At 46.2% G+C, this 63,397-nt stretch overlaps 1 protein-coding gene, 1 long non-coding RNA gene and 1 pseudogene across 9 annotated transcripts; 2 read left to right on the forward strand and 1 right to left on the reverse strand.

The window, feature by feature from the left end:
- Positions 1–299: 299 nt before the first annotated feature.
- LOC115897051 lies at positions 300–48,274 on the forward strand. 8 transcript variants are annotated; one of them, XR_004057000.1, is made up of 6 exons: positions 300–603; positions 35,073–35,313; positions 35,536–35,717; positions 45,223–45,424; positions 45,519–45,731; positions 48,037–48,274. It is a non-coding gene; the product is annotated as an uncharacterized LOC115897051 (long non-coding RNA). The 8 variants fall into 8 exon arrangements; XR_004057001.1 differs by having other exon boundaries at positions 45,519–45,652; XR_004057002.1 differs by lacking the exon at positions 45,223–45,424.
- LOC115897050 (40S ribosomal protein S27-like) lies at positions 22,031–22,379 on the forward strand. Its single transcript, XM_030929655.1, has one exon. It carries the CDS (start codon positions 22,059–22,061, stop codon positions 22,311–22,313), a length of 255 nt encoding a protein of 84 aa, XP_030785515.1. The 5' UTR covers positions 22,031–22,058; the 3' UTR covers positions 22,314–22,379.
- A 10,554-nt stretch (positions 48,275–58,828) lies between the features above and the next one.
- Positions 58,829–59,612, reverse strand: LOC104661241 (annotated as a pseudogene).
- Between the last annotated feature and the right edge of the window lie 3,785 nt (positions 59,613–63,397).

A 63,397-nucleotide genomic window follows, 5' to 3' on the forward strand; every position in this document is an offset into this window, starting at 1 on the left:
GGGTTTGAGGAGCACTGATCTAGAGATTTCTCAGGTGCTTTCCAATGCAAATTTCCTGTCATCCTAAAACCCCATGGGTTGGAGTGCCCCACTGGCCGGAAGGTGAAAACACATTTTGGGAGCGCTATCTCTGGGACAGTGACAAGAGTGCTTCCCCCAGAGCACCAGGGCTTCCCCGAGCTTCCCTACCCAAGGGCTGCTATTTCAGGAGCTCTCCTGCTGAGTCACCAGAGGAAAGCAGCCAGGGAGGAAGCAGCCGTATCCTGTGTGCTCGGTTGGACCAGCGAGGGCAGGTGACTCTGGGGGCCCTCTCCCTCGATGGTGACTCCATGCAAAGGTGGAGAGCCATTCAGGAAACCCTGTGATTGTACCTGTTAGGCAGGAGGGAACTTATATTTTTCCTATTCCTATATCCCTGGTTTCTGGAAGTTTCCCGATAGTGAGAAATTAGAGAGGATTAATTTATCTTTTCTCCACTCCATCTGAGTGAGCCCTGGAGTGAATACAGAGCCTTAACCATGGAAAGCTGAGACGGGGAGAGGACTCTGCAGCAGGAGTCAGTAGATGAGGATTCTCATCCTGCCACCCACGGTGTGATTTTAGGTAAGTCCTGGGACCCTCTGGGTTCAGTTCCCACACCGGTAACATGCTTCAACCATCTCTAGGCCCTGCCCCTACACACAGTGGATGTTGGAATGCAGCAAACCTTTTACTTATTCATCTGTTGTAATTTAACGTTTTATATAGAAATATATCACGATTCAAAACCCAGATGTTCTAAAAGCTATAACTTGAGAATTGCTCTTACCCGTTTCTTTCTCACTGCTGTTCTCTTACAGGTAATGCCTTTTATCAGTCTCTCCCATTTCCCCTCATTGAAGCACAAGCAAATACAAACGGTGTTCTTGTTTCCCACCCTTTTGTACACAAAAGTGGCTTCCTATGTGCAGCATTCTGTATCTTTTCTTGCTAGCTTGAAGCTGTATACTGAAGATGGCTCCATGCTGGTACCATTGGAATTCGTTACTCCTTTTTCTTTTTTTTTTTTTTTGAGACGGAGTCTCGCTCTGTCGCCCAGGTTGGAGTGCAGTGGCCAGATCTCGGCTCACTACAAGCTCCGCCTCCTGGGCTTACGCCATTCTCCTGCCTCAGCCTCCCGAGTAGCTGGGACTACAGGCGCCCGCCACCTCGCCTGGCTAGTTTTTTTTGTGTTTTTTTAGTAGAGATGGGGTTTTACCATGTTAGCCAGGATGGTCTTGATCTCCTGACCTTGTGATCCACCGGTTTCGGCCTCCCAAAGTGCTGGGATTACAGGCTTGAGCCACCGCGCCCGGCCCGTTACTCCTTTTTCTGTCACATTGAGTTTATTTAGCTAGTTTAACATGCTTGTTTATCTAGTGCCCTATTGATGGCTACTTGAGTCCAGTGGAGCTAAATTCTATGTGCTATATTTACTTACCGATGGCTGGAGGAGGGCAATGCCCACTATAAGAGAGGCACTATCTCTCACTCTCTCCCTTTTTTTTTTTTTTTTTTTTTGTGAGACAGGGTCTCGCTCTATCGCCAGGCTGGACTGCAGTGGTGCAATCTCAGCTCACTGCACCCTCCAACTCCCAGGTTCAGTGATTCTCCTGTCTCAGCCTCCCAAGGAGTTTGGATTGCAGGCGTGCGCCACCACACTCGACTAATTTTTTTTTTATATTTTTGGTAGAGACAGGGTTTCACCATGTTGGCCAGGTTGGTCTCGAACTCCTGACCTCAAGTGATCCTCCTGCCTCAGCCTCCCAAAGTACTTGGATTACAGGCGTTAGGCACTGCACCAGGCTGAGGCACTATCTCTTCAATTCTCACAACAGCCCTGCAAGGTAGATATTTGTTATGAACTGCATGTATCCCCCTAAAACTCACACATTGAAGCCCTAACCCCCCGTGCGATGGTGTTTGGAGATGGGGTCTTTGAGAGACAATCAGGGTTAGCTGAGGCATGCAGGTAGAGTTCCCATGATGGGATTTAGTGCTCTTATAAGAATGGATACTGGAGAGTTTGCTCTCTCTCTTCCTGCTTCCCAGTCCCCCAATATTTGGGGGCACAGCAAGAATATGACCACATACAAGCCACAAAGAGGGCACTCGCCAAAACCCAACCATGCTGGCAGCCCTGATCTCAGATTTCTGACCACCAGAACCCTGAGAATCTGCCGGCACCTTGACCTTGCACTTCCCAGCCTCCAGCACAGTGAGCAATCACTTTCTGTTGTTTATAAGCCACCCAGTCCATGGTAATTTGCTATAGCAGCCCAATGTGCTAAAACACTGGCTGAGTGCCCACAGTTGCAGGAAGTAGGGTGAGGCAGCATGGTGGGGTAGAAGGGAGGGCCAGAGTGTAGCACCCCACCAAGTGTTCTGCAGCTCCTGCATCACAGGCAGGACGTGCTGAAGTTCCTGCCTGACCGATGGAGGAACCCAGAAAGCAGCCGCTTGGAGGGCTGGCACACATAGTGATGGCAGGGTGACCCTGCATCCCAAGGTATCACAGGGCTGCATCATGGACAGCCTGGGCTAGGAGCCACGTGGAGGGTATGGTAGCATGAAGAATGCCAGTGTCTTAGTCTGTTTTGTGCTCTAAAACAGAATACCTGAGACTGGGTAATTTACAAAAAACAGAACATTACTTCTTCATTCTTCTGGAGACTAGAAAGTCCCAAATCAAGGCGGTGACATCTGGTGAGCGCCTTCTTGCGTGTCCTCACATGGGAGAAGGTGAAAGGGTAAGAGAGAGTGAAACCACTCCCATAAGCCCTTTTTAGAGCCACATGAATCCATCCATGAGGGTGAAGCCATTATGACACAAACACTCCCAAAAGGCCGTAGCTTCCCACATTGTTGCATTGGGGATTAAATTTCCAACACAGGAACTTAAAGGGACATGTTCAGACCATAGCAACTGGTGACAAGTCTGGCATTGCCCCGGAGCATGGCAAAAGAGGGCAGTGGAAGAGTTGAGCTGGAGCAGGATGCAGGAGAACAACCGGGGACCGTGAGTGGGCAGTGTTCACACCACGGAGGGCAGGCCACAGAGAAAGCTATGACTTGGGGTGGAGGCAGAGGTGCCAGGGGCAGCAAGTGATACAGGAAAGCCCAGCAGTGGCAAAGGAGACCCCACCCAGATCCCGGGAAGACTGAGGGGGAATGGGACAAGCCACTGGGGAACAAGGTGTCCATCCTGGGAGCCCTGACAGGAGCCAACTTCCTGGGAGGTCAGTTAACAGGGCTGAGAACGTAGGTGTAAGAAACAAGGCAAGATTCAGCTACTCAACTCAGGGCCTGTTGTTGTTGCTGTTGTTTGTTTTTTGTTTGAGACAGAGTCTCACTCTGTCTCCCAGGCTGTAGTGCAGCAGTGCAATCTCCACCCACTGCTACCTCTACCTCCCTGGTTCAAACGATTCTCCTGCCTCAGCCTCCCGGGTAGCTGGGATTACAGGCATGTGCCACCACACTTGGCTATTTTTTGTATTTTAGTGGACATGGGGTTTTGCCATGTTGGCCAGGCTTGTCTTGAACTGCTGACCTCAGGTGATCCGCCTGCCTTGGCCTCCCAAAGTGCTGGGATTACAGGTGTGAGCCACCATGCCCAAGGACCTGCGTTTTGAATGAAGTCCCCCAGACTGAGATCAAGACTATAAACACAGAGCCTGCAAGTGGGGTCAAGGATAGCTGTGGCTGCAGGGGGCCGAGGAACATGGTGGGTGGGCAGTGAGGCCAAGAAGGCCTGCTTTTTCCTCCCCTGTCCCATGGCTATGGGTAGTTGGGGACTCCTGGCCACAGGGAGTCAAGCTGTAGCCTTGACTAAGTGGCCTGGTGGAGGGCTCCAGTATCGGTTTTGGGAAGGGGCACGTAGCAAGCACTGAAGCGGGCTGGACAGTCCAGGTGATGACCACACAGGTCGAGTCCATCCTCTAAATCTCAGGTTCCACATCCTCAGATTGAACTGACTGCACATAAAAAATATTTGGGAAAAAAATAAAAATAATACAATAAAATTAATACAAACAAAAAATATGGTATAACAATTATTTGCATAGCATTTATGTTAAGTATTAGAAGTACTCCAGAGATGATTTAAAGTATACAGGAGAGCACTTTGGGAGGCCAAGGTAGGAGGATCACTTGAGGCCAGGAGTTCAAGACAAGCCTGGGCAACATAGCAAGATCCCGTCTCCACAAAAAGTATAAAAATTAGGCCAGCCTGGTGCTGTGGGCCTGTAGTCCCAGCTACTCAGAAGGCAGAGGTGGAAGGATTGCCTGAGCTCAGGAGATTGGGGCTGCAGTGAGCTATGATCACACCACTGTACTCCAGCCTGGGGGATAGAGTGAAATCCTTCTCTAAAAAATAAAAACAATAAATAAGTAAATAAATTAATTAAATAAATAAAGTATACGGGAGGATGTGCATAGGATATATGTAAAGACTATGTGGTTTCATAAGCATCTTGAACATCCATAGTTTGGTATCTGCACGGAGTCCTGGAAGCAGGTCCCCCGTATGTTCCCTGCAGCCGTCCTATACAGCGTGGGTCGCCTCCATCATCTCCCCTGCGATGCTACAGAGCATCCCCTCAGCTCCTCAGGGTCGGAGAAGTTCTTCTCTATACCTCAGGGTCTCCCTGTGGCTGGCTGAGGAACCAGCCACTTCTTTGCAGACTGACAAGGGGCTTGTCCTGCAGGCAAAGAAGCCTATTACTTCTCTCTGCAGCTGCCCAGAGAGGCACACCCAGCTGGACACATGCTTCTCTGCGTAGTCACCAGTGGCCATACCCTAGCTTGGCACAGCTGGAGCCTCCAGGAGCCCAAACAGGGAAAACTCATCTGCAGACCGCACCAGCTTCACAGGCACCAACTCGGGAGCTAAGGACTTGGCAAAAACAAGCACTGTAGTGAGTAACTGCAGCAAGCATGTGTGCACACTCACATACTCACATGCACACGTGCACACCCAGGCACACTCATGAAGCCATTCTGGTCAGCCCCAGATAGCATCGTGCTGAACAGATGCTGCCCCCTGCCCTGTCTGCTGAGCTGTTCCTCCTGCCAGAGCCCACTAGGGTGGCCTCCTCAATGCGTTGCCAATCCTACAGCAGGTTCACTTGCTTTTTCATGACTCTACTAAATTGTTTGTCGTTTGGAGTTGTATTTTGACTTTGAAGCCGTAATATGCAAGCAATACATTCTCTAAACACTATGAAAATGTGTTTGTATGTGGCTTGGTTCTAGTGTCTCTGCTCGTAGACAAACTCTTCTGACTCACAGACTCTAAACTAAAGGGCTCAAAGAGTGATGTCCAACCCTTCTTCACCATAAAGAAGACTGGGTCCCAGCTGTGTGGAAGGATGGCCTCTTCTAGCCACTCCTTTGAAAATAATGAATCACACTTCCTAACACAGGAGACCTTACTATAATCTGACCCAGCGACTGGGTTCTGACCCTTCACTCATTTCTGTACAACTCCCTCAACCTTTTGGGAATTCCTGGCTCAGGCTGCCCACTCCCACTTGCTACTGGACATGTTTGTAATCAACTTTCATCCACCTTCTCCCTCCCCACCCACCTGGGATCCTGCCGTCGGCTTCCCTCTTGAAGCTTTCATTTATTCTACTCATGACTCCGAAGGAGATGCTGCAGCTTCCGGACTTTCTTATTATCGCAAACAAATTGACTTATTCTTACTTCATCATGTTGGCAAACTTTAGGGATAATTTTGTGGTAATTTATTTCATTAAGATCTGCTCTTGCAAAGATGTATCTGTGTGAGCGATGGCTCATGCCTGTAATCCCAGCACTTTGGGAGGCCGAGGTGGGTGGATCACCTGAGGTCAGGAGTTCGAGACCAGCCTGGCCAACATGGTGAAACCCCATCTCTACTAAAAAAAATACAAAAATTAGCCAGGCGTGATGGCATGCACCTGTAGTCCCAGCTACTCAGGAGGCTGAGGCAGGAGAATTGCTTGAACCCAGTGAGCCAAGATCACGCCACTGCACTCCAGCCCGGGTGTCAAAGCGAGACTGCGTCTAAAAAAAAAAAAAAAAGTTCAAGTACTTTCTAATGGAAATGTGTCCAGGCTGTGGGGTGGGGGAGATACAGGGGAGGAGGTGTGAGAGGAGGTGGCGGCTGTGTGGTAGGAGCTGGAGGGCAGAAGGAAGGCTCTTCTTGCCAAGGTACTTCAAAACCCAAAACACCACTATTAAAATATGGATATGAAGGCCTAGGCTTGACTTTGGTTCAAAGATTTTTAGGAAGTAATTGTTTGAAATTCAAAAGCATTTTCTGTAGAAATGGTATCACAAATGGAAGATTAACTTTTCAAATGAACCCACAAAAATGTATTTAATCTACCTTTTTACTAATTATCTTTTCACTATCTTTTTACTATTTAATTGCTAGCTGTGTCAAGTAGCGCTTTAATTGACATCTGCCTCAGTTTCCTCATCTGAAAAGTGGGGACACCGATATAGCCTGTCTCAGGGTTATTGGGAGGATGACATGAATTTATCTGTGTAAAATTCTTTTCTTTTCTTTTTTTTTTTTTTTTGTTTTGAGACAGAGTCTTGCTCTGTTGCCCAGGCTGGAGTGCAGTGGTGAGATCTCAGCTCACTGCAATTTCTATCTCCTAGGTTTAAGCAATTCTCCTGCCTCAGCCTCCTGAGTAGCTGGGATTATAGGCATCTGCCACCATGCCCAGCTATTTTTTGCATTTTTAATAGAGACGGGGTTTCAGCATGTTGGCCAGGCTGGTCTCGAACTCCTGACCTCAGGTGATCTGCCCGCCTCGGCCTCCCAAAGTGCTGGGATTACAGGCGTGAGCCACTGCGCCCGGCCGTGTGTAAAGTTCTTAGAACAGTGGTAAGCCCATAATTAGGGTTACATGTATTGTTATTATTACTTGTAGCAAAACTCTAATATGCTTCAGCCCCTGTTTTTAGAGCCCTGCTGAGTCTAAGGGGGACTCAGAAGCCCCAGTGGGGTGGGACTCCCTTGGGAGGGTGAGATTCCAAGGAAGCCGCTGAGGCAGAGACTGCAGCCCAGAGGACACGAGATTGAACCGACCGCTCCTGCCTGGGCCATTGGTCAGCGGCATCCCTAGAGCGGAGTCTTCCTGAACTCCAAGGGAGGTTAGTGTTTGGGTCAGACACTTTAGACATGACAGAATGGAGGGGGCGGGTGTCCTGAGACCTGGCATCGGCTGGCGTGAGCACCGGGGGTCCAAGGAGCAAGTGGGGGCTGCTGGACAGGCTGTGAGAGGCAGGGCTGTCCCCTGCGTGCCTTACTAGGGATTGTCCCAACCCTGCTTTGAAACACCCAGCGTGTAAAGGCCTCGCCTGCCACAGTGGGAAAGTTCTTTATCTCTGCCGTATTGGACTTTGCTGCCCACAGATCTACCCAAGGCCGACTAAGAATTACTGAGAACACAGTCAAAGGCTTCTGAGTTCCCCAGGTCTCTCTTAGAGCCCTTGTCTTGCCTTTCCACTGCCTTTTGAGTTAAAGAACATAAAGGTGCTGGGCAGGAAGAAAGGAGACCACCTTGTGGTGTGGAGGAGAAGGATTCCAGACCAGGCTGGAGCTGGAAGACAGACGGCATGGCCCGGAGCACCACCTTGGCTGTGGTGGTGGCTGTGGAGCCTCCTGAGCGCCTGTCTGCTCCCCGGTCCTGGCTTCACAAACAGCCCTTCTTACTGCTACAGGTCGTCTTCCTTCAGGCACTGTCTGGCCCCTCCGCTTAGACTCCCCATTTTTAGCCCATGTTCTCTTCACGATTCTCTTAGGAGGTTTACAGAGGTGGACACTGTATAATTATGTGTATGTTTATGTGTGATCTGAGTAATACTTTGTCCTCTTCATACACATGCGTGCTTCTGCTCTGTCATCTGCACACGTAGCAATTCACACTCGCAAACACCACCTCCAGGACATCCTGGAAAGGGGGCTGCAGTCATTTCCGCTTTGAGTAGTAAAGGGCGAAGCCTCTGAGGCAAGGATTTTCCTCAAAATTCCTCCCCCAATACCCAAAGCGTATTTATTGAGCTCCTACTGTGTGTCAGTCCCCACTCTAAGAGCTGGTGATACTGCTGTGAACAAACAGATGCGGCCCCCAATTTCACGGAACATGGCATTTTTTCTAATAAAGTGGCATTTCCTAATTATACAACATGATGTTGGACATTTTCTACACATCTGCTCCCAGCACTGTTAGTGTTTTTGTTTGCTGCAGGGGTTCACAGAAATCAGTGATTAAGATTCAATATTTAGGCCGGGCGAGGTGGCTCAGGCCTGTAATCCCAGTATTTTGGGAGGCCAAGGCGGGTGGATCACTTGAGGTCAGGAGTTCAAGACCAGTGTGGCCAACATGGTAAGACCCTGTCTCTACCAAAAAATATAAAAATTTAGCTGGGCGTGGTGGTGCGCTCCTATAATCTCAGCTACTTGGGAGGTTGAGGCAGGAGAATTGCTTGAACCTGGGAGGCGGGGGCTGCAGTGAGCTGAGATCACACCATAGCACTACAGCCTGGGCGACAGAGTGAGACTCTATCTCAAAAAAAAAAAAAAAAGATTTTAACACAGATTCAATATTTAAAATAGAGGCTTCTCATTTCCCGTTACATCTAGCTTTCATCCATGCCCCCAAGTAAAACTGCCTTGCATTTGAGCAACCATTTATCATCACTGTAATGATTCAGATGTCTAACTTGGGGTAAGGCCAGAATGAAATTAAATGGGAGATCTGTTATAGATTGAACTGTGTCCCCCTACAAGATATGTTGAAGTGCTAACCAATGCGGGATGTTTGAGTTAACATCAGTTTCTCAATTGCAGTGCCACCAGCACTTTAGACTATGTGCTTCCATGTTGTGAGTGCTGTCCTGGGCATAACAGGATGGTGAGCGTGTCCTTGGCCTCTACCCACTAGAGCTAGTAGCACCACGACCACCCCCAATCAATCCTGGCAACCAAAAATGTCTTCAGATATTGCTAAATACCCCCAAGGGGAAAACTGCCCCCAGCTGAGAATGAATGATTTTTACAATCCATCAAGAGGCTGGCCGGGTGCAGTGGCTCACGCCTGTAATCCCAGCACTTTGGGAGGCCGAGCCAGGTGGATCACAAGGTCAAGAGATCAAGACCATCCTGGCTAACATGGTGAAACCTCGTCTCTACTGAAAATACAAAAATTAGCTGGGTGTGGTGGTGTGTACCTGTAATCCCAGTTACTTGGGAGGCTGAGGCAGGAGAATCGCTTGAACCTGGGAGGCAGACGTTGAAGTGAGCTGAGATCGCGCCACTGCACTCCAGCCTGGTGACAGAGCGAGACTCTGTCTAAAAAAAAAAAAAAAAGAAAGAAAGAAAGAAAAAGAAAAAAGAAAAAAAAAGAGGCTGACATTTAATGTGTGTTTTATGATAAAGTTTCTTGGCTATGAACAGTAATCGTGAGAAGCTGGCTTAGCTGAGACAAAGTAAAGTTATTATTGTGGGCTGGATGGTGTCCCCCTAAAAAGGTAGGTTGAAGTCCTAGCCCCTGTGAATACAGCCTTCTTTGGAAATGAAGCTTTTGACCATGTTATCAAGTTGAGGTCACACTAGAGTCATGCAGGCCCTTAATCCAATGTGACGGATGGATGTCCTTACACAAAGGGAAGAGACAGAGGTAGACACGTCCAGAGGGAAGGCAGCCTGTGAAGAGGGAGGCAGAGACTGCAGCAAGGAAGCTGCAAGCCGAGTGCCCGGGACTGGCAGTGGTCCCGGGCGCTGGGAGACACCCGTGGTGCAGACCCTTCCCCAGAGCCTGCAGAGGACATTCAGCCCTGCCAGCACCCTGAGTTTAGACTTCTCACAGCCAGAAATACCAGATGAGAAATTTCTGTTGTTTTAAGGCACCCAAGTTGGTGGGAATGTGTTACAGCAGCCACGGGAAATGAATCCAAGTATCTGGGAAGAAGCAGCCCTGCCCTGAAACAGCTCACCTTGGGGGCTGATGCACAGGAGTCTAAAACTCCCAGGGGCTGGGCGTGGTGGTTCAGCCCCATAATCCCAGCACTTTAGGAGGCCGAGGCAGGTGAATCACGAGGTCAGGAATTCAAGATCAGCCTGGCCAACGTGGCGAAACCCTGTCTCTACTAAAAATACAAAAATTAGCCAGGCATGGTGGCCCGCACCTGTAATCACCAGGAGGCTGAGGCAGGAGAATTGCTTGAACCGAGGAGGCAGAGGTTGCAGTGAGCTGAGATATTTCCATTGCACTCCTGAGTGACAAGAGCAAGACTCCGTCTCAAAAAACAAAAAACAAAACAAAACAAAACAAAAACAACTCCCAGGTTACTCATCCCAGGTGGTGATGGCACAAGCCTGGCAATTTGCAGGCAAGATGAGCAGTTCCTGCACGGGTGGGTTCTGTGCCCTGTGCTGAGTCATAATGAGGGTATGCTGGTGAATACAGAGGGTTCTGCACCCCTTTCCTGTCACGTGAGGACAAGTGCTATGGTCCTTATGTAAATTAGTAATTCATACACAGTAAACACTCCTATATAAAATACACATAGACACACCTATCCAAGATGAAAGTGCAGCAATCTAATACTGACATATTAGCAAAGGGGCTACAGAGGACCACCAAAACATGGCTGTAGGAGACCAGACTAGGCTGCCCTAAAATATGTCTTTGTGGCATAAGAATTATTTTGAGAAACTGCTGACACAGGAGAAGCTCTGAAAACAGAGAAGTTACCCTTTTGTAGGGGGAATGTATACCTGTCATGGAAATCCCTATTTGTAAGGGTGCTCCCCTCTCAGTACCAGGAGGAGAAATGGCTGTAAATCATCAAGAGACTCTCATCAATGGAGAAGGCACGGGTTTAAATTTGTATGGCAAACCTTACCCTGTTTCCTGTGCTTTTCCCGGTCCATCCTCACAACTTCCTCTTACACCCTGCCTTCTTTGTTTCAGGTGAAGATGGTATTTCAGCCTGAACTCTAAGCCACCTCTTCGAGAGTTACTCACATCTCTGGGCACCTCCCTGTGCTTATGAGACAAACATGTTAGTAAGCTTCTGCTTGTTTTTCTCTTGCTAATCTGTCTTTTGTTACAGGAGTCCATCCCAGCTAAGACTCAGGAGGGCAGAGAAAATTATTTTTTTCCTCTCCTACAGAGCAAATGTATGGGATTTCTCTGCCTACTTGAGAACTGTTTTTCAAAGGCGTCATCGTCTTGTGAGGCTGTGTACCTATTTTGTTGATTTTTCAGAGCAACCCTGAAGATCCCTCCTTCTGAAATTGCCTTTAGAAGCAGTTTGGGAAACTTTCAAGAAACTTGGACATATTCCTCACACAACATTCCACAGCTCGCCCAGCTCTTGCATTCCTGAGATGTGACTTCACATGAGTTGCAACGACTTAAAAATAGAATCTCCCAAGAGAGATGATACGACACTCACGTGTGCCAAGACATGTGTGTCTTAGTCACTAAAAGGGCCAGGCACAGTGGCTCACGCCTATAATCCTAGCATTTTGGGAGATGAGGCGGGCAGATCACTTGAGGCCAGGAGTTCGAGACCAGTGTGGGCAGCATGGCAAAACCCCCATTACTACTAAAAATACAAAAATCAGCCAAGCACAGTGGTGCACACCTGTAATCCCAGCTACAAGGGAGGCTGAGGTAAGAGAATCGCTTGAGCCTGGGAAGCGGAGGTTGAAGTGAGCCAAGATCACGTCACTGCACTCCAGCCTGGGTGACACAGCAAGACTCTGTCTCAAAAAAAAAGTGTTCTAAAAGTGTCACACCTTTTCACCAAATACATCAACTAGGGAACATTATGGGTCTATGCACGATACCCTAATCTTATGGATACTGATGCAGCAGAGGATTATTTGTATCAAGAAAAAATGGAAATGATGAATTCCCTTAAAATGGGGACTGGTTAAGTAACTTTTGGTATATTCACATGGTGGGGTACTCCTAAGACACTAAAACTTAAGTTTTAGGAAAAGATTATAAAACATGGACAGCATAATCCCAATTAGATTATAGCAAATACTGAAAGGATAGACCTCAACATTGCGGGGTGGGGGGATTCTAATGTTCCTCTTTTGGGCTTTTTGTATTTTTATTTCATTTTCTTTTTTCAATGGATACATATTCTTTTGTAAATAAAAAATAAGTTTATTGAGATATATAAAAATTTACCCTATGTTAAAGGTGCAGTTCTATAGATTTGCCAAATGTATTGTGATGTCACCACCATTGCAACCAACATATAGAATGTTCTGTTGACTTAAAGAAAGAAATTGAGGCAAAATTAATACAGAATTTATCTGGGCCAAGGTTGAGGACTGCAGCCCAAGACACATTAAGAAGGGCTCCAGAGAACACAGGAGAGGCTTGAGTTTTGTTATTGCTTTGTTTTTTAAAAAAAGACAGGCTGGGCGTGGTGGCTCATGCTTGTAATCCCAGCACTCTGGGAGGCCAAGGAGGGCGGATCACGAGGTCAGGATATTGAGACTATCCTGGTTAACACAGTGAAATCGCATTTCTACTAAAAATACAAAATATTAGCTGGGCGTGGTGGCGGGCGCCTGTAGTCCCAGCTACTCAGGAGGCTGAGGCAGGAGAATCGCTTGAACCCAGGAGGTGGAGATTGCAGTCAGCCGAGATCGCGCCACTGCACTCCAGCCCGGGCGACAGAGTGAGACTCCGTCTCAAAAGAAAAAAGGACGAGTCAGGAGAGGGGTCAATTACCAAAGCTGTTTGTTAGGAATTCTCATTGGTTTACAGAAATAACACTGATTAGTGATTGCCTATGCATTGTTGCACTATAGAGCATGTCCAGCATACGGTGCTGCTGTCAAATTCAATGTCTTTCTGGACCCAACAATGTAAAGGGGCTCACGTTCCTCAGAGGAATGGTTTCTTTTCTTTCCCAGTTTCTATCACCCCCCAGAAGTCCCCTGTGCCCCTTTATAGTTATTCCACTACGACACCTTTATAGTTATTCCACTACGACACCTTTATAGTTATTCCACTACGACACCTTTATAGTTATTCCACTACGACACCTTTATTATAGTTATTCCACTACGACACCTTGCCAGGCCCTGGCAACCACTGTTCTGTATTTTCTGTTACTATCACTTTGCCTTTTCTAGAACGGCGTATAAATGGAGTTGCACAGAACATAATCTTTTGAGTGGACTTTTGATCTCTTAGCCTGTTTTTAAGATCCATCCATTGACTTCCAGACTTCATATGATATGGTCAAACAGCAGTAATGCTTAACTGGGTGAACCCTGTCAGTTGGGGTTTCCATTCCTTGCAGTCGGTAGTAGTCTGAGCTGATACAACATAGACATTGCCTTTGAAATTCTACTCATTCCTCAAGATCCTCCTTAACATCACTTCCTCCAAGGAGCCTCTTAGAATAGTTCTGACCCAAGCAATTATGACTCCTTCTCTTTGGATCGTTGTGGCATGTTAGGGCATTCATATTCTCCTTTGTAATATAGTTCATTGTGTACTGGCTTAATCTGTCCCAATATTTCCAACCAATTAGATGTCAATTAGGCTGCTTAAGGCCAACAGCTGCCGTATTCCTGCAAGTGCCTCACTGCATAGTACACAATTAGCACTGGACGGATTCCCATGTCCATCACTTTCCCAGCGTGTTGCCCTCTCTGCCCTGGTCATTCTGGCCTCCTCACTGTCCTGCACATGGGCTGGGCTCACTCTCACCCCTCTGACCTCCAGGATACTACAGGCCAGTGTTTGCAGGTCTCACCAACAGCATCGTTTATAACGGGAAGGAATGCTAGGTGTCTGAGCCTGTGGAGGTTCCATGCCTGGCACACGGCAGGGCTGGCAGGCTCCAAACATACTTCTAGGAGAGGCAGCCAAGAACGCTTGCGTGAATTCTAATCTCTGCCCACGGCCTCTCCAGGCTTTGATTTTGGTCTCTCAAAAACTGACCTCTTTGAGAAAACTAACAATTCAATTCTGCAGCATGTAGCTAAACATATCAAAGGGGTACTAAGTTGTTATTCACAGGAAAGAATCTTGTTATTTGGCTGCAGGACCTCTCAGAACTTTCCGAACGGTCCTGTGGTTTGTGGGTCTCTAGCAGTTGATACAGTGTCCAGCAGTTCCCATATGTATTTAACTGCAGACTCTGCCCCATTTAAAAAAACTCTTATCTTGAAATTAATCACAGACACAGGGGAAGATGCAGAAATAGCGCAGAGAGGTCCTAGGTGTGCTCCCCGCTTCTGCATTTTGTTGTAGCCACGTGTAGGAGGCTCAGACTTTCAGAAGCTGCCTTCAAAACTTATGCGCTACTTTTTTTTTTTTTTTTTTTTTTTGAGACGGAGTCTCGCTCTGTCACCCAGGCTGGAGTACAGGGGTGCGATCTCGGCTCCCTGCAACCTCTGTCTCCCAGGTTCAAGCGATTCTCCTGCCTCAGCCTCCCGAGTAGCTGGGACTACAGGCACGTGCCACCACACCTGGTTAATTTTTTGTATTTTTAGTAGAGATGGGTTTCGCCGTGTTAGCCAGGATGGTCTCGATCTCCTGACCTCATGATTCGCCCGCCTCGGCCTCCCAAAGTGTTGGGATTACAGGCGTGAGCCACTGCCCCCGGCCCTATGCAATACTTTTCACTAAGATCTCCTGCTTTAACAAAGACAAAGAGAGTCCATTTCTTCCAAAGATCTGAGAGGTCTTCACGTTTAAGGATGGAGTACATTCGTTTGTGAGCAGCACACACAAAATGTGGCTTTCACGTGTAGCTTCTATATTTCAAGGGCCAGACCCAGAATATACATTTTAAAACTTGTCAGCAGCAGCCACAGGCAAATTAAAGCCCAACAAAAATACCATATTTCAGAGTAGAGTGCATGTTAAACAGCTTATTCCTCCCAGATATCTCATCATTGACACTGGCAATCAGAAACAGGTAAGCAAGCCCTAATTACAGAGATACCAAGAAGTGAGAGGTCAGAAAGGAGAGAGAAAAACCAGCTGAACATGGCCTTCTGCTCTCTAATGCTGCCCGAAGATTGCCACTTCTCGAAGAGTAATTTGTACCCAAGGAGGGCTAAAATGATGGCACTCCTGACCCCTGACTTGGGGAGTTTCTCACCTGCATTGGAAGTTTATCACAGATATTCTGGCTTTTAAATTGTGTTTCTTTTTCTTCTTCCTCTCCAGCCGTGGCCTTCTTCTCTCCCCCAAGTAGATCCCAATTGCATCAGCCATGGCCTTGTTCCCCAAATCCGCCATACCCTGCCTGGCCTTTGCCTGTGCAGTACCTGCTGCTGGGCACCCCCTTCCGCCTCTGTCTGCAGAAACCCTCTCAGTGCGCCCAGCTGGAAACAGCCACTCCCTCTCCTGGGCTTTCTTGGCCACATTTTTATTCGTAAGGATTTTTCTACAAGGGCCAGAAACTTCAAACTAATTTATGCAAATATGGGCAATTTATGGGTCTCAAAACCAAACTGTGGGAAGTCAGCGATGCCAGGAGGCAGGGATCAAACTTCATTCACCAAGGAGCCCAGGGGCAGGACGGAGGCATCAGAGTGGGACCGGGGCGGGGAAGTGTTCTGTGTTTGGCAGCGGCTTCCATTCCAATCACTTAGTGGGGGCAGGGCCAGGGAGGCAGGAGGAGACGAGTGGTGCTATTGGCAGGAGAATTGGGAAGACGTGATGGGAAGACAGAGCACTAGCTGTCAGGATGGTTCCACTTCTACTAAAAAGGGCTTACATTTGACTTCTTGGGACACCCATGGAAGCCCCGTCCTCTCACACTGGTTTGTGAGCTCGTTAAAGGGCAGTGGCTGGTCTTGTTGGTAATTCTGCCACCCCAGGGCAGGGCATAGGCACAGCGGTGCCTACACCCAGAGGGCCTCAGTCATGCTTATTGGGTCCAATAGTCATTAATTAGGTTGTTTGGCACTGATGAGCTTCCTGTGGCATAATTCATGAAGTGTGTGACATTTAGGACCTCTGGGTGGGTTAACAGTTAACAAATCCTCAAGGTCACCTTTCTCCTAGCAGACTGACTCACCTGCCTTTAGCCTAACCCATCATTATTTCTCTAATTAAGATAAAGAAATAAAGCAAAGATTTACTGTCAAGAAACCTAGCTACTGCTTTGTTAAATTTTTATCTATGAAAGATTAGTTATCCGATAGTGCCTTATTTTGGATTAGTACAGTCATGATGATGGTGAAAAACACCAGTACAGGTTTTAACTTACCGAGTTCAATATTGCTCTATTTTCTTTAAGTGGCTGGCCTCCCCTGGATTGCTATGGCAGCATTGGATAAAGCAGTTGACAATATTCCAATAAACTGTTACTTTTAAAAAGAGAGGTGTTCATTTTAGACTTACTGTCCCAAGACCTCTGGGAAAAAAATTCACATTAAATATAGGGATTTTTTGAGAAGCATATAAATAGTTTGCTTTATTAGGAAGGAGGAAATGCTGGGCGTGCTGTGTACGCAGGGCTCACGGGGTGGGAAGGAAGTGGCTTGGAAGCAGAGGGCTCTCCCTCCAAGTCCCATTGACAACTTGGGTATGATCCTTGGTCCTACGCTGTGCTCCCCGCCTGACAGATTCTACCTTCTAAAGTTCATCCCACTCTGTCTTCTCATCTCTGGTCCCCATAGCACCATAGTGTGGGCTACATTCTCTCTCCTCAGACCAGAGGCTGGAAAACTCTTTCTCTCAAGGGCCAGTGAGTATTTTAGGCTTCGTGGACAAGTGGTCTCTGTCCCAGCTGCTGCTCAACTGGGTGCCTGAGTTGAAGTGGCCATGGCGGATGCGTAAGTGGTGGGTGTGGCCACAGCGGATGCGTAAGTAGCAGGTGTGGCCACGCTCCAGTAAACCCCAGGCTGCAGCTGGGTTGTACCCTCAGACTGTGGTTTGCCAACCCCTGGAAGCCTCCCTTAGCCACTTCATCCCCAGTCATTGGCCTGGGTTTTTCTCTTCTTTATATCCCTAGACCCTTATGGAGTGTCTTGCACCTAAGAGACATTCAATAAAATGTTGTTGAAAGAATGAATGAGTTCTCTAATCTAAGCATGTGTACCTATGAGGTCATTCTATTACTGAGCTGCCAAATTAATTTCCAATTTCATTAACTTAAGAGATTTGGAACTCTTTGGAGATTTACTAAGAACCAGAAATCTGTTACCCTCCTAACCACACAATGTACATATTTACTTATTGTTCTAAGCACACTTGTTTTAGAAACATAGAATCCAGCATCTCTTACTGTTAAGTATTTTAAAACACCTTCCTGTTGGTGAGGGTAAGCGTGGTAAGTGTGATCATATCTTAAACAAGAGGAGTTTTGTTTTCATGTAAACAAGAGCATCTCGGACGTAAGAGAATGATGAAAAGGTCTGTCATTGGCAGGAAGAATACGATATCATTAAACTTTGTGTTCGGTCAGACATATTTTGCATGCTTTTATGGTTAATCATTCTTAGAAGAAATTCCTCACCTTATAACTCCAAATCACAGCAAAAAGGCTTTGTTTTAGCTGTTTTGCTTTTATTTAGAAGGGATGCCACTTCCCTCTGCCTAAACATCACCTCATGCAGAGGGGTGTGTCCCCCTCGGGACGGGCACATATCTTGAGTGTCCTACCCTGAGAGGGCACAGAGTAAGATTTGGGTGAAGTATCCACCACCCTCATTAGCAGACTCTTCCAAGGTACTGTGCTTTTAACAACTATTAGAGAATGACAGAGCCAAAATCCTATCCAAACAGACAAGCAGAGTTTGGGGTTAGACCCCTTAGATATCTATGCATATCTCAGGGGCCAGCAAGGTGCCATAGCTGGCTTTCCCTGGCTTGTGGGAGCCCATTGTGCACATCTGCTCCCAGTGATTTCACACTGGTAGCTTGAAATGAGTGATGATGGGCATATTTAGACAATGGAAATAGGCCAATGATACAAATCAGGGCTTTCTAACACTGTGGGTGTGAGACTAATCAATGTGACCTGGTTCCTGCTTTCAAAGAGTCTGTCTGGGAAATAAAGCATGGACATAGGAGAAGATCACAAATAATGTCAACCTCTCAAAGGGACCTTATGTAAACTTCTTAACCCCTCTACATCTCAGTTTTCTCATCTGTAAAATGGGGGTAATAATACTTACCTGGCAGAGGAGGTAGGAGGATTAAATGAAATAATGTATATAAAGCATATAGCTTGTGGGAAGGTTGATAGTATGTACTTATTAAAGGTGACTATTATTATTATTATTGACTAACTAAAGAAGAAAGGGTTTAAGGATGAGAAGAGGAACAGGAAATAAAGATCTGAGGCAAGTGGGCCTATGGTAGGAGTTTTAGTCTACAGACTACAGAATAGCTACAGGGTCAGTGTCAGCCATCTGGTCTACCCTCAAGGCCTAAACAGCATAAGAATCTTCCAGGAGGAGGTTTGGTTCTGCTCCTGGCTCTCACATCACTTCGGCATGTGATGTGAATCTTCCCTCGCAGCCTAATATATCAAAGAAATCAAAAAAGAACCAGGAGAGAAACAGCTGTTATCAAAACCCACTCTGCTGGCCCCAGCCCAAGGTCTCAGGAAGAAGACAACAATACATGGAGCCTACAACGAAACTGGTGTCTATGGAAGCAGGAAAGAATCACATGCCTGCTAGAACACGTTCTGAATGGGCTGACTCCACTCTGCTTTCAAAAGGAAGCTCTTACCATGGTAACTGCGTCACTGTGGACACTGAGCAACCGCAAAAAAGACAGAGGCTAAACTCCTGTTTCCTTCCAGGAAGTAGAAAAAATTGTCTCGTGTGTTTCTGGAGGATTCTTTTAACAATTTTGTTGAGTTTATATCTTCCTCACCAAGGAAATCCAAATTAATAAAAGTGAAAATGTTCCAATTGTTTACACACCAGGACTTAGAGATGTATCTGTTTATGCACTCAAATGAGACGGCAAGCGAGCAGTTTGCTGATGAAGGACTTCTTTCAGATGGTGTCATCCATAGTTGCCACTGGATATGAGTTATCAGTTAAGCTTCTTAGTTGTAGCAACAGAAACCAATTTTGCTATTTTAAACAAGCTGGGGATTGATTAAAAGGACATTGAGAAGCTCAAAAATTCTCTTGGTAGGATGGAGAGCCAGGCTTGGAAGTAATGCACCCAGGAAATCCTCCCCTACCCACTCCAAATAATGCCACCAGTGATGCTGCAGGGCACTGCCAACACTAGCGGCACTCCTGACATTGTACATCACCAGACTCCAGCTGCAGCTGCAGGCAGAGCTGCTGTCAAGACTGCCTGCGGAAACTGGACATAGCTCCTGGCTCCTTCACTAGCACGGATTGTGTACCACCTCTATTTCTATATGCTATGAGCTTCTTAAGCAAGGCTTGGCATGGGTGCATATGATTGGTGGAGCTTACATAATACGTCCATTCTGAATCACACAGGAAGCTGAGAAAGTGAGCAACTGGCATCAATAGCTTTGCTACCAGGAGTGTGCTCTGCTATTTAAGGTAGGGGATTCCATAAACATAAGAACACGGATTCAAATCAAGTAGGAATGCTTCTGGTTGCAAGTAATAAAATATCCAACTAGGCTGGGCGCAGTGGCTCACACCTGTAATCCCAGCACTTTGGGAGGCCAAGCTAGGTGGATCACTTGAGGTCAGGAGTTCAAGATGAGCTTGGCCAATATGGTGAAACCCCTGTCTATACTAAAACACAAAAATTAGCCAGGCATGGTGGTGCACGCCTGTAATCCCACCTACTCAGGAGGCTGAGGCAGAAGAATCCCTTGAACCTGGGAGGTGGAGGTTGCAGTGAGTCAAGATCGTGCCACTGCATGCCACAAAGTGAGACTCCATCTCAAAAAATAAAATAAATAAATAAATATCCAACTAAAATTGACCTAAATAAGAATGGCTTATTTTCTCATATAAAGAGAAGTCCAGGAGTAGGTGGTTCCAAATTTGGTAAATTTAGTGACAAAGAATGTTCTTAAAGATCCAGATCCCAGCTGGGCACGGTGGCTCACACCTGTAATCCCAGCACTTTGGGAGGTCAAGGCGGGTGGATCACCTAAGGTCAGGATTTGAGAACAGCCTGGCAAACATGCTGAAACCCCAGCTCTACTAAAAATACAAAAATTAGCCGTGCATGATTGTGCATGCCTGTACTCCCAGCTACTCAGAAGGCTGGGGCAGGAGAATCGCTTGAACCTGGGAGGTGGAGGTTGCAGTGAGCCAAGATCATGCCACTGCACTGCAGCCTGGGCAACAGAGTGAGATTCCATCAAAAAAAAAAAAAAAAAAAATTCCAGGTGCCTTCTATCTTTTTGCTCCACCATCCACAGAGCACAGACTTTTGCCTTTAGGCTTAGGTCCTTATGGTTAGGAGATGATGGCCACAGCTCCAGACATTACAGCCTCACATATGCAAGTCCCAAGAGTCATGTTTCTCTTTGCACATCTCTTTTTATCAGCAAAAATACGATCACCAGAGTGACATAGAAAGAGTTCCCTTGTGTCTCACTGGCCAGGAATCGGCCATGTAACCTTCCTAATTGCAGAGGAGACTGGTAAATGGAATACCTGACATTTCAGCCTCCATAGTGCAAGGTAGACTCTGCCAAGAAAGACCAAGAATAGGTGAGTCACTGTTAGATAGGAAACCAGTAGGGCCTGCTGTTGCCACCATTTTTAGAAATGCTGGAAGACTGCTAGGCGGATATTTTGAAGTGAGATTACCACTAGACTTCATCCTGCAGGAAAATGCTGATCTTTCAGCAGCGTGTGCCAGGTGTGCTTTGTTGGGAAGGATTCTGAAGCTCTGTCTGGGCTCAGCAGGAAAGAGTAACATCATTGGTTAGTGATGACTGCCATGGGCATGAGAAAAGGAATTGTCTCCATGCGGGCCACAATTCGCAAACCCATTGTGGAGAGAGACCAGCCTGTTTTGTGAACTTCTTCATTTCCTTGCAGAGCATTTTTGTCTGCTTTTGGAGGGCTGAGCGCACCAGGGAGTTCCAGCAGGGACAGCTGTGGGCCTGTAGCTTCTGTGATGCTTTACCCAAACACCACCATCCTGCATTGTTCTTTTCCTGATGTCCAGATTGTCCCTTTGGCACACTTTTCCAGCCAAAATGATTGACACAAATCCTTGGCCTGTGAATAAATGCTGGTGAGTACCAGCACTGGCCGGGGGCGAGGATCAACTGTGTTATGGGAAGGCCCAATATTTTCTTCAAACGCTTACTTTACCTGTAACAGCTGCTCTTGGTGAACTTGCTCTTATCTCGTAGTTTTTGCTCCTGAGATCTAGGGATATTTGGTTGAGATCTATGTATTTCAGGGTAAGATATAGCTGTGTCATTTGGCTCTTCTTCAAGCATGTAACCACAAAAAAAATATTAATAGTAAACACTCATTACAACCACAACCACAGCCACTACTAACGATAAGTAACACAATGAATAATCTTTACAACAGCCCTCTGTTAGTCAACCTGGGTAATAACAGTAGCTAACTTTATTGAGTAATCACAGGCTTCCAGTCACTGCGCTAGGTGCTTACGTACATTCATTTAATCCTTGCCACAATACCCCGAGGGAGGTAATGTTGTTTTTTTCCATTTGTCAGATGAGGACATTGAAGACTAAAGAATTTAAGAAGCTTCCCCAAGGTCACATGTAAATGGCAGACACTAGATTCAAATACAGGTCTGTCTTTACTCTCAGGCTGAAGCTTCTCGCCTCCGATCCCAGTGCTCCTTATTGTTATGATTTTCATTTTAGTGTAGTATTATTTCCTTTTTGGTAAACTGAGGAAACTGAGGTATAACGATTGGGAGTGGTCCCTCGATGGCCACCCAGCTGGTAAAGGACAGAGCCACCTGGGAGCCTCCGGAGGCTTCTTAATCCACAACCTCATGGGGTGAAGACAGATGATTGCTGCTGCAAAAAAGTAGGGCTGTGCCTTTCCGGCGGTGACGACCTACCCACACAAGAACATGCCTCTCGCAAAGGATCTCCTTCATCCCTCCCCAGAAGAGGAGAAGGGGAAACACAAGCAGAAATGCCTGGTGCAGAGCCCCAGTTCCTACTTCATGGATGTGAAATGCCCAGGATGCTATAAAATCACCACGGTCTTTAGCCATGCACAAGCGGTAGTTTTGTGTGTTGGCTGCTCCACTGTCCTCTGCCAGCCTACAGGAGGAAAAGCAAGGCTTACAGAAGGATGTTCCTTTAGGAGGAAGCAGCACTAAAAGCACTCTGAATCAAGATGAGTGGGAAACCATCTCAATAAACACATTTTGGATTAAAAAAAAAAAGTAGGGCTGCAGCTGTAGAGAAGTTATGAGATTGGGGCACACTAGCTCAATTTCCTAATCCATCAGACGCCTTTACTGCCGTGTTCAAGCTTCCAAACAGAATGTTATGTAGCACAGCTTAAAAGGGCAATACACTAGAAGGCAGATATACCTGGATTGGTTTCTTGGGCAATTAATTGACCTCTCTGAGCCTCAGTCTCCTCTTCAGGAAATACAACCAACTTTACAGAATCATTAGGAGCATTAAATGAGATAGCTGCTGGAACTATGCACTTCATGCCTGACACTTCAGTGCACCCACCATCCTTTGCCCTTGCCACAGGTCTGTCTTTTTTTATCTTGTATCCAGAAGGTTTGTACTTATCACACCCTAATCAGGAAATGTTTCAGGACAGTGAGTCCTGGTCATGGGTTTTTCCCACAGGAATTGACCAGAAGCCTGGACACTTTCACTGTTTTTTAGGAATGCATCTTTCAATCATTCAAGGCTTTAGGCCTTGTAAAACAAAACCATATTGCATTAGAGTCACATGTCTTGAATGGTAAGCGTGAGCTGACAATTGCACCTGTTTGAAAGTAGAGATGACTTCTTACATATCAGAGGATCTCAGACCCAAGACTTTGCTTGGTAGATGGAGATAAAAAGTCTAAGTGACTACCAGTGGTTAATAGGTAGCCAATCTTTATTCATTTATTCTCTTGAAAGTGCATTTTGAGATTTTCAGACAAGAGCTACAATTTAGTCATGCTGTATACCAGACTGCTGGTCACTTAAGAAAATGTCCCTTGTGGTTGCCTACAGATAGCAATGTGTGGGCCCTCCGTCGAGTGCTAAAGTCACCACTTCTGGACAATAAGTTCCATGAGGGCAGGAATGTTATAGCCTACACAGTAGGTGAGCTAGTAAATGGTGATGCTGGATGTTGCTGGCGGTTGAATGAATGGGTGGGTGGATGGATGCATGGATGGATGGTCTCAACTTTTTCAAAAACGAGATTCTGTAGAACAAAGACACCATAAGAACAAAAGTAGATTGCCACTTCCCTCTGGGTTTCTGGCAAAAATTTTCCACCACAAGTTACATAAGCACATACGTAAAAAGAAAAACTAGATGAAGGAAGTGAGCCTATTGGATGACATTAGTCCTGGCCACAGCCATCCACCACAGACAGAAGACTCTCCCCAGGCTCCAGAGTGGGCCACAGCCACAATGGCAGCCATGCCACTTCAGCTTTCAGTGATGAGCTCACACTTACACCCACAGTCTCCTTTCCTAGGTTAAGAAGGAAGTGGCAGCAGAAGTCAACAATTTTATGTTTTTCTTTTTTCTCTGTTCAAATGAAAGAAGCATGAAACAAAAATTCCCCCTAAATCCTATAACAGCCTTGGACAACTAGTAACAGCTTCATTTGAAAATCCTACCGACTTCACATAAAGCCACCACAAATGTTTTTAGTAACAATTTGGAGAGCAAAAGAGAGCAGTGACTTGCAAAGGACCTGTTGTGTGCCACGCACGGGGGAGCTGGTTTTACAGGTAGTGTCCCTTATCCTCAAAATAGTCCTGTATTGTCATTCATGTTAAATGACAGAAGTAAATGGGTCACATGACTCACCCAAATTTGTAAAAGTGACAGATTCACATCTAGCTCTAAAATAAAATATCAGGTTTAAGTAAGAAATATTCAGGTGAGGTAATAAGAAAGTTGAAATAGAGTGCTGGATGGATTAGCACATTTACATCTTGCATAAACCATGAATAATACAATGATCACGTACGTTTTTGTTTTGATTTACTGACCCACGTTCTGTAGGTCATGTGCTTTAGGTTGTTTTTGTTTTTTTACTACTAGAAATAGATTTGAGCCAACACATCTACAATCGTATCTGGTTCTCTTATAATCACCTCAGATGTTTGCCATAACATTACCATTCAGTGTTTCCCAAACTGGTGCCTTCTGGAACACTTCTCACTGAGGTATTATAGAAGGGGAATTGAAAAAGTCTTGCATGCACAAATTTAAATTAAACAGAGGTAAGCAAAAGTACAGATTTATTTAATGCCAGACTTTCCAGTTTCCAGAATCTTTAACTGTTAATGTGTATAAGAAATTGTTGACTGGGCATGGTGACTCATGCCTGTAATCCTAGCACTTTGGGAGGCTAAGGCGGGCAGATCACCTGAGGCCAGGAGTTCGAGATTAGCCTGGCCAACATGGTGAAATGCCGTCTCTACTAAAAATACAAAAAATTAGCCAAGTGTGGTGGTGGGCGCCTGTAATCCCAGCTACTCGGGAGGCTGAGGCAGGAGAATCGCTTGAACCCAGGAGGTGGAGGTTGCAGTGAGCTGAGATCGCATCATTGCACTCCAGTCTGGGCAACAAGAGCGAAACTCAATGAAAGGAAGGAAGGAAGGAAGGAAAGAAGGAAGGAAGGAAGGAAGGAAGGAAGGAAGGAAGGAAGGAAGGAAGGAAGGAAGGAAGGAAGGAAGATTAATTGTCAAGGGTCATGCTGTATACAGCATTGCTCATACTTATTTGAACTCAGAATCTTTTTTTTTTTTTGTACCATGCTTATGAACAACTCCAAAAAGAGTAGGCAAAACCTTGACTACACAGATTTGTGTTTTGCAAGCTCAGCCCTAGAAGCTGCCATCAGATGAACTGTGAGTCTGTTCTTGGTGTCCTGGCATTAACTTGGGCCAATTCAGCGTCTGAGAGTCCCAGACTGGCTAGGTTCATCTTACCTTCCAAGCTACTCTATTAATGCTTAATAATAATAACTTTTCACAGAAAGTACTTCAAAGTCTCAATTTCTTTCACCCACACACCAGGCCATCATTAGCCATTGACATGTTGATTTTCCACTGAGAGCAGGGGCCATGTCTTGCTCACCTTCCTATCACCTTGGTTAACTCATTCGTGACTGTCAAAATGGTCCTCAGATTCCTGCCCATCTCTCCATGTACACAAGGCAAACACTTCTATCTCCAATTGACCATTAACAAAACTGAGGCGCAAAGTGAAAGTTAGGAAGTGGCACAACCAGAACTAGAACTCACAACTTGGGATGCCGAGTCATGAGGTCATTCTGCTAAAGGCGTGCTGGTCTACGGCTCTAAATTGTTACTGAATAGTATTCTAAAAGGAAAGAAGATTGAGATTAAAATTTTAAAAATGACCACATTGGATTCTTGCTGCTCTCACCTCACAGGACTATCTGAACAGCCCAGAGGTTAAGTTGCTGCTGGGCTGAAGATGTTAACAAGCAAAAAGAATGAAACTAACTCTTTCACAACTAGACAAATGAGAGCAGTAAACAGGAACCCATCCTGCCACTGCCCAGGGAAACACATGCATACTGAAATCGCGCCTCTGTGGACCATCAAATGAAACTCGCCCCTGCGGCCACACTGTTTAGAACTGTGCCAGGTTGTTACCCAGCTGACCCAAATCCTACCATCCAGTACTCAGTCCTTTGCCCATTAACTAGCTCTTAGGGGAGTAATATCAGGGATAGAAAATACGTTATAAATTTAATTTAGGGAAATGTTATCCTATGTGCCTTGGTAGCATGCAGGCACAGCTGGGGGCTATTGAGCATTGAGGGGCTGTGAGCCCTGCAGTGGTTGCCATTTCCCAAGGTTCTTTATCAAAGTTCCCGAGCTGGCCTGCATAGAGGAAGTGTGAAAGGCTTTCTAGTAGTTCAGTTACTGCTCCTCAACCCAGAAATGAAGGAATGGGATCAACACTGAGCCACAGCCTTAGTCAGAATATGATCCATAGAGCTAAGATGTTGAAACTCAGGAAAAAACACTGCTTAGACCAAGTATTATTTTGATAAAGTACTTTCATGTTAGAAAACCTAGAATTAAGAGCATTTCCAAGGGAATGTGTTTACTCCACACTGTGAGTTGCCAGCAGCAGGAAAGAACCACATAATTTCCAGGAGGATAAGAGAAAAGTTCACCCGGGCGGAGTCATTTCAACATTCCCATTTACTCAGGGAGATCATCCGGAGAAAGTTCAGATGAAGACACCATAGTCTGTGCTCACAAATGATCAACAAAGCCAGATTTGGAGTGTTTAGTAACAGAACTTAGTCTGGAGTGTGTGTAATGTAAGTCAGCAAGTCTGAAACTTAGGCTGTCTGGACCACCACCTCATCGCAGAGGTGGTGACGCTGGGCCTGCCCTGCTCACACAGCTGAAGAGTATCACTGGGAAGGGAGTGGGCTCTGAAATAATCCAATCCAGTGCTTCCCAGCCTTTAATGAGAAATGGTAAACCAGTGCAAGGAAGAGCATGGATTCTGGAGTTAGATGGCCGTCCAGTGATGGAATCCTGGCTCTGCCATTATTAGCTGAGTTGAGCAAGCTCCCTGAAAACTCTGTGACGTGGAAATTACAACACACGGTAAGCACACAGAACAGCACAGAGTGCATTCCACAAATGGTGGCTCTTGGCCAGCCCAGACTCAGTGAGAGGCAGCGCTGCCCTGGGCCCAGGCTTTACAGGGTCCCAACCTAGCCCCTACCCACTGGAGTGAGGACGTGCCCACCTGGAGCTCATGTGTCTTTCTGTAGACCACATTCCAGGTAACTGGGACCCCAAATTTCCTGCCCAAGATGCTCTGTTCTCACTTTCAGGTCCTGCATGAAGGGATTCCTTAGGCTCTGTCTTCCTGTTGAGCACCATACTGCAGGTGACACCACCCTTGGGCCTGAGGGGTGAAGACGGGCAGCTGTTGTGAGTCATGCATAGAGCTTGGGCATGTGGCCTAAGCAGGCCGAGCCTGTGTGTGAGAGCCACTCAGGAGCTGGGGTGAGAAGAGGAGGGGGCAGGCCAGAGGCCAGGAGCTGGCATGTCCTGCACTGCTACATACATGTGCTATTAAGCTCAAAGTGCCCAGAAATTTTACATTTGAACCTTGTCTTCAGGTCATTATGAAGGTATATTTGCAAAGGCAGGAGGATATGGACATATTTATTAGTTTGGCAAGCAACTTTTACATATTTAAACCTATGGTGTGTGGGCCTCCATGTGCACTCTTGCCTGGTACCCCACAAATGTTAGGGGCAGAACTGACTACTACAATTGTATATATTTTTCATTGCATCAACCACTCTATGGAAGATCCCATATTCTACCATGTTGAACACTAACGTCGGCTCTTTTCCAAAAGTCATATTTACATGGCTTCATTTTTATGAGGAATGAATGAGAAATTTTTATGGCTTCTAAAAAATTTCATTTTTAGAGGCAGGGTCTTGCTCTGTCGCCCAGGTTGGCGTGCAGTGGTACAATCATAACTCACTGCATCTTGGAACTCCTGGGTTCAAGCCATCCTCCTGCCTCAGCCTCCTGAATAGCGGGGATGACAGGTGTGCACCAGGCCCTGCTTCTTGTATTTATTCTTTAAGGGAAGTTCAAAACAAACCTAAAGAAACAACAGCCTGAGGGCCACTGGACATCACAGTGTAGTTCATCGGGGCATAGAGGCTTGTTTTAGAGTCAGTGCTCCCCTCGGAAAGGTCATGTTGGCCCCTCAGAAGCAGAAGTTGATTGATTCCTGCTTCAATGATCAGCCACTAATGAGGCTCAGCTATTCCCTCATCTCAGCTTCTCTCTGTGCCTTTCTTTAGATTATTATCAAACACATATTTTTATTTAGCTTCTCATGTATTTCTTCTTTTTTGCCCAGCTTAACAGCTAAGGTGTGCGTTCCTTGAGAGTCGAGGCTATGTCTAATATCTCTGTTTCTGGCATAGAACTGAACACATAAGCATAGCTTAGGAATATATGTTAACTGGATCATCGAGGTGTCCGACAGGACCAAGTAAGTTTGGTTTCTAACATAGCCTGGTTTTAGATGTTCTGAATTCTTCTAAAAATAATACATTTGAAAACAACCCTTTGTTTCAAACAGTGGTTTATCTTGGACTCTAAAACTGGTGGATTTCAAAGTATTGGTTTCTTGACCAGGTTTTTAAGGTGGTCCATTTCTTTATAGACACAGTCTTCAAGCAGCTTCCTCAAGGGCTTGACTCACTAACCTTGTTGAATCTCCATGATGAGTAGAACTCGGTGTATTCAGTTTTTCACTGACACATAATAATTATACATATTGATGAGGTACATGTGACATTTTGGTTTGTGCATATGATGTGTAATAATTAATTTAGAGTATTTAGGATAACCGTCACTTCAAACACTTATCATTCTCTGTGTGTCCTTGACACAAGTAATTTCTCTTTTAGAAATTAATCCTAAGGAAACCAAGCAGAGTCCACCTGTAAGCCCAGGATGACAGGAGGGACGACATCTGCTTTGACAAGCTGTCATAAAAGTATGTTTTTAAATAAATTCCAGCTTCATGGGAAAATTCTCACAATATAATATTAAATTAAAAAGCAGGATATAATATTATCTACAGAATATACAGCATAAACCCAAGTGTGTAAGGAACACACACAACTACATTAAGACATTAACAGAGTTGTCATTTGCAGTTGTGGAATCCTGAGCAATTTTATTTTCTAATGCATCTTTGTCACATGTGTGAATATATTTCAAAAAGCTTTTTTAAAAATAAGAAATTCCAGATGGGTATAGTGGCTCATGCCTGTAATCTCAGCACTTTGGGAGGCGGAGGCAAGGTGGATCACTTGAGATCAGAAGCTCAAGACCAGCCTGGCCAATGTGGTAAAACCCCGTCTCTACTAAAAGTACAAAAATGAGCTGGGTGTGGTAGCATTCGTCTTTCATCCCAACCACTAAGGAGGCTGAGGCAGGAGAATCACTTGAACCTGGGAGGCAGAGGCTGCAGGGAGCCGAGATCGCACCGCTGTACTCTGGTCTGGGCGACAGAGAGACTCTGTCGGAAACAGCAACAACAACAAATAAAAATAGGAAATTCCTTGAACAAAATTAAAAGTGAAAAGTGACACCAAAGAACAATTTTGCAATACACACGAGTCATAAGGTTGCGATCACTGATTTATAAAGAACACACGTATATGGAAGAGCAAAGTAGTAACACTTACATAGAAAAATGGTAAAATATCTTGGGCAGAGATCAGCTCTCCACCAAAACCTGCCTCCCCTTCTCTGCAGTCCTGGCCTTGCACTGGGTCACCCTGCCCAGGACACTGTGTTTTCCGTGTCTCTTGGAGTTTGGTGTGGCTTTGAGGTTCAGCTCTCTGCAGTGGATTGTGACAGAAGTGGGGTGCACAAATTTTATGTCTGGCCCAAAACCCTAGTAAGCAGGCTATAAAACAGTGAAATTCCATTTCCAAAACTTAGTATACAGTGCATAGTGCTGTCAGCACTTTACTGATACGGGCTCATTTCATCCTAGCAACAACTCCATGAAGCAGGAAAGAATCTCCCCACTTGAGAGATGAGAAAGCTGAGGCTAGAGACAAAGTTCACTCTGTGGCATGTGGTATATTTATGTATAGAAACGACCTGAAATGTGATACACACTAAATCACTACGGTGGTTATTTCTGGATGTTCTGACTACAAGTACTGTGTGTACATATGTTTTCTCAACAAATATACGACTTATAATTATACATGTGAAATTTTTAAATAGTAAAAAAAATTAAATGACAGCAAAATAATTAGAGTTTTATGGACAATCAATTGCACAATTTAAGACTGTCGGCCAGGGCTAGGCACGGTGGTTCACGCCTGTAATCTCAGCACTTTGGGAGGTCAAGGTGGGTGGATCACCTGAGGTCATGAGTTCCAGACCAGCCTGGCCAACATGGTGAAACCCTCTCTCTACTAAAAATGCAAAAATTCGCGGGGCGTGGTGGCAGGCGCTTATAATCCCAGCAACTTGGGAGGCTGAAGCAGGAGGACTGCTTGAACCCAGGAGGCGGATGTTGCAGTGAGCTGAGATTGCACCACTGCACTCCAGTAACTTTAAGAGGAGTAGATTATATGTAAACCATCCCTATCTCCCTACTTTATTTTGGTAATTCTAAACACACACACACAAAAATCCAAATACATTAGTCCCTTCTCACACTATTGTGAAGAAATCCCCGAGACCAGATAATACATAAAGAAAAGAGGTTTAGTTGACTCACAGTTCTGCATTGCTGGAGAGGCCTCAGGAAACTTACAATCATGGCAGGAGGCAAAGGAGAAGTCTGTGCCTCCTTCACAGGGTGACAGGACAGAGTGAGTGCAAGCAGGGGAAATGCCGGACGCTTACAAGACCATCAGATCTCGTGAGAACTCACTAACTATCACAAGAACAACGTGGGGGAAACAACCCCATGATTCAGTTACCTCCACCTGGTCTCACCCTTTCCACTTGAGGATTATGGGGATTATAATTTGAGGTGAGATTTGGGTGGGGACACAGAGCCAAACTGTATCCCCAAGTTCGAAAGCTTTAAAGGAGGACAGAAGAGCTGACAATCACTGGGAGGTCACAATCCACCCTGACCCTTCTGTCCAGTCTAAGTGATAAGGAACTCTGCCCCATTTTAAAGCCATCCTGCCTCCCAAAGGCTCCTACAGTGTCTTAGACACACAACAGAAGGTGCTCGGAACTGGATATTCCTTGGCATGACGAAGTCAACAGCACTGCTGCTGGTTGGAGGGTGACTATGGTGAATGAACGGTGCTCCCTGTCACGGGGAAAAGACTGGGCACTGCTCTGTATGATGGAACGTGACCCTCTGACTCACGTCCAGTTGTGATGGGGAGGCCTACCTACCTGGGCTGCCCATGCAGGTCGCTGAGCTCATGACAGACGCGCCAATCCTAGCAAGTTCTAAACCAGCAAACTTTTTCTGTAAAGTGCCAGAGAGTGAATATTTTAGACTTTCAGGCCATACAGTCTCTGTCGCATCCCTGCCTTGTAGTGTGAGTGGGGTATGGATGGCTTTGTCTCATTAAAACTCCCTCCTCTTTTTTTTCTTTTTTTTTTTTGAGACAAGGGTCTCGCTCTGTCACCCAGGCTGGAGTGCAGTGGTGTGATCTCGGCTCACTACAACCTCTGCCTTCCAGGTTCAAGCAATTCTCCTGCCTCAGACCCCCGAGTAGCTGGGATTACAGGCGCGTGCCACCACGCCTGGCCAAATTTTTGTATTTTTAGTAGAAACAGAGTTTCACCGTGTTCATCCAGGATGGTCTTGATCTCCTAACCTTGTGATCCACCTGCCTTGGCCTCCCAAAGTGCTGGGATTACAGGCGTGAGCCACTGCGTCCGGCCAATAAAACTCTTTTTACAGCTGGGCACGGTGGCTCACGCCTGTAATCCCAGCACTTTGGGAGGCTGAGGCAGACAGATCACCTGAGGTCAGGAGTTCGAGACCAGACTGACCACATGTTGGTCAGTCTGGTCTCGAACCCCATCTCTGCTAAAAATATTTAAAAATTAGCCAGGCGTGGTGGCACATGCCTGTAATCACAGCTACTCAAGAGGCTAAGGCACGAGAATCACTCGAATCTGGGAGGCAGAGGTTGCAGTGAGCCGAGATCCGGCCACTGCACTCCAGCCTGGGCGACAGAGCGAGACTCCATCTCAAAAAAAAAAAACCAAACAAACAAAAAAAAAACACACAAACAAAATTGAAAACTCTTTTTACAAAAACTGGCCTGACAATTCATCCACCTAACCAAAAACAACAAAACTGGCCAACCCACCATGGTTTGCCACACTGTGATGAACTCGTGCCCTTGCACTCCAGGTGCGGCACCTGGATCAACGGCACCAGCCTCTCCTGAGAGCGAGTTAGAAACGTGGAAATCATGCCCTCCCCAGACCTGCTGAGTCAAGATGTGCATTTGAAGAAGATCCGCAGTGATTAGTGTGCACATTACAGCGTGAGAAGTCCCTGGCATAGAGCAGGTGCTCAAGCCCGGCCACTCCTTGATGTCACCTGGGAAGGTTTAAAAACGTACTGATGACCAGAGATTCTGACTGATTTGGTATTAGGTAGAGTCCAGGCACTGGGAGTCTGGAAAGCTTCCAGGATTCTCATACATGGTCAGAAGTGAGACTCGATAGAGATAGTCACCTGAACATACCCAATGGTGACTCAGTGATGAAAAACACTGCCTCTCAGAAAGACTCAGCAGCCCTGGCTCGGCTGTCGAGATGCCCATTTGTTTATACCTTGCCAGGATGCAGGCCTGCACCCAGCCCCGGGGAGGGGCCCCCTGCCCACTCATGATCTCTTGAGAGGGTTCTTGTGTGGCTTTCACAACCAGTCCACAGAGGACAGAGAGTCCTGGGAGCCACTGCCCAGCCATGTGCAGAGCAAGAAGCCAGGCGCTGTGATTTAGCTCCTGAAGAACATGGAAGTACTTAGATGTCATTGATCCAGAAAGAACGGATGACTGTGAAGTCAGGACGGATCATGTGATCAGAAAGCCTAACCCTGAATTTCACCACAGAACATATTTATAAAAAGAACAAACACAAAGCTGCTGCACGCCAGATGGAGTTCTTTAGAAATTTCCTGGGAGGAGGGCGGGGGTGGGCAGGCATCACAGCACATGCTGCCGTGGATCTGTTGGGGGGACCACCAAGGGCGAGGCATCCGTGAGAGCTAAAGAGGCATTAGGAAACAGAATGCCACTTGTGCAGACTCTGGCTGTGGCACCGGGAACTGAGGACGGCAACGCACCATGGTAGTGGTATGCAAACCTGCTCCCGGGAAGCCTGAGGGTGAACTCCTGGGCAGCCTAGAGGGGTTGGAATCAGGAATCCCTGCTCCGTCTCTCCAACCCCAAATCTGCACCCCACTCCCGAAAAACTACCATGCAAGGGTGCAAAGGAAACACATGGTTCCCCCATTCACCTTGTGATCATAGCAGCCCCCTTTGTTGCCCCAGCTCCTTCCACACTGGCAGACAGTCCGACCTCTCAGGCCTTCTTCAGCCCAGACACACCTTTGGGCCCTGAAATCAGATGACTAAGCCTCTGACTAAGCTTGCTCAACCATCAGGTCCCATCCACAGATTCGACTTGTGTTTATTTTGGGGAGTCAGCTTCGTTCTTTCACAGATTTTGGGTGCAGATTTTGGGGTCAATATTCACAGTGTGAATATTTAAAATTTCTGGCCACAGCATCATAATTAGTCCAAAGCGAGGGCTCAGATGTTCATATCTTGGGAGACTTATCTGGCCTATTATTCCCCAAGTCTGGGGAAGGGGTGGCTTGGAGACTTTGGACAGGAAGTTAGTGTCCGTCCTCTGAGATTGTTTGACATGGGAGACCTCATCAGAACAAAAAGAGAGGCGATCTTACATTGTATTGTCCAGGGAGGGATGGCAGGCAAGCCCTGGGCAGCTCCGGGCAAACCAGACATGTGGTCACTCAAGCACACCCTACCGCCACGCCACGTTGCCATGTCCTTTGGCAGAATGTTGAGATTCGTTGTGCCTTGTTTGGTCGGGACAAAGTGCACTCAGCATCCACAGCAAGCTTCACAGCACATACATTTCTCTAACAGGCCACCACAGCCTTACTGTATCACGTCCGTTGTGCCATACAGAAATTACTCCATTTTTCTTCTACGTCTTCCTTCTATATAGTTTTGTTTATACAAAACTAATGGTAGTGCCAGGTCATTGTCCTTTGGAGGGATGAGGAAGCTCTTCTCACACACAGCTCAGAAAATGATGTACACAGCAAAGACCCACGTTGGAGGCCTCTCAGTATACATTTGTGCTGACGCAGGCTGCACTTAGAAGCCATTTAGATGTGTAAAAATGCTCTTTTCCAGTGTTTACAAGATACCATGAACCAGATTGCCTCATGCGGTGAAAAGGGCGGAGTAAATGTCCCCAAATGAATGATTTTTAAATAATTGTGTAGGGAGATTTGACTGTAGGGAGACTGAATAGCCCAGCTCTTGGGACAAGCTGGAGATATGAACCGTTTGCAGGCAGGCGAATGTTTACTAGGTTTAAAGAGCAGGAGGTGCAGCTAAACAGCTAGAGAAACACTTGTGTGATATGCCACTGTAGAAATGCTTCCCTAAAGGAGTGATATCTGGGATCACTGATCAAACTGGGAAATTAAAAAGTAAGTTTCATCCATTTATTTGCTATATGGCCTTGATGACAACGCCTCACTTCCCTCATCTGTAGGGTTTGAGTAACAGTAGTAGACCCACCCCTGAGGGGTACAATCAGATCATGCACACAGGACTCTCTTGGCATGGGGCAGGGCACAGGGCACATTGGAAGGGCTTGGTAAATACCAGCTGTTAATAGTGTACCATTTAATGACTTCCTCGCGATCAGTCCCTCCAAATGTGTGAGAGTGACACCTGCTTCATCCCTTCCCTGGAGGTGCTGTCTGTCTTCAATCACTGAGCCCCTGTGTGTCCGGGAGGTTGGAGAAGCCACAGAAATCCTATCCAAGGGGCCTTTTCATTGCTGTGGCTCTGGTTGTGCTGCTCTGGGGCCTGAGGCCTCTCCTAAGTCACAGACCTGCATCCAGCTCCCTGTGTCGGCCTTCGCCCCAGTGTCCCCAGAGACCTCAACATCTGCATATGCCACACTGGCATCATCATTTTTTCTCCCCAGTCTCTGCTCATCCCTGTGGTCTCTGTCAGAGAACGGCACCCTGGCTTCCCACCATCCTGGCAGGAAAGCTGCATACAAATTGCTTCTACTCATTCTCCTTTTCTCTCTCCCTTGCTTTTCTCTCACCAGCAGCTCTCCGGGTTGCCAGGCGTTCCGCTTCCTCCCACCTGCCTCTTTTAGACTCCCCGCCCAGAGCCCTTTAACACTGACTGCCAGTGCAGGTGCTGGTGTAAGAAGCTGGGACTCTGCACACCCTGTGGTCCACGGCTCCTGCAGCGTGGGGCCGATGTCACCTTCACAGGACTTCCACCCAAGCTTGCAGCCTTGAGACGCTGCCTCCTTCCCCGGCCTGCTCCCCACTCTCTCACAGGTAGGTCTCCCCAAGATTAATTCCTTGATAAAGCTCTTGCTTGTGAATATATATCTCAGTGTCTACTTCTGGTGCACCCGACCTCAGGCACCTCATGCTCCGAGTAGACAAGTCTACACACCATCAGGTCAGTGCGCTCTGTTCTGTCTCCACTCCATGAGATCCGCCCCTCTGAAATGTTCTTCCTTGCTTTTCTCGCTGCTGGGCCCACCGATGCTCAAGGCCCCTTCCAAAGGTGCACCGAAGGAACCCTTTCCCGGTTGGCTCACCCTCCCTCTGGCTTCAGCTGAGTGCAACGGGGCTGTGTGCTGTCCACAACCTGAGGCCCTGGGCGTAGGGTGCACACTCAGCACTGGCCCTGCCGTGAAGGCACGCGTATCCCTCCGCCCTACCTGTGTACAAAGGTAAGAGCATGCTCAACTTACTTTGCATCTTCTCTTTGTCAAACTCCTGGATCATTCCAGTTGCTCAGCAAACCTCTTTTTTCAGCCCTGGTAAGAGTCAGGGCTGAAATTTCCCACGTCCCACCCAGTAAGGCCAGGGAGACAGTGAAAACATTGTGGTGCATTCACGCCGGTTGGTACTGGCCACCTGGCCCCTCCCCGGCACCCCCCGGATCTCTCCATGAGCCCACATTTAAAGGGTGACCTTGTCACAGCAGAGAGCTTGGGTACCTGCCCCAACATCTCAGCAAATGGCCAGTCCAATCCTTCTGTGCACGTGCCTGGCATGTTGTTAAATATTTTGTGGTATAAGTTCTATTTGTGTTGATAGTTTCAGGTAAGAACAAACAGAAGCAGACAGCACCATTACCACGGAGATCCCCAGGGCCAGCGCACAGCGACCTGTGCTGCTTGGCTCTTTCCTGGCCAAATCAGCCCTGGTACCTGGCAGATGAGATTCAGATGCTCAGCACCCCCACAGCAACAGTGAGGCAGCTCTGGCAATAAGCAAAAATGGTGGGCGGCAGCCTCCTGGGCACAGGAGCATGCCGGGTCCGTGACAGTAGGGAAAGAAAGCTTTCTACCTAACGCCTCCTCTCCTCCGGGACAGTCCAAACCAGTGTGGTCTGGACCCAGAGCATTGGAAGGAGTCTGCCACCAGCCAAAGGGCAGGCTGTTGCCCCTGCTGAGCAGCCCTGGAGAGGCTGGCACGTCACATGCAGCATTTTTCCAGGTCATGCCAAAGTTGAGATCTTTTTCCAAGCAGGGCACAAAGGATTCCTGCTTAGTGCTTTAAGAAGGAAATCATTGCTGTTTGCCTTCAAATGCAGACACCCTGAGTAATTTCAGGCTGGTTTGGACATGCAGGATTTGAAGCAGAGCACAGCAAAGCAGTTTATAGAATTAATCAGGATATGAATGAGTGCAATTTGTTAGATACCGCAATATTGCCTTTCATGCTAATTTGTAAATGGCAGAGGCCATCAGGGGCTGGTGGGGACCAGTGTTCAGTGTCCTGTTGCTAGGAAGAGAGGGATAACATCATAGTCTGCAGTCCTGGGCATTTTAGGGCCTTATATTGATCGTGCAAATCTCAGCAGGTTTGGCAGGACAGGGCTGCTGGTGTCCCCAGCTGTGGAAAGTTCAAGAAATCAAGTAGGCTGGGTGCGGGGGTTCACACCTGTAATCTCAGCACTTTGGGAGGCTGAGGCGGGTGGATCACCTGAGGTCAGGAGTTCGAGACCAGCCTGAACAATATGGTGAAAACCCGTATCTACTAAAAATACAAAAATAGCCCGGCATGGTGGCACAAACCTGTAATCCCAGCTACTCAGGAGGCTGAGGCAGGAGAATCAGCTCAAACCCAGGAGGTGGAGGATGCAGTGAGCCAAGATTGCGCCATTGCATTCTGGCCTGGGCAGTAAGAGTGAAACTCCATCAAAAAAATAAAATAAATAAATAAATAAATAATCCTTGGCTGAATAAAGAAAAAAACTCTATACACACACCCACTCTCTCACACACACACAACACACACACCCTTTATAAGAGGCACATGCTCTGAAATTGTGTAAAAATAGTATGAATGAATTGATGTGACTGTGACTTCAAAGGTAGATGAGTTCAGTTATGAGTTGGAATTTTCTTCCTGTCGGCTGAAGTGGGTTCACTTGAACAAATACCACGTTTGCAGTCAAGAAAGACCTACATTTCCATCACAGGTAGGCAGCCTTGGGTGAGATGAACAAACGCTTGGCACATGCCGAGTCTATCAGCATTTAGTCATACATGTAGTTACACAGCCTTGCTGATTTCATCTCAGTTTGTTTTCCTGGAAAGGACCTTGAGCTGCTGCATGAAAATTACATGTTAGTGGTGGGAAAAAGAAAACAACACAAAAGTGGCTTTTCTTGACTAGCTGTCAGCAGTGGGAGGGGTGCGGTGGAGTTGGAAACCATTTCTCCTGTGGCTGGCAATTGCCACTTATAGATCTACTTATCTGGAGGGAAAAGAGCTGACACAAAAGGCTCTGTCTGAAATTCTGTGCGTAGAACAAAGCGGTACACGGCGAGATGTAGAATTCCATTAGAGGACGGCCCCGGCACTCGCTGTCCTTCACAACGACCACCCCGCAGGCCCATGAATAGAAGCGCTAGCCACCCACAGCCTCAGTGCCCGGCAGCGTGTCTCCAGGAAGGAAAGGCCCGGGCACAATGCATTTCTCTCAGGTTTGGCTCAGCTTCCCCGGGGTTTGCACCACCACAGAGAAACCTATCTCCTCCGGGGACCCACAGTTGGGGAGGCCACTCCATGCTGTCGCCCCTTCCTGTCCCTCTGGAACATTTCTTCCTGCCACTCATTTCTCCTAGATGATATTTTAACTAGTATTTTCTTGACATTTTAAATAAACAATTAAATAAAATCTTGAGTTTCAAGTTCTCTTGAGCAAAAATATTCAGTGCCTCAAACTCAGCAGAGGCAAAAAAACAAAGTCACCGACGTCTCCCGCATCCCCTCCTGCACTCCCTACTTGGGTCAGAAGGGTCCTCACAGTGGCGAGTCAATCTCACAGCCCTACCTGTGGGCTTCTCCCAGGTCCCTGCATCTTCCTGTTCCCTGTCCTGGCCCCTCTCCTCTGTTTCCCCTGCCATGCCCCGAGTGCATAGCCTCTGCCCGCTCTCCTGCCCCAGCCAGAGACTGTCCCCAGCGGTGCCTCCTCCACACCACCGCCAGGTGTCCACCAGGACAGGTCTGCACCTGCCACCCCCACCCACCCCAACAGAGGGTGGGTGTGCACACACACATCCAACACACACATAACTTACACACCCAACACACACACAATTCACACAGAATACACCCAAGACACACCCCAACACACAACACACAATACAACACAGCCAACATACACAACACACACCCAACACACACCCACAACACACACCCAACACATACTCACAACACACACACGCAACACACACAACTCACACACAATACACCCAACAAACACACTGTATACCCAACAACACATACCCCAACACACAAACCATGTTCACAACACAGCCAACACACACAACACACACACAACCCAATCACCACATCACACAACACACACATAACACACATCCACAACACACACAGCCAACACACACACAACTCACACACAACGCATACACAATACACACACAACACACACAACACATCCAACACACCCAACACACATGCAACACACATTGCACAACTCACAACACCTACCTCATACACACACAACACACACATAACACATCCAACACACACAACACATACCCAACACACAAACGCAACAAACACAACACAGCCAACACACACAACACATACATCCAACACACACACAACACACAACACAGCCAATACACACAACACATACTCAGCACACACAACCAACACACATTCACAATACACACCTAACATACACCCAACACACATACCCAACACACACAATACACATCCAACACACACACCACACATACACATACCCAACACATATACACACAACACATATGCAACATACATCCAATACACAACAAAAGCACCACCCACACACATACCTTACACCCCAACATGCACACCCCAATACACACACAACACACACCAACAGGACCACATCACACACAAAACACACACATACCCAACACACACAATACACCCAACACACACCTGCAACATACATTCCCCCAATACACACACAACACACACATAACACATCCAACACCCATGACACATACCCAATACACATACGCAACAAACAGAACACAGCCAACACACACAACACACACATCCAACACACACAACACACATCACACAACACAGCCAATACACACATCACACAACACAAACCCAACACACACACACAACCAACACACATTCACAACACACACCTAACAAACACCCAACACACACAACACACACACCCAACACACATACCCAACACACAGAATACACACCCAACACACACACCACACACATACCCAACACATATACACACAACACATATGCAACATACATCCAATACGCAACAAACGCACCACCCACACACATACTTACACCCCAACATGCATACGCCAGTACACACACACCACACACCAACAGGACCACATCACACACAAAACACACACATACCCAACACACACCTGCAACATACACACCCCCAATACACACACAACACACATTTCCCAATATACACAAGACATAATACATTCAACAAGCACAGCACATGTACCCAACACACACATAACACATACATTCCCAACACACACAATACCCACAATACACCCAACAAACACACACCAAACCCAATAACACACAACACACACACAATACACATCATATATACAAGACACATACAACAATACACCCAACATATTCAACACACACATACATACACACACACACACACACACTCTCCTGTTGGCCCCTTATGATGTTCAAAATAACACCTCTAAGCCATCCCAGCCTGAAGCACAAAGCTCTCCACAGCCCAGCTCTCTCCAAAGATGACACATTTAGGGACTATTTGAAATAAACTATCACTTGCAGTCAAAAGACGTTTTCAGTGGAATATTTTGTGGTCGTGTTTGTCTGTTCTGTAGGCAACAACAAAACATACACACACATACACAAACATACACATATATACACACATACATACACACATACACACACATACGTATACACACATATGCATATACACATATACACACATACATACAAACATACACATACATATATGCATATACACACATGCAGAGATACATGCATGCGCATATACACACACACACACACATACACATATGCACACACATATGAAGTATAATATATCTGTGTAGGGAGAGAAGGGGAAATTGTTCCAAGGTGGGCTCTCTGCCCTTGTAACTTTGGAGTGGAGGAAGGGGTGAGGTTCCCATAGGATCTAGACACTGATGCAGTAGACCTATTAGCTCACAGTCGCCATCTTGGTTACAACTCATCACAGCAGCTGTAATCCCTGATTTATCTATCTGTGACTGAATGAAGATTCTTCCAGGGCAGGAGTCATGTCTTCATCTGCGTGTACTGGCGGGTTAGCACAGGGTGTGAGCTGGGCTTGAAACCCCTATAATCTATACGAAACCAGGATCTGAGAGCTCTCCTGTACTGGGGAATGGAACGGGCAGTGGTGTGGGGTTGTGGTCCTTAGTAATTTGGGTGTGAGCCTCCATAAACCCGAATTTGCAAATAGCTCCTAAAAGGAACTTGCGGTAAGCTTCCAAAACCCTTCAGGCAGAATGCGTTTTGGCTGTGGGGGTGCTCCTTAAGCCAATCCACAGCAGTGTGGACTTCTTGGAGACACTGAAGCAGGGGCAGGCCTAGGGGAGATGGCTGGAATCTTGTGATGGAATTTACAGTCTTAGAAAGGCCTGATTGTCCCCAGAATATCTTCCCCTACTAAACTTGTCATCACATCTGAAATCCTCCCTCTGGTTGTGGCTGTGGTTCTCAGCCCTAGTTGCACTTTAGAGGCACCTGCAAAGCTCAAGCCGGACACTCAAAGCTTCCACCAAAGATTCGAGTTCCATGGTCTGGGGTAGGACCTGGGCATCAGTTCTTTAAAAACTCTCCAGATGATTCCAAGGGGTGGTCAGGACTGAGACCCCCTCACTGACACGCCAGGAGCCACAGAGCAGAGGGTCCTCTTCTTTGTGTTTCTCCACCTGCATTCATGAGATTGTTTTCAGAGAGTTCCTATTACTGAGCTGCCAATGATACCTGCTTCCATTTCCATTTTAAAATAATAAATGTATGCAATAATTATTTCAAGACTGTCCCCTTAGAGCTTGCTGCCTCTAAGTACTCACGAGTGAGGCCATGTGGCCCTTGGCAGAGGAAGGCTCAGATTTTGCCTCTGAGTTTGCTGAGTACAGCCAGGTGGAGTAATTCTGACAGTCACAGAATTTTACATTCTTTTTGTCTTTTTTTTTTAAGACCCAGGGTCTTGTCTGGTCTTGAACTCCTGGCCTCAAGTGATCATCCTCCAGACATTATTCTTAGTCTTAGTTTTATATGGATTAATTTACACCCAAAATGGACGTTGGCTAAATAAATAACGCACTTGAAACGCTGACATTTATGAAGAAAATAATGATTATGTTATTTTCCGATTATCTTAAGTATTCCTCAAATATTTTACCCATTACATTCATTGAATTGAAACTCTTAAAGGACATCAGTCTCTGGTGTCTCAAAATCTTGTATAAAAGAGAAAATACAGTGATTCTTTTATCCAATTGTTTTTCTGTTTATTAAAAATAAAACTCGACAAAAGAGACATCTTCTCTCTTACCACTTTCAGACAAAATATGAACATTTTAGAGAACTGAGTTCATGATCCATTCTTGATGCCCTAAGGATGATTCACTTCAAGCTGCATTTTACCATTTGTTGTTTGCTCATCAAACACAGTATAACAGGTCATTTTAAGAATGGTTTGTCAATGAATTGTGCTTTCTCATGTGAAAGTAGGGCACGGTGGCTCAGGCCTGTAATCCCAGCACTTTGGGAGGCTAAGGTAGAAACATCTCTTGAGCCTAGGAGGTGGAGGCCAGCCTGGGCAACATAGTTAGACAACAAACATTTAAAAACAAAAATCAGCCATATGGGGTTGTAGCTACTCAAGAGGCTGAGGCAGGAGGATCTCTTGAGCCCAGGAGTTTGAGGCTGCAGTGAGCTATGCTCGCAGCACTACACTCCAGCCTGGGTGACAGAGCCAGACCCTGTCTCTAAAAAACAAAAAAAGAAAAAAAAAAAGAGGCCAGGCACGGTGGCTCATACCTGTAATCCCAGCACTTTGGGAGGCCGAGGCGGGTGGATCACCTGAGGTCAGGAGTTCAAGACCAGCCTGGCCAACATGGTGAAACTCTGTCTCTGCTAAAAATACAAAATTAGCCAGGCGTGGTGGCGCATGCCTGTAATCCCAGCTACTTGAGAGGCTGAGGCAGGAGAATTTCTTGAACCCAAGTGGCAGAGGTTGCAGTGAGCTGAAATCGTGCCACTGCACTTCAGCCTGGTCAACAGAGCGAGACTCTGTCTCAAAAAAGAAAGAAAGAAAAAATAATGTGAAATTTGTCAGAATCAAGATGGAGTCACTTGTGTCAAACCCTGACAAAATGGAGCTGGGTAAAACCATGAAGGAAGGGTTTTCATACACAATTGTCTGGTAACAAAAATTATCACAAAAACTCTGCCCAAACCAGGCCACTGCAACCTTACACAAAAAATAATTCTGCAAGGAAATCTGCTCAGCAACTGCCTTGGACTGATGCCACCCTTGTTATTGATCCATGTAGTCAAGGATAATTGTTTCAACACACCTTGTGTAACCCTCCTCATTTTACCTTTAAAAACACTTGTCTTCCCGTGCCGCCCTGAATATGCCCATAGCTTATCATGGCACACATATTCAGCACTGTGATGCCCATGCCTAAATACACTCATTGTCTTCGGAGAATCCTCCTCTGTTTGTTATTCAGACTCACACTCATATAAAAATTCAAGTAGGTTAAATAGCACAAACCACCCATTAAATGAGAAAAGTGAGAATGCATCAAACAAATTACGATCATCATTAATATTACATTCGAAACACTCTGTAAGACATCCTTTAACACACTGATCTAAAATAAGCTACTAACATTAAGATAAGGTGTGCTCAATGGCATGTAAAAATAATGCTTTTTTATTTTAAAGGAGACTTTTCATATTATACATTGCGTGAAAGAGGTTCATAGACCAGACACTTACGGGAAACAGCATCTTTTCTTTAACTCGATTATTGGAATCACACAGTAACTTGTTAAACAGAGACTTTGAGTTTCCGCCCACACCCACAAAACAGAGTATCCAAGAGAAATGCCAGGCCCCTCTATTTTTGTTTGTTTGCTTGTTTGTTTCTTTGTTGTTTTTTTTTTTTGAGACAGAGTCTTGCTTCTTCACCTAGGCTGGAGTGCAGTGGCGTGATCTCGGCTCACTGCAACCTCCACCTCCCGGGTTCAAGCAATTCTCCTTTCTCAGCCTCCCCAGTAGCTGGGATTACAGGCATGTGCCACCATGCTCAGCTAATTTTTGTATTTTTAGTAGAGACGGGGTTTCACCCTGTTGGCTAGGCTGGTCTTGAACTCCTGACCTCAAGTAATCCACCTGCCTTGGCCTCCCAAAGTGCTGGGATTACAGGCATGAGCCACTGCCCCTGGCCAGGCCCCTCTATTTTTAATAAGCACCCCAGATGATTCTGATGATGAACCTGGTGTGGGAAACACCCGTCTTGTTAGAAAGCAGGTCCCAGGGGCAGAAAGAAGCCAGAATAGCATGTTTGCTGGCAGGGGAAGGAAATGACTAGGTAGAAGGAGGCCAGATCTGAATGTAGTCCTGCCATGGAAGATCCTAGAAAGCTGGGGTAAAGGCAGGAAGAACCACAAGGGATGAATGAAGGATCAGGCGAGGCTTAAAGATGCAATGCAGTAGACCCAATTCCTTCTCTCAGATGTGTCTCCTATTATGTAACCTTGGAAAGTTACTGACCTCAGTTTCCTTGTCTGTATAATCGGGATTAAAAAAAAAAAAAAATCAATGTCCTCAGAGTGCCGTAAGGATTAAATAAAATCATCTAGGCAAAGCATTTAAACCCAGAGCAGCTAAACATAAACTGAGAACCCAAAGAGAGGCTGAGAATGGTTCTGAAGCGTGATTTTGACTGTCTTTGACCTGTCTTAGTGAAATTATTATATTTTGTGAAACTGCCTACCTGTATGTTTTCCTGCTCTTTTAGGGATGGACAATTTCTTTATAAGTCCCACCAGTCTGGGATCCCATGTCATTTCACTTGGCTGGTCCTTCAATCATTAAACACTCTCTCTAAGCCTGGAAATTGTTATTTTTTTTTTGAGGTGATCAAGTTGGAGCATTTAGTGAATAAGGCTAGACAATGCTGTGTTTTTAACATAGCTTCTGCAGGATTTTCTGTGTGAAGATGATATTCTAGAGAAAGGGAGTTTTATGTTGCCAGCCTTTATTAAGTGAGCAGAGAAGTGAGGTTGGGGGTTGGGAGCTGCACATGCTGAGATCTTTGATTTAATTCTCACTGAAAGCAATCTTTTATTTAACATCTTTCCACGATGAAAATGTAATTGTTAGCTAGGCTTACAAACTGGAGGTACAATTCTAAAGACCAGAGAATAACTCACTGGAAGCATACAAACTGGTAATGAGATTAGAGGCTCAACTCTCAGACATCACAGGGAATAAAATACATATTCAAATGCCCTCCTGTATCTTTCAGGAAGCCAGGGATGGACTCCCAGTGCAAATAAATGTTATGCAAATACAGTGTGCATCTATTAGAGAAGTGATGAAAAATAGAAAGAAAGTAATCTTGAGACCTCCCTTTTCCTTAAAGAAAAGATGCAGCTATTTCCGAATCGCTCCCCTCCAAGGACGCCTCTGCTCCCTCTCCGCCTGGCTGACTTTGCAGAGGTTGAAGGGGAAGACCTGGGAAGACACATGCAAATGAACCCCGCCTGGCTGCTGGGCAACCAGGGTGCTCAAGATGCAAACTGAGCTGCAGCAATAAAGTCAAAAGGAGGAGAAAGAATGAAATGGTGATTTTCATCTTTATCCGTTGTGGTTAGGCATGGTTCCTCTCAATCTATTGTTAGACTTGATTGTGTTTGCGTATCTCTACTTGCCTTTCAGACACAATGCTCTTCACTGCTTAAAATGATTAGCATATTCCAGCAGCAACTCCTACAGCAGAAGTATGCCACATAGTGATAATTCTCTGTATCAGAAGAATGAGATCGGGAGTTCGGGACGTTCCTGTTCATAAAGTTACGTATCTGTGGGTTCTGTTCTCGATGATTTTTCTCCCTAGTCTATAGTCTGACTAAAATCCAGCACGAGAAATGTGTAAGTGAATTTTAGAAGAAGAACATGCGTCATCTGCTATGATAAATCCAATGTGCCACTTAAAATTTACTAGAAAGGTCTAAAACCAGTGCCTTTCAAACTGCGAACTCACCTGGGTTTGGTGGTGCAAGTTTGTAGTTCCAGTTACTCAGGAGGCTGAGGAGGGAGGATTGTTTGAGGCCACAGTGCAGTATCAATGTGTCTGGAAATAGCCATTGCACTCCAGTCTGGGCAACACAGGGAGATCCCATCTCTACAAAATGCTTTTTAATATTATGAACTCAATCTGTAAGTGAGCTCAATGCCATGAAGAAAGTACCCTTTAAATGGGTGAGGCCGGGCGCGGTAGCTCACGGTTGTAATCCCAGCACTGTGGGAGGCCGAGACGGACGGATCACTGGAGGTCGGGAGTTTGAGACCAGCCTGGCCAACATGGTGAAACCCTGTCTCTACTAAAAATACAAAAAGTAGCCAGGCGTGGTGGCACCTGCCTGTAATCCCAGCTACTTTGGATGCTGAGGCATGAGAATTGCTTGAACCTGGAAGGTGGATGTTGCAGTGAACTGAGATGGTGCCACTGCACTCCAGCCTGAGCGACAGAGCAAAACTGTCTCAAAAAAAAAAAAAAAAAAAAAAAGAGAAAATGGGGAAAGTAACAAATGGTGTGATGTCTGGGTGTGACCCCAAACCTTATTCTCCAGGTAGCATTCTCTAGAAGGGATAGAAACCATGGGTACACACTGAGTGTCAGGAGACACTGTGCAGAGCTCATATTGATCCCAGGCAGGGATGTAGTGGTGGTTGCTTACCATATGCTGTTAGGTTGGTGCAAAAGTAATTGTGGTTTTTGCTACTAAAATAATGGCAAAAACAACAATTTCTTTTGCACCAACCTATACAAATTTCTTGTACTTTGAAAACAAAACTGTGGTGGAATTAAAAATTGGTGTGTGAACTTCTCAGCGATGACCAGATGATCAGTTTCTAGAATATCATCTTTCCTTTCCCGCAGTCCCCAAGAACCTGATGATTCATGATCTCTTAGGCTAACAAACCTAAATTTCAAAAAGATAATAGAAACCCTGACCACTTAGTTACTTCCCAAGGCATAGAGTACTTATTTATTTATTTATTTTTTTCTTAATAGAAGGAATCTCGCTCTGTTGCCCAGGCTGGAGTGCAGTGGTGCAATCTCAGCTCACTGCAACCTCCACCTCCCAGGTTCAAGCAATTCTCCTGCCTCAGCCTCCCGAGTAACTGGGATTACAGGTGCCTGTCACCACACCCGACTAATTTTTGTATTTTTAGTAGAGACAGGGTTTCACCATGTTGGCCAGGCTGATCTGGAGCTCCTGACCTCAGGCGATCCGCCCACCTCGGCTTCCCAAAGTGCTGGGATTATAGGCGTGAGCCACAGCGCCTGGCCTTTGTTTATCTTTATGTAAGAAACAGTCAGAGTACAGAAGAATTCTCTGTTCATATTGATGGTGTTCTTACTCTGTTTGCTACCTGGTAATAAAAATATGTTGAAGGAATGAGTGGTGAACGGATGGAAAAATGTGGATAAAGAGGAACGTTTGCAGGGAGATAATATATTTTTGTTACAGTTACAGAATATGTTTTTATTACGGTTGGATCAATATATTTAAAAAATAAAAAAATACATGTAAAAAAACTGCTTAATTGGGTAAATAGTCATAGGTTTTGCATCTGGATTTATAATTAGCAAACCGAAAAAAAAAGACAACTTCCGGATCACCAATAAAATTACCGATGTATTTAGAAGTTTCATTTCCTTAGGCAGTGTGCTCACTCATAACATGTTTTCATAGAAACTTTTTTTTTTTTGAGACGGAGTCTCGCTCTGTTGCCCAGGCTGGAGTGTAGTGGTGCGATCTCGGCTCACCACAACCTCTGCCTCCCTGGTTCAAGCAATTGTCCTGCCTCAGCCTCCTGAGTAGCTAGGATTACAGGCGTGCACCACCACATCTGGTTAACTTTTGTATTTTTAGTGGGGTGGGCGAGGGGGTGTCTCACCATGTTAGCTAGGCTGGTCTCGAACTCCTGACCTCATGATCCACCCACCTCGTTCTCCCAAAGTGCTGGGATTACAGGCATGAGCCACCGCACCCAAGCAGAAACTTTTTTAAAGTGTTGTTTTCCTGCCATTTTGTTCCACTGAACGGCTAGGAGAATACCCACCAAGTACTGGTTAAGAAGAGAGAATACCAAAGTCCCCCACACCTTTGCTTCCCTCCTTCCCATGCTCCCCAACTAAGAGAACTGTGTGTTCGTCCTTCCTCAGACAGAAGAGCTCCTGGAAATGCCTTTTGTTTGAAAACACTGACTGCCTCACAGCTCAGAGCTGAGAACAGTGGACAAGTCTGGCTATTAAGGAATAAACCTTGTGAAGCAGTGTCCGCTTCTTGTACAGTGGAGAGTCTGATTTGGGATAATTTGGGATATGGGCAAATATGTTCACCCACCTTATTAAAATGTGTTTAACTTGATATTTATATGAAACAGTTATTAAACATTTGAGAATGGTCTGAATAATGCGTGCCGGCCTGTCTGTTTTCCTGTTAGTCTCTGCTTTGAAGGAGAGGTATTCCCAGATTCGGTGTCATTTTCCCCTGCGCAGTCATCCTTCCTCATTTCTTACATCTCATGAAGGAAAATGAACCATCACAGCCACAGGCAGGTGAAATCCATCGACTATGCCCAGTTTCTCCCCAATATCCTTAGCTATTAATGTCATTCGTTTTTTGGAAGCCACTTCAAATCCTTTTTGGAATAAAATAGTTATTATACATCATTCAGCAGTATGCGTGCAGTTGCATTCTGAGAGGAATTACATTTCTTCTAATGTTGGACTCAACATCACTGGAATTAATTCATTAGAAAACACTCTTTTCAATTCCATTTTCTCCCACTTTGAAAAATACAGACTATGTGTCAAACCTGTTTCCCTGAAAGGGGCCAAAAGCAGCAAAATTAATCACCAAGAGCTGTTTTCATTGAATACAAAGTTACATAAAGGCCCCTGAAGACCAGACAGTGCTTAAACTCCATGCGGGTGTGGTTATGGATGTGAACTACGTGGAGAGCATGTGAGCGCTGGCTACATGCCCCAAGCATGCCCACACAGCCGCCTGGGTAGACGAGCTATCTCAGAGGGATTGTCTTTAAGCAAAACCATCTGTCACTGTGTCCGAAGGGCGTGGCATGGGCTCTGCCAAGCAGTGGCTTTGGGGTTGAGCCTGTCTCTGAAATGCAGCGCACTGGCAAACTGAGAAAACAGTCTTGCTTACCGTCAGACTGGGATTTGCTGACGCTGAACTTGGAGTGGAGTTTTAGAAGGAGTATAATCAGCATCAAGTCTGCTGAACTTTCAACTAGGTTATTAACAAAAAGCAAAATCTGCAGCGTAGTCTGCAATTGCATAGCTTCTAAAGTATAGCTGTGGCTTAGCCCAAAGTTGGTCATCAGAACTAGCACCGGTTTCTAGAATATGCACAGGAGGACGGGGGTAGGAGTAGCAACAAAGAGCTTCAAGCATAAACTTACACACACACACACACACACACACACACACACACTCCTTGCTCAGAGGTCTATATAAACATTACAAGTAACTTTAATTATTTTAAAAATAAGAAAAAGCAAATGTTCCAGTTATTCTTAGTTCTTCATCAATCATTGACCCAAATTGGATGTTTTTGGAAAGCAGTTTATATCTCCTTATAAATGTATTTACTTATTTTTTGAATCTTGGCCTTGTGACTTCTGCTCTGGGCTAACTGAGGTCAGGTCGTTTTGAGTGTTTGAGTTAGAGAACCCCTGGGAAAAGAACTTCAATTATTTTTCTGTCTGGATGAGTGTCAGGACAATTCATCATAACAACGGGTACGAATGCACGTAATTCTGTAAAAGTCCCTCCTTGAACCAAGACATTGGCATTTGTTCCGTGGCCTTGAGCTTTTTTCTGGTTTCAGTTCACCAAACCCTTTTTGCTTGGGCAGAATTTAAGCCCCGTGGCTGAGGTATATACAGTCACAAGACAACGAGTAGCAGCAATTCCATAATTAGCTGAAATACTTGGGAGGTGCAGACAACTAAGTTAAGTAATTTGGGCTGCACTTGGAAGCAAATATTCTGGCCAACTAGAGAGAAGGAGAGAAGGGCAAAATAGAGGCTTTCATTGAAATGCCCTTACCTGCACTAAGCAAACCTGGGTGAAAATATAAATACACAAAAAAGCCAAAAGGGAATCAGGACGTGATTATTTGTTTTATAAAGGAGGGTGACGTGGGACTCTAATGTTCTCTTGGCTGGAAGTAAGGTATCTTCAAACATCATCTCGATGTAAATTTTCCCCCACTTCCTCAGACTAATCTTCAAGAAGAATTAAAATTGTGTCAGTGATACAAAGAGAAACAAGCCAGGGTTTCCCATCCCCCAATAATGCTCTTGAGATTCTACCAGAAAGGCCACAGGAGGGAGGAAACAAGAAATTTGCCCTGGAAAGAGAGGAAATGAAGAGCCTGAAGTCCCCGGGAGGGTGTGGAAGGGAACATGGTGGCAGGGGTGGCCTTGGACATGGGTGGGGAGGGACTTGGGAATGGAGAAGGCCGACTGGCAGCCAGCATACACCAACCACCACCTCGTGGAAGCCAAACCATGTCTGTGGATCGTGTACTGCAGGCAGTGAGAAGCTGCTTGTCCTGTCCTCGTTGGGCCAGGACCTCCAAGAGCACCCACCTGCCCACAGCCTAGAGATGGTATGCCTATCTCTGCCCAAACACCTGGATGAGCCGCCTCACAACGGCTTCAAGTTACTTGCCTTGAATGGCTCAAACCATACAATTCCCGCCAAAACAGCATTGATCCTTGCTATTCAGAAATGCTGTTGGGGACAGATCCAAGCCCCTTTATGTGGGTGAGGCTAAGTGGTGAAATATATCACCTGCTACAAATTCATGTCCATTCAAATAAATGTATAGAAACTTAGTCAAACCATATCTTTTCAGGAGTCTGTCTGCTCCATCAGGTAAGGGACAATGGAATTCAGCCTTAGTTTTCTGAACCAAGAGCTCTTGCTCGCCTAGTCCTAAGTGGCTGAATATGTGATCAGATTGAGGCTGCAACAAAATGAACAAGATGCTGGACACATAGATATGAGCGGATACCAAATGAGGTAGACATCAACCCAAAACTCCCTCCACAGCTCCTTGAATGAGACTGAAGGACCTCAATCCTTTTCACTCACTCCATGGAATAAAATCACAACTGGGTACCAGTCTAGAAAGTCTCTCTGTTATGTGATACTACTCATGCAAATACAGTCAGGACAACATCCCTGCCCTGCAGGGCATTAATGATTTTACAACTAACATTCACTATAGTTAAATGATCACTAAAGTCCTTTTCAGCTAGAATGTTAAGTGATTCTATTAAAGTTGAGTTGAATATCTATCTATCTTGGGGCATTTGGGTGTCAAATGCAATATTCTGGACTTAATTTGCTGAGTGGCTGCTGCGTGTTTTGGTGAGGGACGTACAAGAAGTCAGGGCATCTCAGGAATAAGGAGGCTTTAGAAACAGTTGCTGCCACACTCATCATCACCCTGTGGATACTTCCATGAGGTTATATTACAAGTTCATGGCTCTATGAACTTGTATTACATACAAGACACAGTGTTGATTAATTTTGATTCTTTTTCTTGACCTTTGACTCAGTGAATAATAACTAGTTTGGGGCTAATTTTAATGTGCTTGATAAAAAAAAAAATCATAGCCACTAATGCTTAAATAGTATCTGAGCCTTAATATCATTGTGAGAATGTTTGTAGAAATAAATGGTTTCTCGGCTGGGTGTGGTGGCTCACGCCTGTAATCCCAGCACTTTGGAAGGCTGAGGCAGGCAGATCACGAGGTCAGGAGATGGAGACCATCCTGGCTAACATGGTGAAACCCCATCTCTACTAAAAATACAAAAAATTAGCCAGGCATGGTGGCGGGCGCCTGTAGTCCCAGCTACTCTGGAGGCTGAGGCAGGAGAATGGCATGAACCCAGGAGGCGTAGTTTGCAGTGAGCGGAGATTGCACCACTGCACTCTAGCCTGGGTGACAGAGCGAGACTCTGTCTCAAAAAAATAAAATAAAATAAAATAAAATAAAATAAAAAAGAAATAAAAGGTTTCTCAAGGCAGACAATAGGTTCTTGAAACCATGTTTAGATTATCTGTTTATTAAAAGGAGTAGAAATATAAATATTATTCTCCCTCTCCAACTTTTTCTCGGGAAATTTTTCAAATATTCAGAAAAGTTGACAGAATAGTATAATAAAGTCCTAAATCCTTTTTCTTAGATACAATAATTATTCATGTTTTGCTATATATGCTTCCTAGATTTACCTACTTATTTACTTATTTATTGCGACGCCAGTTGAAAGACAGTTTTTAACATCACAACACTTCATTACTGAGAACTTCAGCATACAAAGCCTAAAAACAAGAATATTTCCATTACAAAATACCATTATTGCACTTTAGAAACTAAACAAAACTTCTGAAATATCATTTGTATCCTGTTTATATTTAAGTTTTCCCAGTGGTCTAAGAATTATTCTCTCTGTTTATTACATAGCTTCATTTTTATGCGCTAGGAGTGACTTCACTGATACTTTGCTTCACTCTGTTATCAGAAAGCAGGACTTGAGAGGCTATTCTAATACTGAAAGCATCATGTTGGTAAACGCACTTCTAAAACCAGTTAGTTGGAGGCATTTTAATTTGAGAACAAAGTTTACCTGGCAGGATCACTAGAAATCTATGTTGGTGAACTGTCTATATGTATAGGCATTTAGCCAACAATTAGCAAATGTTACCTGGAAATTTTCCCAGCCCAGATCACTGTGGAGCAACTTTACGGCAGGTGATGTTGGAGTCTTGATGTTCTGCTGTTCATGAATTAGAACAGCTCCCAGTCTACTGGAAATTTCAGTTGCAGATTCTCCTCATCCCATCACCAAATAGATGTAAGATTTTCCTCAGATGTTGTTGTGAGGATTATCAGACTCAGACAAGAATTTTTACGTGAAAGGATGTCCATCCTACAATCCGAGTGCTTAGTTGCTACTTTTAAAAGCATGTGGAGGCCAGATGCAGTGGCTCACACCTGTAATCCCAGCACTTTGGGAGGCTGAGGCAGGCAGATCTCCTGAGGTCAGGAGTTCGAGACCAGCCTGAACAATACAAAAATTAGCTGGGCATGGTGGTGGACATCTATAGTCCCAGCTACTTGGGAGACTGAGACAGGAGAATTCCTTGAACCCGGGAGGCGGAGGTTGCAGTGAGCCAAGATCATACCACTGCACTCCAGCCTGGGCAACAGAGCCAGACTCCGTTTCAAAAAAAGAAAAAAAAACACCACGTGGATACGCCCTCAACCAACAAGATACCTGCACTTCCCCTGGCCAGAGAACACAAACTTCACCATTTGCTGCTCTCAAGACACAGCAGTCTACACAACAGAAAAAGGCCCTCCTCTCACAGGATTTACATGCTAGTGAGGAGACAGGTAACACACGGATCATGGCGTGCACTCTGAAGAAACACAAAACACATTGGGAAAGAGAATGATGGGCAGGGGGTGGCAGTGAGCTCCTTCAGGTGGGTGGCCAAGAAGGACCTCTCTGAGGAGGTGGTGAATTCCAGCAGAGATCAGGGAGGGAGTCATTTGGGAGGACGCAGGGCAAAGTTTTAGGCTGGCTCTGTCACCCATGCTGGAGTGCAGTGGCATGATCTTGGCTCACTGCGACCTCTGCCCCCTCCAGTTTCAAGTGATTCTTCTGTCTCAGCGTCCTGAGTAGCTGGGACTGTAGGCTCCTGGCACCATGCCCAGCTAATGCTTGTATTTTTAGTAGAGACGGGGTTTCACCATATTGGTCAGGCTGGTCTCGAACTGGCATATCCAGGAGGAGTGGACTAGAGAATGTAGGAGTGTGAGGGATGAGATGGAAGACTGGGGGGACAGCGTGAGGCGGAGGCCAGGTAGAAGCTTTACAGGTCAAGCAAAGGTTTTGGAGTTTAACTCTGAGTCAGGAAGTGTTGGAGGGAAGCCATTCGCCACCCACATTTAGTAAGCACTTCAATGTCGTGCTTATCTGTGGACCAATTTTCCTCTGCTCCTTTTTGTCTTCTACATTTTCCCAGGCTTTAAATTCTAATTTATGCATATTTTATTGTATATATACCTTGGCAAGTCATCTTAAATATTTTGTGGAATTAAATAAGACACATCTGTATCTACATATTTATAGCTATGTCTCTATCTATCCATGTGGTAAAATTTTTAAAGTTATATTACTTGTTTGGGGTTTATATTGCTGGTGAATATGAAGACTGATGTCTGCTCAAAACATGTCAGAACAAAGTTCAGGCACAGAAATTGTATTTCTATTCAGAATACAAGACAATGCTGAATCAAAGTGTAATAATGATCTCTTATTTAATCTAACCACACAAAGGAATCCCATGTTTGTCGTAATGTAAGAGATAGCTCCAGTATAAATATTACGGGCAAGCATTATGTCATTATGCCTCAAGTCAATGTTGATCTCAAAATATTTCAGATTTGAACTCCAAACTTTCCTTATTTTTCCTACATAGTTTCCACAAACAAGCTCACTAACTCTGCCCATGATAGCCTACAGAAAGTAGGCTGAGTGAATGTCTCAATGTGCTAACAAATGTAAAAAAAACTGTTTAACTTCAACTCCTAAAATAATGTTAAATCACTTTATGCATTTATGCATTCATACCATTAGGGAAAATACAGTGGGTTGCGGAGGAGGTACAAACGCTGTGGCTGTCCATAGGCTGTTTGCTGAATAACCTCACAGCTTATATGTTTATTTGAAGAATGTTTACTGGAATGCCAGTATGTGAAAGGCATACAACTCCAGCGACCCTCCCTCCACGCCCCGATCCAGAGGATTATTTGGTGCTGTGACTAACGCTGACCAGCTTGGGTTTTCACATTGATTCTTAGGAGTCTGGGTGTTCAAAAATGGCAACTTAAATTTAGCAAATAGCTCAGTGGCAGCTTAGGCCTTGAGTCACAAATTCCATCCTTAGAAAGCCGGCAGCATGAAACCTAATTCATATTGGCAAGAACTTGCAGAAATGAGATAGTCAAGAATGAGGCTGGGATTGCTTTGGAGTAGCTAGGTTGAGAAGGAATACGCAGATAAAAACATTCATAGAGAATTCACATTGCTGACAGTCTCGGTGGTCATCTGTAGTCCCCCTTTCTTTGTAGCTGAGGAAACAGAGGCAGAGTGAGTACAAGTGATGGGCCGTGGCCACACAGATAGTTCATCTGCAGTGGCGAAAGAGAAGTGACCATGGAGATAATTCAGAGAAGAATTTGCTTAGATGAATTTCCAAATTACTGCACTAGTGCTTGTTCATTGCCTTGAATTTGGAAAACGCAAAAAGTGCACAAAGAAAAAGAAAAGTCAGTAACCCCATTCTTGAGAGATAATCACCATGAACATTTTAGTGTGATCCCTTTTAAGATGGTTTCGGCCTAGGATATGAGCCTCCAGTAAAATCTGGATTTGATGATGGGTTGTGAAATTTTCCCCAACGTCCCATCACTGTCCCTTCACAAGATCAAGGGACAGCACTGTTCCCGTGGGAAGACCAGTGCTGGCGTTCATCTTTCACTCGCTTATCGCTTTGATAAGTATTTAGTGAGCATTTATCATGTGTCAGGCACTGTGCTAGGCACTGGCAATACAAATAGGAATGAGACAGTTCTCTAGTCCCTACCCTCGTGGAGATTACACCCCAGCCAGGAAAACATAACAAACTCTCATTAAAATTATGAACCAATGCAGGGCACCAGGAGACGGTATCATAGTATCTCCTGACACATCCCAGACCAAGCGAGGCCTACGCTAGGATCAGCCTTGCTGCTCAGAGTGGCCGGCAGATGATCATGAGCTCTGATGGTCCTTCAGAAACATCAGAATGTCAGGCCCTACCCAGGCCTCCTGAATCATAACTTACTTTGCAACAAGCTTCCAGGAAATTCACAGGCACTGGAGGGTTTGAAAAGCACCGGTCTAAAGGAAGAATGGGAATGAGCAGCCCAGGGCAGGAGCGGCGGGCATTCCGCACCAAGGGCCTGTGCGCTGGTCTCCAGGGAAGGCACAGGGCCGCTGGAAACCGTGAACACCAGTGTGCTGGAACCCGGGCCAGACCAGTGAGTGGATGTGCAGGGGCCTGGCCAAGCAGGGCCTTGGTGTGGGACTAGCCCTCCCCCCAGGGCCTCTCCAGACCCTCTCGGAGCCTTGTTTCTTGAATCTGCTAAGAAACAAGGATCTCCTCCCCGTCCCCCTGGGCTGCTGTGGGGATCCAATCAGTTACTGTATCTGAAAACATTCAGAACTCTGAGGTCCCATCCCTTTTGTTTTGAAGAGAAACAGAGAAGAGCTGCAGGGTTTTTTTTGTTTTTTTTTTGTTTTTTTTGAGACTGAGTCTTGCTCTGTCACCAGACTGGAGTGCAGTGGTGCGATCTCCGCTCACCGCAACCTCTGCCTCCCAGGTTTAAGCGACTCACCTGCCTCAGCCTCTCAAGTAGCTGGGACTACAGGCGCGCATCACCACACCCAGCTAATTTTTGTATTTTTAGTAGAGACAGGGTCTCACCATGTTGGCCAGGATGGTCTTGATCTCTTGACCTCGTGATCTGCCTGCCTCGGCCTCCCAAAGTGCTGGGATTACAGGCTGGAGCCACCGTGCCAGGCCAAGAGCTGCAGTTTTGCGGGATGCTCTCTGAACTATCTTACCGTGTCTAGAACAACTGGTGAGGCAGAACTCAACATGCAAATCATGGTGCTCCTGTGAACAGCTTGTCAATCACATGAGGCTCCATACTCTTTGCAAGCACAGATAGTGATTAAAAAAAAAAAGCCCTCTTTAGCTCTCCCTTTAGGGGCTGGGGGACGTAAAGTAGGTGGGGTGGGAGTGGGGGTTACAAATAGTGGAACCTGTGGGGTTAGGGAGCCCTGGGGCGAGCATCTCCTCTCCCACCCCATGCTCACTGCTGACCTCCTGGCTCTAGAAGTTAATCTTATTTTTCAGACTATAGCAGCACTGAGTTCCCTATTGTGCTGTCAAGATGCCAGATGAGTAGGTCACAGAGGGAGACCTGGAGGGATGCCCCTGGGCTTTTGCATTGTCTTGCGGTTCACTTTGAGGGCCAGGGAGAATACAGCAAACTTAAAAAAAAATCTAAATCCAAACAAAACCACCTCTGAAGAAAAATAAACAGGACCCCCCAACACCCCCTCGGAAGAAAAGGCCTTGGGTTTCATGAAGTCTTTTGTTCTCATTATTTACTCTTATTAATCAGATTGAAGTATCTGGTTTCCAAAGCTCTTACCTACAACAGGGCTCCTTCTTGGCTACACCTTTGTAATTCTAAACCAGGCTTGGAAGATGGGCAGGTGACCCAGAGAGCTCCTCTTTGTTCTCCATTTGCACATTCTATTATGTAGCCTCCCGCAATGAACTCGTGCGTCAGCTGGATTTACAACCCGAAACGGCTGGTCTCCTCTGTATCTGTTACCGACATTGATACAAGTTCTCAAAGGTGTTTACTGCGCACTTTCTGCCATGTACCATTTTATTTGTCCTCACAACAGTCGTGGGCTTTTTAATTTTTGTTTTAAATTCCCATTTCATAGAAAGGCAAATGGAGGCAAAGAAACGCCAAGTGAGCAGTTTGAGACTGTATGATTGGAGTTAATCAGTGGCTGGGCAGGACCAATAGTTAGAAGTAGTCAGAAGTTCTAACACTCACTTCACAGCTTCTTTCGTCATCATCGTTGTTAGAAAATTATTTTCTGGCCGGGCGCAGTGGCTCAAACCTGTAATCCCACCACTTTGGGAGGCCGAGACAGGCGGATCACGAGGTCAGGAGATCGAGACCATCCTGGCTAACATGGTGAAACCCCGTCTCTACTAAAAATTACAAAAAACTAGCTGGGTGAGGTGGCGGGCGCCTGTAGTCCCAGCTACTCGTGAGGCTGAGGCAGGAGAATGGCGGGAACCCGGGAGGCGGAGCTTGCAGTGAGCTGAGATCTGGCCACTGCACTCCAGCCTGGGCGACAGAGCCAGAGTCCGTCTCAAAAAAAAAAAAAAAAAAAAAAAAAAAGAAAATTATTTTTGTCTATTTAATATCTTTAATAATTATATCACTTATAAAGCTTTCCACAAAGGGGCATTGCAGTTCTTCAATTTATTGCAAACATATCTTTAAAAAAAGTCAGTCCTAATATTGAAGCTATAATACAAATTTTAAAACAATTGTCATTATACCATAAACCACAATGAAGAACATCTTATTTATTTATTTATTTATTTATTTATTTTTTGAGACAGGGTCTCACTCTGCCACCCAGGCTGCAGTGCAGTGGTGCAACCTTGACTCATTGCAACCTCTGACTCCTGGGTTCAAGCGATTCTTGTGCCTGAGCCTCCTGAGTAGCTGGGATTACAGGCACCCTCCACCACACTCAGCTCATTGTTTTGTATTTTCAGTAGAGACAGGGTTTCACCATGTTAGCCAGGCTGGTCTCAAACTCCTGACCTCAGGTGATTCTCCCTCCTTGGCCTACCGAAGTGTTGGGATTACAGGCGTGAGCCACTGCACCAAGCCAGAACATCTTATTTAAACAAAAAGGGATTAATATTTCACCAGGCAATAAATGTAGCAGTTTCTTTTCTCTCCATATCTACAACCAATGGTGTTATTTTACAGGCTAATTCTAAAGAGAAGCAATTTTTAAAAAATGATAAAAGCCACGTTTTGCTCAGAACTATACTGTTCACATACCATATAAGTTGTTTTATAGCAAATACCAATTTGCCAGGCTCCAGATGGCAAAATGCTAAGTTGTGAGTTCAGTATTGTCCAGCTAGTTGTTTGTCTGAGATTCGGCAGCACGTACTGTTGAGAAAGGACACCGTGTTGCCGCCACTTCTCATAGCTGAGTCTACTTTGGTAGACCATCCATGTCCTTAAAATGCAAGTCTTAGCAAAAAGCCTCCCACAAATCCACTGGATGTCACAAAGTTCTGTTTGATAAATTCAGTTGCTTCTTCAATTGTATTGCTGATTTCAGGAGCTGCTTTACTTGCTCATTTCTTAGTCCGTCTTTTTTTTCTTTTTTGAGATACAGTCTTGCTTTGTCACTAGGCTGGAGTGCAGTGGCGCGACCTCGGCTCATTGCAACTTCTGCCTCCCGGGTTCAAGTGACTCTCCTGCCTCAGCCTCCCAAGTAGCTGGGATTACAGGCACCCACCACCACGCCCGGCTAATTTTTGTATTTTTAGTAGAGACAGAGTTTCACCATGCTGGCCAGGATGGTCTCAATCTCCTGACCTCGTGATCCACACACCTCGGCCTCCCAAAGTGCTGGGATTACAGGCATGAGCCACCACGCCCGGCCTTTAGTATGTCTTTTTGCTTTGTGTATGTCTCTTTCAATTCTCTTCCAGTCAATCTGGAAGCCACCGCAGTTGCTGCAAGCTTCCCAACTTTCGGGAGCAAAAATCCTGCATACCAGCCTGTCACACCACACATTCTGATCTGGGGAGCTACTGAGTATTTTTCTATAACACCATAGGTCTCCAACTGGGGCCAAACACTCGATTCCACCGCTGATGTCTTCTTGCATATTCAGTTAAATCCAACACTTCATAAGAGTCATCATCACTTTCATATATTTGGGGGCTGGGGTTAGAGGTCACCATGATACCACAGGTAGCCTCTTTTGGGGTGGTCCCTGCCTGCTCTCCTCTTCCTGGCACTTTCAGAAAATAAGTAACAAAAAAATACTGAGAAGAAAATAATAATCTTATTAAGCAAATGGGCTTGTCACTGGTGGAGGGTGTCCAGGTTCTTGGCATCTCGAACAAAGAAGTGGACAAAACGCACAAAGCAAGGAAGGAATGAAGGGATTTATCGAAAATGAAAGTACATCCCACAGTGCGGGAGCGGCCAGAGCATAGAGCCTCAGAGCATAGAGCCTCAGAGCATAGAGCCTCAGAGCATAGAGCCTCAGAGGCCCCGTTCCTGAAAGTACATTCCACAGTGCGGGAGCGGCCAGAGCATAGGGCCTCAGAGCATAGAGCCTCAGAGCATAGAGCCTCAGAGGCCCCGTTCCTGAAAGTACATTCCACAGTGCGGGAGCGGCCAGAGCATAGAGCCTCAGAGCATAGAGCCTCAGAGCATAGAGCCTCAGAGCATAGAGCCTCAGAGGCCCCGTTCCTGAAAGTACATTCCACAGTGCGGGAGCGGCCAGAGCATAGGGCCTCAGAGCATAGAGCCTCAGAGCATAGAGCCTCAGAGGCCCCGTTCCTGAAAGTACATTCCACAGTGCGGGAGCGGCCAGAGCATAGGGCCTCAGAGCATAGAGCCTCAGAGCATAGAGCCTCAGAGCATAGAGCCTCAGAGGCCCCGTTCCTGAAAGTACATTCCACAGTGCGGGAGCGGCCAGAGCATAGGGCCTCAGAGCATAGAGCCTCAGAGGCCCCGTTCCTGAAAGTACATTCCACAGTGCGGGAGCGGCCAGAGCATAGAGCCTCAGAGCATAGAGCCTCAGAGCATAGAGCCTCAGAGGCCCCGTTACTGAAAGTACATTCCACAGTGCGGGAGCGGCCAGAGCATAGGGCCTCAGAGCATAGAGCCTCAGAGCATAGAGCCTCAGAGCATAGAGCCTCAGAGGCCCCGTTCCTGAAAGTACATTCCACAGTGCGGGAGCGGCCAGAGCATAGGGCCTCAGAGCATAGAGCCTCAGAGCATAGAGCCTCAGAGCATAGAGCCTCAGAGGCCCCGTTCCTGAAAGTACATTCCACAGTGCGGGAGCGGCCAGAGCATAGAGCCTCAGAGCATAGAGCCTCAGAGCATAGAGCCTCAGAGCATAGAGCCTCAGAGGCCCCGTTCCTGAAAGTACATTCCACAGTGCGGGAGCGGCCAGAGCATAGGGCCTCAGAGCATAGAGCCTCAGAGCATAGAGCCTCAGAGGCCCCGTTCCTGAAAGTACATTCCACAGTGCGGGAGCGGCCAGAGCATAGAGCCTCAGAGCATAGAGCCTCAGAGCATAGAGCCTCAGAGGCCCCGTTCCTGAAAGTACATTCCACAGTGCGGGAGCGGCCAGAGCATAGGGCCTCAGAGCATAGAGCCTCAGAGCATAGAGCCTCAGAGCATAGAGCCTCAGAGGCCCCGTTCCTGAAAGTACATTCCACAGTGCGGAGCGGCCAGAGCATAGGGCCTCAGAGCAGAGCCTCAGAGCATAGAGCCTCAGAGCATAGAGCCTCAGAGGCCCCGTTCCTGAAAGTACATTCCACAGTGCGGGAGCGGCCAGAGCATAGAGCCTCAGAGCATAGAGCCTCAGAGCATAGAGCCTCAGAGCATAGAGCCTCAGAGGCCCCGTTCCTGAAAGTACATTCCACAGTGCGGGAGCGGCCAGAGCATAGGGCCTCAGAGCATAGAGCCTCAGAGCATAGAGCCTCAGAGGCCCCGTTCCTGAAAGTACATTCCACAGTGCGGGAGCGGCCAGAGCATAGAGCCTCAGAGCATAGAGCCTCAGAGCATAGAGCCTCAGAGCATAGAGCCTCAGAGGCCCCGTTCCTGAAAGTACATTCCACAGTGCGGGAGCGGCCAGAGCATAGGGCCTCAGAGCATAGAGCCTCAGAGCATAGGGCCTCAGAGCATAGGGCCTCAGAGGCCCCGTTCCTGAAAGTACATTCCACAGTGCGGGAGCGGCCAGAGCATAGGGCCTCAGAGCATAGGGCCTCAGAGCATAGAGCCTCAGAGCATAGAGCCTCAGAGGCCCCGTTACTGAAAGTACATTCCACAGTGCGGGAGCGGCCAGAGCATAGAGCCTCAGAGCACAGAGCCTCAGAGCATAGAGCCTCAGAGCATAGAGCCTCAGAGCATAGGCCTCAGAGCATAGGGCCTCAGAGCATAGGGCCTCAGAGGCCCCGTTACTGAAAGTACACTCCACAGTGCGGGAGCGGCCAGAGCATAGGGCCTCAGAGGCCCCGTTACAGAAGTTTTGGAAGTTTAAATACCCCCTAGATGATTCCATTGGTTACTTCGCTTACGCTCTATGTAAATGGAGAGGATGAAGTAAAATTACAAAGTCATTTACAGCATAGCCCTATGGAGTGGATATTTCCTGTTATAGCTGAAGTGTGAATTGGCCTTATGTTCCCTGCCTCATGATGACCCTATTTTCCTGCCTCAGGCTCACTGCTCAATCAATGTACACAGAAGCCAATACCGTGGTACTGGCTTTTGAGAAAAGAAAGGCTTTATTGCAAGACCAGCCAGCAAGGAGACAGGAGGCAGGTTCAAATCTTCCTCCCTGATTTGGGGTCTGGGACAAGTTTTAAGGAAGCAGAGGGCAAAGGAAAGGACTTATAAATGTTGGTTTGGCAGGATCTGTTTGAAGACCTTCAAATTTGGCCATTTATGGCAAGGTATGTTGAGTTGGATTTTAGTCCCTATCTTCTGGGCCAAGAGACCCTTCCCTTCTGAGAGTTGAAATGTTCGGGTTCCAGTCATGTCCCAGTCTTCTTCGTTCCAAGGAGAGGAAGAGTTGGTTCTGGATGTTTGTTAGAGATCAAACCTTTTTCTAGGGTGCATGCCTGGGCTTTGTGACTTAGAGTTTTTGGCTCTGTTATACCTGCAAAGTAACTCAACATTTTGTTATAAACAGAGTAAGCCTCGTTTGGGCTGGTCCTGTGGCTACAATGGCACTTATTCCCACCACCTAGAGTCAAGCGCTGCTGACACACTGACTGTTTACTTCCAGTTCCCACGGCCCCTATTCCCCTATACAACATTACACAGGAAACATATGCGTTCATTTAATTAACAAATGTATATAAGAACATCATAAACAAAACAAAAGTCTCTCTTGACACTCTCCATCTTGACCTATTCACCGTCCCAGACCAGGTGAAGAACTTTGAAGCTATGCTATCTGCAAGTCACTGGCACAGTCGAAATAAAAAGCTGGTCATGGTGGTGAGGGTCATCCGGGTCGGGACTGAGTCGAGGCAGGCGGGACCGAATGGTAGGGACCTGGGTGGACATCTGGGTCGGGACTGAGTCCAGGCAGGCCACCTGCCTTGGGCCTCCAACATTTCCGCACAGGGCTGGGCTTTAGAGGCTTTCCAGAGCGCTGCCGGGGCGGGGGTGGGGTGAGGTGAGGGGCTCGCCCTGGCTCTCCCACCCCTGCCGACACGCTGTGAGGTCATTCGATTCATTTCTGGAAGTAACTTGTAATTCTCAAACAAGTGCTATTATTTCTCTTCCAACAGGAACGGCCTCAGTAACGCGCCGCTGAGTCAGTTTTCAGGGCCGGCGGTTTCCCCAAGTCCACTCCTGAGGCCCCTCAAGCGCACCCACGGCGTCCGGCTTCCCAGGGCGCTCTTTCCCAGGAGACCTTCTCATCACTGTTTTCTCCCCTCTTCCGACTTCTCCGAGGGCTGCCTCGCGGTCTGTCCGGCCGCGTCCCGGGCCTTGGGGCGGCTGAGGCATGACCGGAATGCGCGGGAGGACGCGGGGCGGGGACG

The sequence above is a fragment of the Rhinopithecus roxellana genome, chromosome 4, assembly GCF_007565055.1.
Source record: "Rhinopithecus roxellana isolate Shanxi Qingling chromosome 4, ASM756505v1, whole genome shotgun sequence".
Taxonomy (NCBI): Eukaryota; Metazoa; Chordata; class Mammalia; order Primates; family Cercopithecidae; genus Rhinopithecus; species Rhinopithecus roxellana.

Bases quoted from the DNA above. Each gene is read 5' to 3' on its own strand.
- LOC115897050 (XM_030929655.1), top strand. From the start codon at position 22,059: ATGCCTCTCGCAAAGGATCTCCTTCATCCCTCCCCAGAAGAGGAGAAG.